The sequence below is a fragment of the Lichenostomus cassidix genome, unplaced genomic scaffold (genome assembly GCF_008360975.1).
Source record: "Lichenostomus cassidix isolate B80296 unplaced genomic scaffold, HeHo_3.0 HiC_scaffold_500, whole genome shotgun sequence".
NCBI classification, from domain to species: Eukaryota; Metazoa; Chordata; class Aves; order Passeriformes; family Meliphagidae; genus Lichenostomus; species Lichenostomus cassidix.
The window spans coordinates 41,562-112,383 of NW_028148058.1; the positions used below are offsets into that span (position 1 = coordinate 41,562).

General features: G+C 45.0%; 3 protein-coding genes across 3 annotated transcripts in view; 1 reads left to right on the forward strand and 2 right to left on the reverse strand.

The window, feature by feature from the left end:
* Window positions 1–12,915: 12,915 nt before the first annotated feature.
* Window positions 12,916–42,916, reverse strand: LOC146420134 (uncharacterized). Its single transcript, XM_085048608.1, has 3 exons — window positions 42,492–42,916; window positions 14,813–14,879; window positions 12,916–13,041 (listed from the first exon to the last, which is right to left on the reverse strand). The coding sequence occupies exons 1-3, from the start codon at window positions 42,914–42,916 to the stop codon at window positions 12,916–12,918; spliced, it is 618 nt and encodes a 205-aa protein (XP_084904734.1).
* A 6,770-nt stretch (window positions 42,917–49,686) lies between these two features.
* Window positions 49,687–64,211, forward strand: LOC146420135 (tubulin alpha chain-like). Its single transcript, XM_085048611.1, has 4 exons — window positions 49,687–49,767; window positions 55,874–56,117; window positions 61,520–61,668; window positions 62,865–64,211. The coding sequence occupies exons 1-4, from the start codon at window positions 49,765–49,767 to the stop codon at window positions 63,846–63,848; spliced, it is 1,380 nt and encodes a 459-aa protein (XP_084904737.1). The 5' UTR covers window positions 49,687–49,764; the 3' UTR covers window positions 63,849–64,211.
* Window positions 64,212–70,023: 5,812 nt separating this feature from the next.
* Window positions 70,024–70,822, reverse strand: part of LOC146420136 (urocortin-3-like) — a 6,715-nt gene continuing 5,916 nt past the window's right edge. The window contains exon 2 of the mRNA XM_085048612.1: window positions 70,024–70,707. Within this exon, the coding sequence (XP_084904738.1) occupies window positions 70,237–70,698 (462 nt within the window). The 5' untranslated portion in view covers window positions 70,699–70,707 and the 3' untranslated portion in view covers window positions 70,024–70,236. The remainder of the gene's footprint in view (window positions 70,708–70,822) is intronic.

Consider the following 70,822-nt stretch of genomic DNA (forward strand, 5'->3'; position numbering starts at 1 on the left):
ACAAAACCAGGGAATGAACACCCAGAGCCCAGAGGGGAGGCGTGGAGCAGAGTCACTCAAGTCCCACAGAGGTGACACTCAAACACCTCTTGGCAGGAGCAGTGATGTCCCAAAGCTCCTCCTGAGGTGTTTTTTTGGTGACTCTGTGACGTGGCTGCTCAATTGTCCTCCCTCCCCAGCCCTGGGGCGAGGAGCCACGTGGCTCAGCCACAGGTGATCCCTGACTTTCTGGTGACACCTGGGCAGGTGACGAATTGGCGGTGATGCAAGGCCCAGGTGAGGTCATGGTGAGGAAAGCTCGCTGGCATGATGGGACAGAGCTCCAGGAAAAGGGATTTGTGTCCTTTGGAGCACGGGGTGGGCAAAGCCTTGGAGACACAAATTCCCCAAGAGAAGTGATTCCCAGCTGGCCCAGCTAGGAATGGGGTTGGGATGGATGGTTGGTGGGGCAGGTGGATCTGGAGAGGTTAGCAACAGGATTTGGGGAAAAATGCAGCCTGAGTGGTGGAGATGAGCACCATGAATCCATCCTGAGTGGTGGAGATAATCACCATGAATCCATCCTGAGTGGTGGAGATAATCAGAATAAATCCATCCCAAGGGATGGAGATAAACACCATAAATCCAGTATGAGTGGTGGAGATAATTATCATAAATCCATCCCAAGTTATGGAATGATCACCATAAATCCATACTAAGTCATGGAATGATCACCATAAATCCATCCCAAGGGATGGAGACAAACATCATAAATCCATCTCGAGTGATGGAGATAATCATTATAAATCCATCCCAAGTGATGGAATGATCACCAAAAATCCATCTAGAGTGGTGGAGATGATCACTCTTATCCCATCCCAAGGGATGGAGACAAACACCATAAATCCATCCTGAGTGAGGGAATGATCACCATAAATACCTCCCAAGTGATGGAGAAACACCATAAATCCATCCCAAGTGATGGAATGATTGCCAAAAATCCATCCTGAGTGATGGAAATGATGACCATAAACCCATCCCAAGAGATGCAGACAAACACCATAAATCCACCCTGAGTGGTGGAATGATCACTATAATTCCATCCTGAGTGATGGAGATGATCACCCTAAATCCATCCCAAGTAATGGAATGATTGCCAAAAATCCATCCCAAGGGATGGAGTCAAACACCAAAAATCCATCTTGAGTGATGGAATGATCACCAAAAATCCATCCCAAGTGATGAAGATGATCACCATAAACCCCTTCCAAGGGATGGAGATGATCACCAATAATCCATCCCAAGTGATGAAGCTGGTCACCATAAATACCTCCCAAGGGATGGAGATGAGCACCAAAAATCCATCTCGAGTGATGAAGATGATCACCATAAACACTTCCCAAAGGATGAAGATGATCACCAAAAATCCATCTCAAGGGATGGAGACAAACACCATAAACACTTCCCAAGGGTTGGAGACGATCCACAAAAATCCATCCCAAGTGACAAAGATGATCACCACAAACCCATCCCAAGGGATGGAGATGAGCACTAAGCCTGGAGCCAGCCAGTGTGCAATGTGCCCAGGGATAGAATCCATAACCTTTCCCAGGATCACATCCCAGAGATCCCAGAGATTCCAGGATCACATCCCAGAAATCCCAGCATGGCCCCACAGCAGCTCCAGGCACACTCCTCCACTTGTGGAGGAGTGGAAAAAGGGAATGTCTTTAGGAAAATGGAGCTCATTGGGATGCAAACCCATCCTGAACAAGGCTGGGGAACTTGGGAATTCCCTGCTGAAATCTAGAACAAACAGGAAAAGGAGGAATTGTTTTCTGTGCAGCAGGAGCAGCACACCAGGTTTATGGGTTTCCCTATAAACCCTGCACTGAAATTCCAGTTTCCCTGGAACTCAGCACACATCCTTCTCTCCAAACACCATAAATCCATCTCAAGGGATGGAGATGAGCACTAAGCCTGGAGCCAGCCAGTGTGGAATGTGCCCAGGGATAGGATCCATAACCTTTCCCAGGATCACATCCCAGAGATCCCAGCGTGGCCCCAGAGCAGCTCCAGGCACAGTCCTCCACTTGTAACATGGAAATGGGACTATCTTCAGGAAAATGGAGCTCATTGGGATGCAAACCCATCCTGAACAAAGCTGGGGAACTCAGGAATTCCCTGCTGAAAGCCAGAAGAAATGGGAAAAGGAGGAATTGTTCCTTGTGCAGCAGGAGCAGCACACCAGATTTACGGGTTTCCCTATAAACCCTGCACTGAAATTCCAGTTTCCCTGGAACTCAGCACACATCCTTCTCTCCAAACACCATAAATCCATCTCAAGGGATGGAATGATCACCAAAAATCCATCCCAAGTGACGAAGATGATCACCACAAACCCACCCCAAGGCATGGAGATGAGCACTAAACCTGGAGCCAGCCAGTGTGCAATGTGCCCAGGGATAGAATCCATAACCTTTCCCAGGCTCACATCCCAGAGATCCCAGGATCACATCCCAGAGATCCCAGCGTGGCCCCAGAGCAGCTCCAGGCACACTCCTCCACTTGTGGAGCAGTGGAAAAGGGAATATTTTTAGGAAAATGGAGCTCATTGGGATGCAAACCCATCCTGAACAAGGCTGGGGAACTCAGGAATTCCCTGCTGAAAGACAGAATAAATGGGAAAAGGAGGAATTGTTCCTTGTGCAGCAGGAGCAGCACACCAGATTTACGGGTTTCCCTATAAACCCTGCACTGAAATTCCAGTTTCCCTGGAACTCAGCACACATCCTTCTACCCAAAACCATCTCCCAGTGCCTTCCCAGTGCTCCCTTCCCCTCTGCCCTGGCTCCAGGCTCTTCCCAGAGCCGCAGGAACGCAGCAGGGCTAAGCCATGGATAAACCAGTTCATCCTGCTCTCCTGCCAGGGGTGTCCATGGCATTCCTGCCCTCTATTCACATGGAGATTTTCACTTCCAGGAGCAAAATCCCTCATGATTCCTATCCCATCATCCACTCAGGGAGCTGGGAAGAGCTGGAGGGATGAAGTCACCCAGCCCTCGTTGTTTTCCTCTCATTTCCAGGCTGGGATTTCACTCCCACAGAGCTGTTTTCCTGGGCAGCCTCACACCTGGGACATTCCTCACACCTGGAAATGATTCCTGGAAGGGCTGCCAACCAAATCAAATCCCTCTCTGGGGTATTGCTGTGCCATTTTGTTCTTCCAGCCCCAAAGCCAATCAATTTTCCATTAACAAAGGATGAATTCTGAAGAAAACACGTGTTGGAATTCCAGTGTGTGATTCCAGGCTGATGGGAGTTTGCAGGGATAAAAATACTCCTCCTGCCAGGGGTTGCCAAGTGTGGCCATGCAGGAATGTTGTCCCAACAGCTGAAAATGTCCCCAGCACCTGTGTCCAGGGGGGACACAAACACACCACCTCGTCCTGGCCTTTTCTCTTGGAAAAACCCAAGGGAATGAGGAGTTGGAACAACAAACATAAAAATCCTAGCAGGATTGGGATTTTCAGTCCGTCGTCAGATGGAGAATGCTAACAGCACTTTAGTCTGGCTATACTGCCAATCCCAGCCATTCCCAGGAAATCTGGGATTGTTCCCTTGGATTCCTAACCCTGCAGAGGTTTCTCTTGGAAAAACCCAAGGGAATGAGGAGTTGGAACAACAAACATAAAAATCCTAGCAGGATTGGGATTTTCAGTCCATCCTTACAGCACTCTGGTCTGGCCATGCTGCCAATCCCAGCCATTTCCAGGAAATCTGGGATTGTTCCATGTGATCCCTAACCCTGAAGAGTTTTCTCCTGGAAAAACTCAAGGGAATGAGGAGTTGGAGCAGCAAGGAAGTCCTAAATAAATAAATAAATAAATAAAAATCCTAGCAGGATTGGGATTTTCAGTCCAACTTTACAGCACCCTGGTCTGGCCAAGCTATCAATCCCAACCATTCCCAGGAAACTCTGGGATTGTTCCATTGGATCACTAACCCTGCAGAGGTTTCTCTTGGAAAAACCCAAGGGAATGAGGAGTTGGAACAACAAACATAAAAATCCTAGCAGGATTGGGATTTTCAGTCCATCATCAGATGGAGAATGCTAACAGTACTCTGGTCTGGCCATGCTGCCAATCCCAGCCATTCCCAGGAAATCTGGGATTGTTCCATGTGATCCCTAACCCTGCAGAGGTTTCTCCTGGAAAAACTCAAGGGAATGAGGAGTTGGAGCAGCAAGGAAGTCCTAAATAAATAAATAAATAAAAATCCTAGCAGGATTGGGATTTTCAGTCCAACCTTACAGCACCCTGGTCTGGCCAAGCTATCAATCCCAACCATTCCCAGGAAACTCTGGGATTGTTCCATTGGATCCCTAACCCTGCAGAGGTTTCTCTTGGAAAAACCCAAGGGAATGACGAATTGGAACAACAGACAAACATAAAAATCCTAGCAGGATTGGGATTTTCAGTCCATCATCAGATGGAGAATGCTAACAGTACTCTGGTCTGGCCATGCTATCGATCCCAACCATTCCCAGGAAACTCTGGGATTGTCCCATTGGATTCCTAACCCTGCAGAGGTTTCTCTTGGAAAAACTCAAGGGAATGAGGAGTTGGAGCAGCAAGGAAGCCATAAAAATCCTAGCAGGATTGGGATTGTCAGTCCAACCTTACAGCACCCTGGTCTGGTCAAGCTATCAATCCCAACCATTCCCAGGAAATCTGGGATTGTTCCACTTATTCCCTAACCCTGCAGAGGATCAGGGTTAGGATCAAACGGATTGGAATCCATTTGGGATCCATCAGGAGGAGCAGGGTTAGGATCAGACAGATTGGAATCAATCAAGAGGATCAGGGTTAGGATCAAATGGATTGGAATCCATTTGGGATCCATCAAGAGGATCAGGGTTGGGGATCAAACTGATTGGAATCCATTTTGGAATTCATCAAGAGGATCAGGGTTAGGATCAAACGGATTGGAATCCATTTTGGAGTCCATCAGGAGGATCAGGGTTAGGATCAAATGGATTGGAATCCATTTTGGAGTCCATCAGGAGGATCAGGATTAGGAACAAACAGACTGGAATCCATTTTGGAGTCCATCAGGAGGATCAGGGTTAGGATCAAACAGATTAGAATCCGTTTGGAATCCATCAAGAGGATCAGGGTTAGAATCAAACGGATTGGAATCCATTTGGAATCCATCAAGAGGATCCAGGTTAGGATCAAACGGATTGGAATCCATTTGGAATCCATCAAGAGGATCAGGGTTGGGGATCAAACGGATTGGAATCCATCAGGAGGATCAGGGTTGGGGATCAAACAGATTGGAATCCATTTGGGATCCATCAAGAGGATCAGGGTTGGGGATCAAAGTGATTGGAATCCCTTTTGGATTCCATCAGGAGGATCAGGGTTAGGATCAAATGGATTGGAATCCATCTGGGATCCATCCAAGCTCCCAGCTGTCCCCTGGCTGCAGAGGAGAAGGTCTGAGCTGGGGCACTGCAGAGCCTGGAGGCAGTTTTTCCAGTTTCTGCATTTTCCCAGTTTTCCCAGCTCCTGGAACGCTCCTGCCATCTGGATTCAATTCCTTCCAAGCAGGAACCTGCGACGCTTTAATCTCCGCGGCGGCTGCGAGTCGCGGGGAAAACCAAACCATCCAATCCATCCCCGAATTCCTCTCCACGTCCAGTTTGAAATCCCATTTCCCAGGCACTGCAATCCACCTCAACCCTCGCTCTCCAGCTATTTTTAGGGATGTATTTAGTAGAATAAAAACTTCAGGGGTATATTTAGGGGAAGAGACGCGCAACGCTCGAGGATGGGATAAATAGGATTTTCCACTCCAGGCTTTTCCCATACATGTTCAGTGGGACCCCCAGCCCGGGGTTGTTTACTGGCCCTGAGCTCTGTTTAACATTCCACTCCTGGATATTTATATTCCGAGCCAAATTCAGAGCAGGATTCTGGAAAATGAGCAAAAGTAGGCGATGACCCAACGAGAGAGAGAAAGCATTGGGTCATCCGGAAAGTTTACGAGGCGTTGATTTGGGATGGTGGGAGCTGCTAGAATTAGCTGCCACTCAACTCCTTCATGCAGCCACAAAAAAAATATAAAAAATTCAATGTATTTAGCTGAAATCAATCCTTGGACATTTTGGAAAACCTCTGTAAAAAAAGGTAAAACCCACCCTTGAAGGTTTTTGTGCTCGGGGCAGAAAAGCAATTTCCACGTGATGAATATGAATGAGAGAGCAGAAAAACACAGATTACCCAAGGAGGGATATTATTAAACACAACATCTCTCTCTACCAGCGATTCACGGAGCGAGGAGCTCCGGTTGACTTCACCTCCCTCCCCTGCCAGGAGCTGTTTTTGGGAGCTGCTCGTTGGGATCAAAGTCTATTTTCAAACACAAATTTGTAACTTCTGCTCAGGCACGTTCCTGCAGGGAGCAGACACGCCGAGAAAATCCCCATGAAAGTGCTCTGGGAGCAGGGAGGGAGGAGGGAAGGGCTGGTTGGGTTGTTGGTTTAAAGCTCGGGGGGATGGTTGAGTAGAGGAGATCTTTTCTTGCATTGTTCGGGGAGGATTTTTAGGCTGTTATCCCTGCCCCAAGCCGAGGGTTTTGGGTGGAATGAGAAGGGTTTTGGGAGGAAGGAGAAGGTTTTTGGGAGGAATGAGAAGGTTTTTGGGAGGAATGAGAAGGTTTTTGGGAGGAATAACGAGATTTTTTGGAGGAATAATGAGGTTTTAGGAAGGAATGACAAGGTTTTTGGGAGGAATAATGAGGTTTTTAGGAGGAATGAGAAGGTTTTTGGGAGGAATAATGAGGTTTTTAGGAGGAATGAGAAGGTTTTTGGGAGGAATGAGAAGGTTTTTGGGAGGAATGAGAAGGTTTTTGGGTGAAATGAGAAGGTTTTTGAGAGGACTAAGAAGGTTTTTGGGAGGAAGGACGAGGTTTTCTGGAATAATGAGGTTTTTGGGTGGAATGACGACGTTTTTGGGTGGAATGAGAAGGTTTTTGGGTGGAATGAGAAGGTTTTTGGGAAGATTAATAATGTTTTTGGGTGGAAGGACAAGGTTTTTGGGAGGAATGAGAAGGTTTTTGGGAGGAATAATAAGGTTTTTGGGAGGAATAATAAGGTTTTTGGGTGGAATAAGAAGGTTTTTGGGTGGAATAATGATGTTTTTGGGAGGAATGACAAGGTTTTTGGGAGGAATGATGAGGTTTTCGGGAGGAAGGACAAGGTTTTCGGGAAGATTAACAAAGTTTTTGGGTGGAATCACAAGGTTTTTGGGAGGAAGGACAACGTTTTTGGGTGGAATGACGAGATTTTTGGGAGGAATGAGAAGGTTTTTGAGAGGAGTGACGAAGTTTTTGGGAGGAATAATGAGGTTTTTGGGAAGGTTTTTGGGAGGAATGAGAAGGTTTTTGGGAGGAATGAGAAGGTTTTTGGGAGGAATGAGAAGGTTATTGGGAAGATTAATAATGTTTTTGGGTGGAAGGACAAGGTTTTTGGGAGGAATAATAAGGTTTTTGGGAGGAAGGAGAAGGTTTTTGGGTGGAATAAGAAGGTTTTTGGGTGGAATGAGAAGGTTTTTGGGAGGAATAATGAGGTTTTTGGGAGAAATGAGAAGGTTTTTGGGTGGAATAAGAAGGTTTTTGGGTGAAATGAGAAGGTTTTTGAGAGGACTAAGAAGGTTTTTGGAGGGAATAAGAAGGTTTTTGGGTGACATGAGAAGGTTTTTGGGAGGAATAATGAGGTTTTTGGGAGGAATGAGAAGGTTTTTGGGTGGAATAACGACATTTTTGGGTGGAAGAAGAAACTTTTTGGGTGGAATGAGAAGGATTTTGGGTGGAATGAGAAGGATTTTGGGTGGAATAACGAGGTTTTTGGGAGGAATAACGAGGTTTTTGGGAGGAATCACAAGGTTTTTGGGAAGATTAACAAAGTTTTTGGGTGGAATAAGAAGGTTTTTGGGTGGAATGATGAGGTTTTTGGGAGGAATAAGAAGGTTTTTGGGTGAAATGAGAAGGTTTTTGGGAGGAATGAGAAGGTTTTTGGGAGGAATAATAAGGTTTTTGGGAGGAATAATGAGGTTTTTGGGTGGAATGAGAAGGTTTTTGGGTGGAATGAGAAGGTTTTTGGGAGGAATGAGAAGGTTTTTTGGTGGAATAATGAGGTTTTTGGGGGGAATGAGAAGGTTTTTTGGGGGAATGAGAAGGTTTTTGGGTGGAATAATGAGGTTTTTGGGAAGATTAACAAGGTTTTTGGGAGGAATGATGAGGTTTTTGGGAATATTCTGGATTCATGGAATGACACTCACTGATGGCTTCAAGTGATCTGCACTGGCAAGAATCCATAAACAAGGATTCCTCTTTTTTTTTCCCCAATGATTTTTTTATATTAAAAATCCAATTAAATCAGTGTTTTCTGCCCTGCCTGGAGACCTTGTCCCCATCAGCTTTACCAGCACAGCCTTTGCCTTTATTCCTTCCAGGGGGTTGGAATGAGAAAAGTTCAAGTTTTTTCCCAATCCCAAACCATTCCAGGATTCTGCTGCCCAAACTTATCCAACTCCAGGGTTTTTTGGGTTGAAATCCCCAAAAAAAGTTTCAGAAAAAGCTCCAAATTTACCCAACTCCAGGTTTGTTTGGGTTGAAATCCCCCCAAAAAAGTTCAGAAAAAGCTCCAAACTTATCCAACTCCAGGGTTTGTTTGGGTTGAAATCCCAAATTGGAATTTGGAGAAAAATTTGGAATTTGGAGAAAAAGTCTCCAAATTTGAATTTGGAGAAAAAGCTCCAAACTTATCCAACTCCAGGTTTTTTTAGGCTGAAATCCCCAAAAAAGCTCAGAAAAAGCTCCAAACTTATCCAACTCCAGGTTTTTTTGGGTTGAAATCCCCAAAAAAAGCTCAGAAAAAGCTCCTCATTTCCTCCCACAACTGCCTGTCCCCAAAGCCTTCAAGGACAACCCGACAGAGCAAACATCATCCAGACAGTTTTGCTCATTGCTCCGTTTGGCCTGAGGGTGAAATTCAATCTCTTCCCTGTCAGTATTTATTTATTTAGTTGCTAACAACCACCACACACCCAAAAAATCACCCTCCTGCTTCCTCCCGTGACTCAGCCACGCCTCACCTGCCCCGGGGGCAATTTGGGATCACAAATAGTCCCAAACCTACCTGAAATGCAGAAATAATTTGGATTTAAAGCAGAAAAAACTCAAATTTCTGTCCTCCATGCCCATGTTTCTGGCTTACAGTCAATGATCAATGCCTCACTCTACCCCAGGATCACAAACCTACCTGAAACGCAGAAATAATTCAGATTTAAAGCAAGAAAAACTCAAATTTCTGCCCTCCATCCCCATGTTTCTATCTTATAGTCAATGATCAATATCTCATCTACCCTGGGGGCAATTTGGGATCACAAACAGTCCCAAACCTACCTGAAATGCAGAAATAATTTGGATTTGAAACAGGAAAAAACTCAAATTTCTGTGCTCCATCCCCATGTTTCTCTCTTACAGTCAATTATCAAAGCCTCACTCTGCCCTGGGATCACTCTGGGATCACAAAGAGTCCCAAACACAGAAATAATTTGGATTTGAAACAGGAAAAAATTCAAATTTCTGTCCTCCATCCTCATGTTTCTATCTTACAGTCAATTATCAGAGCCTCACTCTACTCTGGGATCACCAACAGCCCCAAACCTACCTGAAATGCAGAAATAATTTGGATTTAAAGCAAGTAAAAATCAAATTTCTATCCTCCATCCCCATGTTTCTGTCTTACAGTCAATTATCAAAGCCTCACTCTGCCCTGGGATCATTCTGGGATCACAAACCTACCCGAAATGTGGAAATAATTTGGATTTGAAACAGGAAAAAACTCAAATTTCTGTCCTCCATCCCCATGTTTCTGTCTTACAATCAATTATTAACACCTCACTCTGCCCTGGGATCACCAACCTACCTGAAATGCAGAAATAATTCAGATAATTCTTCTAGTGAGGATGAAATAAGTTTTCAGAATTTGGGTTTTGGGTTCATCCTGGTGAAATGAAGAGCAAAACCCAACCTGGACTGAAGTCAGCAGTGCTGCTGGGGAGTTTGGGAAATCTGACAGAAATATCTCACTGTGCTGCTCTTGGGATTTTTAAAAAAGTCTGAGAGTTTGGGAGCAAAAAACCTGGAAATTCTATTAATGTATTTTATTAATATTGAAATATTAATGTTAAAATGAATGGATTTATGTATTAAATTTTAATTATTTATTAAATTTATTTACTTAAATTATTTTATTTAATTTAATAAAATAAATAAATGTAAATTGAATGGAATTATTTTATTTAATTTAATAAATTAAATAAATGTAAATGGAATGAAATGATTTTATTTAATTTATTTATTAAAATTAAATACATTTCTTTAATGTATTTATTTATTTATTTGATGTATTTGTTTATTTATTTAATGTATTTGTTTATTTAAAAAATGCACCACAAATGGATTTTTAAGGAAAAATTGGAGTTTCTTTGGTGGGTGAGCCTCAAAATCCCAAAAATCCCAAAAATCCAGCAGAGCTTTATCCTTTTTAGAGAACAAACTGAAAATTCAGAAAAAGCTGCAGCCTGAACTTTAGCCCAAAAATTTCCTTTTTTTCCTTGGAAAATTTCTGTTCAAATGAATTTGATATTTCAGTTTCACATCTGCTTTGTGGGAGAAATCTTAATTCAGGGAATATATTTTTTCCACATGAAAAAGTTGTCCAATTAAAAAAAAAAAATATATATATATATATAAAATAAGAAAATCCTCTTCCCTGAGGGCAGATTTCCTTTTCTGAACACTCCCAGCTGAATCAGGAGTAAAAATAATAATAAAAAAAAACTTTAAAATAAAAAAATTACGAAAAGCTTTAGATAAAATATTGATTTGAAGGTAATTGTTGTTTAAAGAAAATAATTACAAAAATATAAAATATAAAATACAAAATAGAAAATAGAAAATGCAGAATAAAAATATAAAATATAAAATATAAAATATAAAATATAAAATATAAAATACAAAATATAAAATAGAAAATACAAAATAGAAAATTCAAAATAAAAATATCAAATAAAAAATACAAAATAGAAAATAGAAAATGCAAAATAAAAATATCAAATATAAAATATAAAATACAAAATAGAAAATAGAAAATTCAAAATAAAAATATCAAATATAAAATACAAAATAGAAAATAGAAAATGCAAAATAAAAACATAAAATATAAAAAAAAATATAAATATAAAATACAAAATAGAAAAATAAAATAATAAAATTATTATTAAAATAAAATATTTCAATTAAAAAAATTAAAAATAAAAAAAAGCTTTGAGGCTGAATAATTCCTAAATGCAAATGAGGTGCCAATTGCCCATCAGGTCACCCCGGAAATGCCTCATTAGCAAATTGTTTTTAATCCCAACCTAATCAACCTGAAACCCTAATTAGTTAAACCTCAACTAGATGGGAAAAACCTTCATTGTCTTCCTGCAGCTCAGTGCAGAGCAGGATGGAGCAGAGGGACAGAGGGGAGGAGTTTGTCCTTGGGGAAAAAAAGCAGGAAAAAGTGGGGAAAAAAAGCAGGAAAAAGTGGGAAAAAAACCTGGAAAAAGCAGGGAAAAAAGCAAGAAAAGCAGGGAAAAGCAGGAAAAAACTCAATCTCAGCACAGAGAGCAGAATGGATCAGATGGACAGAGGGAAGGATGTTTCTCCTTTGGAAAAGCAGGAAAAAAGCAGGGAAAAGTGGAAAAAAAAGCAAGAAAAATCAGGGAAAAGCAAGAAAAAAGCTTCAGCTCAGCACAGAGATCAGGATGGAGCAGAGGGACAGAGAGAAGGAGTTTATCCTTTGGAAAAGCAGGGAAAAAAGCAGGAAAAGGCAGGGGAAAGTGGGGAAAAAAAGCAGAAAAAAGTGGGGAAAAAAGCAGAAAAAAGTGGAGAAAAAAAAGTAGAAAAAAGTGGGGAAAAAAGTAGAAAAAAGTGGAAAAAAAAGCAGAAAAAAGCAGGAAAAAAGCTTCAGCTCAGCACGGAGATCAGGATGGATCAGAGGGACAGAGGGAAGGAGTTTCTCCATGGGAAAAAGCAGGAAAAGGCAGGGAAAATCAGGGGAAAGCAGGGAAAAAAAGCAGGAAAAATCAGAAAAAAGCAGGAAAAAGTGGGAAAAAATGCAGAAAAAAGCAGGGAAAAGCAGGGAAAATGGACAGAGGGAAGGAGTTTCTCCTTTGGAAAAGCAGGGAAAAGCACGGAAAAGCAGGAAAAAAGAGGAAAAAGCAGGAAAAGGCAGGAAAAGGCAGGAAAAAGCAGGGAAAATGGACAGAGGGAAAGAGTTTCTCCTTCAGAAAAGCAGGAAAAAGCAGGAGAAAAAGCAGGAAAAAAAGCAGGAAAAGTGGGAAAAAAAGCAGAAAAAGCAGGGAAAAGCAGGGAAAGTGGAAAAAGTTTCTCCTTTGGAAAAGTAGGAAAAACAGGGAAAAACAGGAAAAAGCAGGAAAAAGTGGAAAAAAAGCAGGAAAAAGCAGGAAAAAGTGGAAAAATAGCAGGAAAAAGCAGGAAAAAGTGGAAAAAAAAGTGGGAAAAAGCAGGAAAAAGTGGAAAAAAAAGCAGGGAAAGGCAGGAAAAAGTGGAAAAATAGCAGGAAAAATCAGGAAGAGCTCCAGCTCAGCAGCTCCCCAGCCCAGCTCTGCACATCCCTTTCCTCCCCAGGTGCAGGTTTTGGGTTTCTGTGACACTGAAAATGATGTTTTTGTGGGTAAAACGCACTGATTTCACACCAAATCCCCACTGGGGAGGATTTAGGATTTGGGATTTGGGATTGATTTGGGTTCAGCCCAGCCTGGAGGTGTTTCAGAGCAACCCCAGCTGGGCAAAACCCTAAAATTGGGAATTGAAATCCAGCCCAGCCCCTGCAGGAATTGCTGGAAAATGGAATTTTGGTACCTTGAAGTCGAGGCTGTTCAGGCTGACGACGTCATCGTCCTTCTCCCGGCGCTTCCTCTTCTGCAAGAAATTTGGGTTTGGGGTCAGAGTGGATTTGGGGTCAGAAAGGAAACTCAGGTGGGTTTTTGGGGTCAGAAATGGAACTGAGGTGGGTTTGGGGTCAGAAAGGAAACTCAGGTGGGTTTTTGGGGTCAGAAATGAAACTGAGGTGGGTTTGGGGTCAGAAATGACAGTCAGGTGGGTTTTTGGGGTCAGCAATGAGACTGAAGTGGATTTTTGGGGTCAGAAATCAAACTGAGGTGGATTTGGGGTCAGAAATGAACCCCAGGTGGGTTTGGGGGCAGGAATGAAATCCAATTGGATTTGGGGTCAGAAATGGAACTGAGGTGGATTTTTGGGGTCAGAAATGAAATTCAGGTGGGTTTTTGGGGTCAGAAGTGAAACCCAATTGGATTCATGAGAAATGGAACTCTGGTGGGTTTGGGGTCAGGAATGAGACTGAGGTGGGTTTGGGGTCAGAAATGAGACTGAGGTGGATTTTTGGGGTCAGAAATGAGACTCAGGTGGGTTTGGGGTCAGAAATGGAACCCAATTGGATTTGGGGTCAGAAATGAAACTCTATTGGATTTTTGGGGTCAGAAATGAAACTCAGGTGGGTTTTTGGGGTCAGAAATGAAACCCAATTGGATTTGGGGTCAGAAATGAAACCCAATTGGTTTTGGGGTCAGAAATGAGACTGAAGTGGACTTTTGGGGTCAGAAAGGAAACTCTATTGGATTTGGGGTCAGAAGTGAAACTCAGGTGGGTTTGGGGTCAGGAATGAAACCCAATGGGATTTGGGGTCAGAAATGGAACTGAGGTGGATTTTTGGGGTCAGAAATGAGACTGAGGTGGGTTTTTGGGGTCAGAAATGACAGTCAGGTGGATTTGGGGTCAGAAATGAGACTCAATGGGATTTGGGGTCAGAAATGGAACTGAGGTGGGTTTTTGGGGTCAGAAATGAAACCCAATTGTTTTTGGGGTCAGAAATGCAATTTGGAGCAAAGCAAGCTTGAGAGATTTCCTTTTTTTGCTTCCCCAACCAAATGTAGGAAGTTGCTAAAATTCATCAAAATTCAAATTTTGGGGTATTTTTTTCCATTTTTTTTCCCAAACCACAAGGGATTGTAATTCCTTCCAGAATTCCTAAAGATTCCAGAGGGAAATCTTTCCCTGTTTCCTCCAGGGCTTGGATAATAAGGGATGGAAAAAATAAAAAAATAGGAGAAAACAAGAAATAAGAGCAAAAACTTCCTCTGGGGAGCAAAATAAAATAGAGATTTTTGCATGGAAGGGATGCAAAAAATTTTATCTAATTTTAATATTTTATATAATATATATTTATAATATATAGTTTTATATAGTTTGATATAATTTTAGCATAATTTTAATATCATTTTAATATAAGTTTAGTATAATTTCAACATAATTTCAATATATTTTTAGTATAATTTTAATATAATTTAATATAATTTTAATATAATTTAGTATAATTTAAATCTAATTTGAATCTAATTTTAGTATAATTTTAATATAATTTTTTTTCATTTATTCTTCATTTTATAGAATTGTTTTTTTAATATTCCCACACCTTGTGGAAATTGCTCTGCCATAGCTAAACCTCATCAGAAAATAAGGAATTTAACACAACAAATGGCAAATCCAGAATCTCCTGGTGCAAAAAGGAGCTTCTGGAGCATCTCAGAGCTGTCCAGAGGAATTTGCTGATTTTCCTTCTCCCCAGAGGAAGTTGCACATCTGGAATTTCCCTTTTCCAGCTGTTCTCACTCACCAGGGTGAAATCCCAGCTGGGCCCTGGGGTCAGGAAGGTGAAGGAGCTGCCTCGCCTCAGGGGGTAGCTGTCAGCAGGAAAAATGGATTATTGAGGTGAAGAATTCTTCTTTTTGGGGTTAATAATTCTTGTTTATTAGGGGAAATAATTCCTGTTATTGAGGTTAATAATTCCTGTTATTAAGGGAAATAATTCCTGTTTATTAAGGGAAATAATTCTTGTTTATTGAGGGAAATAATTCTTATTAGGGTAAATAATTTCTGTTATTAAGGGAAATAATTCCTGTTATTAAGGGAAATAATTCCTCTTTTTTTGGGGTTAATAATTCTTGTTTATTAAGGGAAATAATTTCTGCTATTAAGGGAAATAATTCCTCTTTTTTGGGGTTAACATTTCTTGTTTATTAAGGGAAATAATTCCTGTTATGAAGGGAAATAATTCCTGTTTATTGAGGGAAAAAATCCTGTTATTCAGGGAAATAATTCCTCTTTTTGGGGTTAGTAATTCTTGTTTATTAAGGGAAATAATTTCTGTTATTGAGGTTAATAATTCCTCTTTTTGGGGTTAGTAATTCTTGTTTATTAGGGTAAATAATTTCTGTTATTAAGGGAAATAATTCCTCTTTTTTGGGGTTAACATTTCTTGTTTATTAAGGGAAATAATTCCTGTTATTAAGGGAAATGATTCCTGTTATTAAGGGAAATAATTCCTCTTTTTTGGGGTTAATAATTCTTGTTTATTAAGGGAAATAATTTCTGTTATTGAGGTTAATAATTCCTCTTTTTGGGGTTAGTAATTCTTGTTTATTAAGGGAAATAATTTCTGTTATTAAGGGAAATAATTCCTGTTTTTTTGGGGTTAGTAATTATTGTTTATTAAGGGAAATAATTCTTGTTTATTGAGGGAAATAATTCTTATTAGGGTAAATAATTTCTGCTATTCAGGGAAATAATTCCTCTTTTTTGGGGTTAACATTTCTTGTTTATTAGGGGAAATAATTCCTGTTATGAAGGGAAATAATTCTTGTTTATTGAGGTAAATAATTCTTGTTATTAAGGGAAAAAAATCCTGTTATTAAGGGAAATAATTCCTGTTTATTGAAGGAAATAATTCCTGTTATTAAGGGAAATAACTCCTGTTTATTGAGCTAAATAATTCTTATTAGGGTAAATAATTTCTGTTATTAAGGAAAATAATTCAGGGAGATTTAGTTTTCCAGTTATCCACGTGGATTGGAGAGGAATTTCTCCATCTCCAACCCCAGCAGCTGAACTTTGTCCCTTGGTGACTCAGTTCAGTGAGAAAAGTCCTTCATCCTTCCCAGCAAAGGGGTGGAATTTCGGAATTCAGAGGTTTCCTGCAAGCCTCCAAGCCCAAAATCTGATTTTCTGCAGGAACAGAGGTTGTTCCAGCCTGGCTGTGCTTTCTCCTCATTCCTGCCAGGGTGGGCAGAGGGAGGAGAGGCTGGAGGGTTGGGATTGTTCAGCCTGGAGGAGCTTTGGGGTGAATTCATTGTGGGGTGACCTGATAGGGGAGGGAGCTGCAGGAAAAATGGGGAGATTTTGGACAAGAGCCCGGAGAGGCAGGCTGGGCGAGCTGGGACTACAACTCCCGGCAGGCTCCGCGCCGCCTCAGCGCCGCTCCCGACGGGCGCTCCGCCGCGGGGCACGATGGGAGTTGTAGTTCTGAGGTAAAACGGCGTTGCTGAGGTGTCTGTGGAGAGGAGCAGCGTGTAATTGAGTTTTTGGAGTTATTTAGCGACCCCAAAACGCCAGTGAGAGGCAGTTCCTCATGATTACACACCGAGTAATTATTCCGCGGTTCAAAATGATGATTATTCTCACGGAAAGGCTGGGAGAGCTGGGAATGTTGCCCTGGAGAAGGGAAGGATGCAGGGAGAGCTCAGAGCTCCTGCCAGGGCCTGAAGGAGCTCCAGGAGAGCTGCAGAGGGACTGGGGACAAGGCATGGAGGGACAGGACACAGGGAATGGCTTCCCACTGCCAGAGGGCAGGGATGGATGGGATCTTGGGAATTAGGAATTCCTGGCTGGGATGGAATTCCCAGAGAAGCTGTGGCTGCCCCTGGATCCCTGGGATGGCCAAGGTCCCAAACTGAGATAGGGAAAGTCTCTCTGCCTATAGGATGAGATGATTTTTAAGATCCTTTCCAACCCAAACCCTTCTGTCACTCCATGGTTTCCTCTTCAACAAGAGACAAAAGAGAAGAGGACAAACTAGAGATGATGATGATGATGAAGATGATGCTGAGTTCCCATCCCAGCCCTGAGCTGCTCTCCTCTCCCTGCAAAGCCTTCCCAAAGCCCAGCAGAGTCTCCTCCCTGATCCCACGTGGATTCCATGCCTGGGATGACTCAGGATTGCTCAGAGGGACAGCTGAGCACAGATCTGAGCTGCTGCAGGGGAGTTCAAGATCATGGATGAGCTGGAATAATCCTGGAAGTTCATGGATGGCCTGGAATAATCCTGGAAGTTCATGGATGGTGGCCTGGAATAATCCTGGAATAACCCTGGAAGCTCATGGATGACCTGGAATAATCCTGGAGGTTCATGGATGATGACCTGGAATAATCCTGAAAGTTCCTGGGTGATGACCTGGAATAATCCTGAAATAATCCCAGAAGTTCAAGGATGACCTGGAATAATCCTGGAATAATCCTGGAAGTTCAAGGATGACCTGGAATAATCCTGGAATAATCCTGGAAGTTCATGGATGACCTGGAATAATCCTGGAAGTTCGTGGATGATGACCTGGAATAATCCTGGAAGTTCATGGATGAGCTGGAATAATCCTGGAAGTTCATGGATGAGCTGGAATACTCCTGGAAGTTCATGGGTGACCTGGAATAATCCTGGAAATTCATGGATGATGACCTGGAATAATCCTGGAATAATCCTGGAAGTTCATGCATGGCCTGGCATAATCTTGGAAGTTCGTGGATGATGACCTGGAATAATCCTGGAAGTTCATGGATGATGACCTGGAATAATCCTGGAATAATCCCAGAAGTTCATGGATGACCTGGAATAATCCTGGAATAATCCCAGAAGTTCAAGGATGACCTGGAATAATCCTGGAATAATCCTGGAAGCTCATGGATGGCCTGGCATAATCTTGGAAGTTCATGGATGATGACCTGGAATAATCCTGGAAGTTCAAGGATAACCTGGAATACTCCTGGAAGTTCATGGGTGACCTGGAATAATCCTGGAAATTCATGGATGGTGGCCTGGAATAATCCTGGAATAACCCTGGAAGTTCATGGATGATGATCAGGAATAATCCTGGAAGCTCATGGATGACCTGGAATAATCCTGGAATAATCCTGGAGGTTCATGGATGATGACCTGGAATAATCTTGGAAATTCATGGATGATGGTCAGGAATAATCCTGGAAGTTCCTGGGTGATGACCTGGAATAATCCTGGAAACTCATGGATGATGACCTGGAATAATCCTGGAAGTTCACAGATGACCTGGAATACTCCTGGAAGTTCATGGATGATGACCTGGAATACTCCTGGAATAACCCTGGAAGTTCATGGGTGACCTGGAATAATCCTGGAAGTTCATGGATGATGACCTGGAATAATCCTGGAAGTTCATGGATGATGACCTGGAATAATCCTGGAATAATCCTGGATGACCTGGAATACTCCTGGAAGTTCATGGATGATGACCTGGAATACTCCTGGAATAACCCTGGAAGTTCATGGGTGACCTGGAATAATCCTGGAAGTTCATGGATGATGACCTGGAATAATCCTGGAAGTTCATGGATGATGACCTGGAATAATCCTGGAATAATCCTGGATGACCTGGAATACTCCTGGAAGTTCATGGATGATGACCTGGAATACTCCTGGAATAACCCTGGAAGTTCATGGGTGACCTGGAATAATCCTGGAAGTTCATGGATGATGACCTGGAATAATCCTGGAAGTTCATGGATGATGACCTGGAATAATCCTGGAAGTTCCTGGGTGAGCTGGAATACTCCTGGAAGTCCATGGATGACCTGGAATACTCCTGGAATACTCCTGGAAGCTTTCCCTGCCCCAATCACCGTGAGGAGAAGCAGAGCTCTGCTCTGAGCGCTCAAAACACTCCATGATGGATTGAACCGAGCTCAGAACAGCCTGGCTGGAAGATTTTTTAGAGAGCAAAACAAAGTGTCCAGCTGGTGCCAGGCGCTCGTGGCTCTGTTCCCCGGGGAGCTGCGGTGGCCCTGCTGTGTCACTGTCACCCTCCCGGGCTCAGGCTGGGGCAGGTCACTTCCTAGGGAAGGATCAGCAGGCAGTCTGTCTGTCTGTCTGTCTGGCTGCAGCCAGGATGAGCAGACAGACTCTCCCCTTATCTCGGGATAAGCAGAAAGTGCTAATTAGTGATGATTCATATTGCAGGGTCATTAAGGAGTTCAGGGTTAGGAAAGGTGATTAAAGCACAAAAATCAGTTCTGGGATGGAAAAGGTCGAGGGGAAAAACAAATCCCTCGAAAGGTGATTAAAGCACAAAAATCAGTTTTGGGATGGAAAAGGTCGAGGGGAAAACAAATCCCTCGAAAGGTGATTAAAGCACAAAAATCAGTTTTGGGATGGAAAAGGTCGAGGGGAAAACAAATCGCTCGGAGCTCGGGGCAGGGAGGGGCAGCCTCGGTGAGGCTGCAGAGAGCAAAAGAACAAACATTTCTGTTTTGGTACCTTCCAGAAATGAATGTTCCAGGCTTCCTACCAGCCAGCCAGGACACTGCCAAGAGTAAAGCTTTCCAGAGGCTGTTCAAACACAGATTGCCATGCTGGGGATCCATATTTTTAACCTCCAAAAAGAGAGAATTCCGGTTGTATTTTCCCATTTCGGTTTTTTGAGGGATCAGCCTGGTTTTGTTGCTTCTTGCCCACCTGAAGTCATAAACCCCAGGAAGGTTTCAGCAGCATGAAATCCACAAACTCAGGGCCTGTTTGCCATGAATAAATCCTCAAAAAAATGAAAGGGAAGCAAGGAAAACATTTCCAGGAGGAGCTTTGAGTCCAGTCAGAGGTTTGAGGCTTGGAAAAGCAAAAAGAGAGAGGCAGGAGAAGCCCTGAACACCAAACCTGTTTGGCAGCACAGCCCAGGAGGAGCTGTGGCCCCAATAATCTGAGCAGAGGAAGTTTGGCTCGTTAATAGATAAGGAATTGATAAAGGCAAACTGGATGGTTTGGCACTGAAACAGAGCAGGAAATGGTGATTGTTCCCCACCTTGCCTGGGTAAACAGCGAGGATCCTCCTGCCAGGAGCCTCTGGAGCAGCAGCAGCACTCAGCCCTTGGCCAAATTTGTCCTGAGAGTTTCACTGGGAGGTTGATGATTTACCTCAGAGCAAGAAATACCAAAATCTCGAAAGAAATCTCGAAAGAAAGCTCGAAATCTTACAGCCATTTGTCAAAAAAAGCAAATATTTCAGTCCAACGTGACGCTGTTGGTTTATTTTCACTGCTTGTCTTCGCCTGATGCAGGTGGAGGTTGTTTTGTGTGTTAATTTTTGCTGTTTCGAGGAAGGAGGGGGGAAAAAAAAAGCCATAAATGAGATTTTGGGGTCGGCAAGAATGCAAAAGACACACAAAGGGTGTGCTGGGAGAGCTTCCATTAGTCAGAGGGTGAAGAGCTTCACTCAGCAGCTCAGAGAATTCCCATTAATGTGATTTTTCTGCCTTTTTCCTGTAAATCAGCACTGCCCAGTCAGCATCATTCGACAGCCTGTGCCTTTTTTTTTTTTCCCCCTTATTTTTGATGACTTCTCCAGGAAACTGTAGAAATGCTTTGATCTGGCAGGACTCTGAACTTTCTGAGAGTTCCAAAAGACATTCTTCAGGCTGGGCAGCAATTTTGTGTTTCCTTCCCCTCTGACTTCCAACCTCCTTTTTTTTATTTTATTTTTTTTTTGGTGTGTGTTTTCAGAGCAAGATGTTCTCAAATACAAACCGGTTTTAAGATGAACAGAACAGCAACAGGAACAGATTAAAATTAGGTTTTTTTCCCCCCAAACCATCAGGCTACACCGGTGAATCCTCCTTGGAATGACAAGAACAGGAAAGCTCCACAAAGAGTCTTTTGAGTTTCAATTTAAAGCTTTTCTGCAAGGAAAGGAGGGGAAAAAAAAAAAAAGGATTTTCAGCTTGCTGGAGTTGATATTTTTTGCAGAGGCCTCCCAAGCACTGGGCAAACAAAGCCTGGCTAGGAGCACTCAGGCTGGGCTTGTCACGCTGCTTTATCTTGAAAAGCTGCAGGGGAAAAGCTCTGCTGGAAGAAATCTCGATGGACAGACACTGGAAATATGGAAAAGTGAGATAAAAATATTCAATCCTTCAGTGGCTCAGGGGAAATGGGGCTGAGGATGGAAATGGTGAGGCCAGGCTGGAGGTGAAGCTGCCCAGGGGAAGTGGGATCCTTCCAGCAGTAATTAAATAGGGAGCAAAGGAATGCTGGGTGGCTCTGTGGAAAAGTGGTTTGGAAAATTCCAATTTCGGGGTAATTCCAACTGAGGGATTCCAGCAGGCTCAGCTTTGCCACAGCCAAGCCATGAAAATGCAGGGAGGGAGCTGAGAACTCGCTGTCCTTTTCAGCCACTCTGGAATTGCCATTATTTTGTTCTTTTCTGCTGGAACGAGCTCTGCCCCTCAGAGGAAGTGCCTTCAGACACTGGGAAATGAGAGAGAATGTCAGGTTTGGGTTTGGGTTGATGAGGTTCAGCTCAGCCTGGCTGGGAACGGTGATTTTCTGATTTTCCTGGAGTGTTTGCTCCTGGCAGGGATTGGAATATTGCAGCTCCTGCTCTGAGCAGCAATCAGAACTCGAGATAAGCCCCAGGAGATAAACCAGGCGCTGATATCCTCAATAATCACCTTCCTGAGCTGCACCTTAACGGCTGAGGGGGCAGGGAGACCTTCCAGCACACATTTCCTTCTGAGCCAAACGTTTTCCACCCGGTTTGCCTTCACACTTCCCTCCCCAGTCTGCTCCAAGGGAATCCAAACTCCCTGTTAAGGCTAGTGATCAGAGCTTTTCCATGGGAAAAAGATCTTTTCAAAGCTCCTCCTTCCCATCCCAATCTGCTCCAAGGGAATCCAAAACTCCCTGTTAAGGCTGGTGATCAGAGCTTTTCCATAGGGAAAAAGATCTTTTCAGTAGGACACTCAGAGCTCCTCTTTCCCATCCCAATCTGCTCCAAGGGAATCCAAAACTCCCTGTTAAAGCTGGTGATCAGAGCTTTTCCACAGGGAAAAAGATCTTTTCAGTAGGACAATCCAAACCTCCCTGTTGAGGCTGGAAGGCAAGGTTTGTCCATAGGGAAAAAGATCTTTTCAGTAGGACACTCAAAGCTCCTCCTTCCCATCCCAATCCCTTTCCAGCTGTTATCCCAATGTTTGTTTCCAGCGGTGCAGAGCAGCCCAGTGGGGCTGAGCAGTGACATGGGGCAGGTGACAAAGGTCCTTTGTGGGGTTATTTGTGCAGGGGAGGAATTTATATCCCAAGGGATGTTCCAGGGAAGGAATTGATGTCCCAAGGGATATTCCAGGGGATGGATTGATGTCCCAGGGGTTATTCCAGGGGATGGATTTATGGATTGATGTCCCAGCTCCACAAACCTTGGCACAGGCAGCCACGTGAGGCGGAGCTGGGCAAACTCTGGTGAGTAATTCTGGTGAGTAATTCTGTGAGTAAAACAGCCCATTCCTAACTGCCATGGTGCACCAGAAACACCCCAGAGAGCTGTGCTCCTGAGGAAACCCAGCAGTGCTGCAGACCTGCAGAGTCCATGGCCAAGATAAAGGACAGAAGCATCACTGAGTAAAGATTTTGGAAGGAGCTCAAAGCTCATCCAGTTCCAAATGACACCTTGCACTGTCCCAGTTTGCTCCAAGCCCTGTCCAGCCTGGCTTTGGACATTTCCAGGGATGAATATTCACAGCATCTGTTCCAGGGTCTCACAAATAAAGGATTTATTTCTAGTATTGAAGCTAAATTTGCCCTTTAATTTGTACAACTCACTCCTTGTTCTGTCAGCACCTGCATGAACCTCTTCATGGCAGTGGTGCCTCAGAGCATCCCAACACCACATCTGGCTCCATCCTCTCCCCTCACCCCACATCTGGATCCATCCCTCTCCCCTCACCCCACATTTGGATCCACCTCTCTCCTCTCACATCTGGCTCCATCCTCTCCTCTCACTCCACATCTACCTCCATCCCTCTCCCCAACACCACATCTGGCTCCATCCTCTCCCCTCACCACACATCTGGCTCCATCTCTCTTCCCTCACTCCACATCTGGCTCCACCTCTCTCCTCTCACATCTGCTTCCATCCTCTCCCCTCACCCCACATCTGGCTCCATCCTCTCCCCTCACCCCACATCTGGCTCCATCCCTCTTTCTCTCACCCCACATCTGGATCCATCCCTCTCCCCTCACCCCACATCTGGCTCCATCCCTCTCCCCAACACCACATCTGGCTCCATCCCTCTCCCCAACCCCACATCTGGCTCCATCTCTCTTCCCTCACCCCACATCTGGCTCCATCTCTCTTCCCTCACCCCACATCTGGATCCATCCCTCTCCCCTCACCCCACATCTGGCTCCATCCCTCACCCCACACCTGCCTCCACCCACACTTTTCTCTGGAACATGACAGCACCTCCTCTCCTCCCCACCCAGGCAGAGACTCCCCGAGCAGGTAAGAGGATCAGGCAATAATCCATCCCTGGAGAGAGGCAAACTTTCCCCTTCATTCCAGCGAAACGAAAGCTGCTGACAGCAGCAGGAGCATCATCTGCTCCGTGAGTAAGCACGTTGGGAGGCTCTGCCCACTCCGGAGCTGATTGTGCTCTCCAGGCTGTGATGCAAACGCTGAGCAGGAGGAGGAGGAGGAGGAGGATTAGGAGGACTGGAGGAAGGAGCAGAGCAGCTGTTTACACAATATTTGTCCTCTCCTCTCCTCTCCTGGCTGTGATGCAAACGCTGAGGAGCAGGAGGAGGAGGAGAGCTGGAGGAAGGAGCAGAGCAGCTGCTGACACAATATTTCTCCTCTCCTCTCCTCTCCTCTCCTCTCCTCTCCTCTCCTCTCCTCTCCTCTCCTCTCCTCTCCTCTCCTCTCCTCTCCTCTCCTCTCCTCTCCTCTCCTCTCCTCTCCTCTCCTCTCCTCTCCTCTCCTCTCCTCTCCTCTCCTCTCCTCTCCTCTCCTCGGCTGTGATGCAAACACTGAGGAGCACCAGGAGGAGGAGGAGGAGGAGGGCTGGAGGAAGGAGCAGAGCAGCTGCTGACACAATATTTGCTCCTCAGCAGCCACTCAAGGGCTGTGCTGCTGCAGGAGCAGCCTGGCACACGATAGAGAGCCCAGGATGGAGAGCCCAGGATGGAGGGCCCAGGATGATGGAGAGCCCAGGATGATGGAGAGCCCAGGATGATGGAGATCCCAGGATGGAGAGCCCAGGATGGAGAGCCAGGATGGAGAGCCCAGGATGATGGAGATCCCAGGATGGAGAGCCCAGGATGGAGAGCCAGGATGGAGAGCCCAGGATGATGGAGAGCCCAGGATGATGGAGAGCCCAGGATGATGGAGAGCCCAGGATGATGGAGAGCCCAGGATGATGGAGAGCCCAGGATGATGGAGAGCCCAGGATGATGGAGAGCCCAGGATGGAGAGCCCAGGATGGAGAGCCCAGGATGATGGAGAGCCCAGGATGGAGAGCACAGGCTGGAGAGCCCAGGGTGGAGAGCACAGGATGATGGAGAGCCCAGGATGGAGAGCCCGGATGGAGAGCCCAGGATGGAGGAGAGCCCAGGATGGAGAGCCCAGGATGGAGCCCAGGATGCCCCTGAGCTCCCCAAACCCCAATTTGGGTGCAGCAGGCCCTTGTCAGTCAGCTCTGAACGAGCTAATCCTCATCACCAAACCCCAGCAGCAGCAATCAAACATGCCAAAGCTCAGCTCCTTCCCAGCCTGGGCTGATCCCATCTGTCACCCCAGCCGGGAAAAGCCACCCAGGCTGCCCTGTCACTCCTGCAGGGACAGTGACACCTCCAGCCTGGCATCTGAGGCACCTCTCCTGCTGCAGGGCTGTAAGGGAACCCGAGAGAGGCTCTGATTTGAGCAATCAGCTCGGAGGTGAAATGAATCTCTGAAATTTCCAGACAGAACGTTCACAAAGCCATTTTTGCCTCTGTCACTCGTGTCACCCTAGCTGCAGGTACTTGGCAAGGCTTAGAATAAAGGCTGACTGAAGATTGCTAGAAATAGTTGTGCAGCAATTTTGGTCCCAAGGTCAGCAGGGACTTGTGTGGTGCAGAAAAAGCAGCAGCAGCAGCAGGAAACGAATTAAAAAATAAAATGAAAAATAAATTAAATTAATTAAAATTAATTATTTTTAACTAATCAAAAATAAAAATAAAAGAGAAAATGGCACGGAGGAAGGTTTAGGAATCTGGAGTGGATCCAGGGAGGAAAGAGAAAGGAAGCAAATGTTGTGAACAGAAATCCCTCCAGGAAAGCACTGCTGTCCCTCACTTCTTTGGAGTTTCTTTCTGAAAACTTTTTGAGTTTCTCTTTGAAACTTTTCTTCATTTCTTTTGAGTTTGGAGGCTGCAGATCTCTGGATTTTGTTTTCATGCAGCATTTTTTTCAGCCTTGATTTGGAGATGAGGAATCTTCTGGGGTTTTCATGGAGCAAAGTGAAGCTCTCAGGATGCTTTCTGACCCTTTCAGATTAACTCCACCAGATTTCCCTCCATTCCCACAAAACCAGTTTGAATTTTCCCACCATTTCCAGCAGAAGGCAGTGAGTTCAGCTGGAACCAGTGGGATTTCAACCTCCCCAAAGTCACCCCAGTGATCCCTATTTTGGGAATTCCCTGGGGACAGAGGGCTGGCCAGAGGAATTCCAAAGTGCCCAAAAATCCCTGGGAGAGAGAGCTGGAGAGCTCTGCCAGCCCAGGGAGAGCAACCTGCTATTTTGGGGTCTGCTGGGAAGCAAGCTTGGAGCAATAAATATCAGCAGTTATCACCAAGAACCCTCAGGAAAACATCCACTGAGTGCTGAGAGAGACAAACTTTCCCTTTTTTCACTGGGAGTTGAAATAAGAATTTGAAATAATCTCCAGGCAGCTCTGCAGAAGCCATAAAATGCAGTGGGGTGGAGGTGGGGGAGAGAAAATTCCTTTTTTCCCTGCAGGGTTCAGGGGTGGGAACACCCCAAAGGAAGGAATCTGCTCTGGGTGTAAAGCCCAGGTGGGATCAAAAATAAAAAAGTGTGAAAAATGAAGTTTTGTTGTTTAGTTAGAGTTAAAGAAGTTTCATAAAGGACCATAGGGGATAAAGATAATAAAGGAAATGAACAGTGCTTGGCTCTTAGCTGAAAGGACATTGGGATTATGGAGCACATTTTATAGATAGGTTAGTTATTCTGTTATTTAATGTGTATTTATAGCCAATTATGTCCATTTAAACATTTTTTAAAATGAGTTTGTATGTTCTAGGAACTTCTTAGCATGGCTCTGGTTTTGAGCCATTTTTTTAGAGCATGTGTGGCTTTTTTGGTGTATTTTTGTGTATTTTTTGTCTATTTTTGGGGTTTTTTTGTGGTTTTAGTAGGTGACAGTTGCTGATAGAAATGTCAGTGGCAGATTTTTGTCACCTTTGCTTTTTGTTATTTAATCTGTTGTTTTATCTGTTATTTTATCTGTTATTTAATTAAGTAGTTGGTTTAATTATTGTAAATTCACTGTAAGTGTTCTAAACCAACTATATTAGCTATTTCACCACTATATCTAAGTTAGTTGCAAAGAAAAATGAAGTTTTTAGTTATTATTATATCTTTGTAACAAAGCTAGAATTAACATTACAATTATCATTACAATTAACATTAATCTAAGAATTAACACATTTTGATATTAGCAAAAAGTAATTTTAACAGTATAATTTATATTTATCACAAAGACAGACTGGATAAAGCTTTGGAAGAAGAGATATTAAAGCTGAAAATTTAAAAAGTGGGGCAGAGCAGGGAAAAGAGCCTCAGAAATGTCAATTTTGTCCCATTTAGCACCCAAATCATCGTTAGGAGCGTGAAAAACTCCCCAAAAAATTGGGGAAATTCACCTCCAAGCTGTAAAAAACTGCTGGCCAGGCTGAGGGGGATTAACACTTATCCCACAGGAGAGAAAAAAAAATAAAATAAATAAAGAAAAAGGGGGCCAGGGGTAGGTCTGGGCAGCAGAAACAGTCTGGAGCTGGGAGAAAAGGAGAAAAGGAGACAAAAACTAATGAGAAAAGGCAGGAAATGGCTGCAGGGTGGAGCTGAGGAGTTCTGCAATGTCTCTAGGATTTCGGGGGGAAATGGAAGAGCAGCAGCACCGAGTGACTTCATCTTGGAAATATTTCCACATTTCAAGGAGCCCAAGGTGTACTTTGCTCTCGCTAATGAGTTTGTTGAATGCTTTTACTTTTCCCTTTCATTCTTGCCCTGCTGAATGGGCAAAAAGTAAATCTGTTTGGAGCTGATAGGGCAGGCAGGGCTGGGATCAAACCCAGCAGGTCAGGAGATGTTTGCAGGGCTGGAAATGTTTGATTTTTTCGTGATTCTTCAATGATTTCACAGCCATTTAAGGCACTGCAGCACACCTCGTGCTCAGCTGGATAACTGTTCCCTTTCTTCAGGCTGATTTCACCTTCAATCACCTCATTCCTGCTGGAGTTTGGAGGTTGCAGATTGCTGGGTTTTGTTTTTTCTGCAGCATTTCAGCTTTGAATTTTGGGAGAGCTTCAGCCCAAGCTGTTCCAAAGAACTGGAAACTGTCTGACCTAACCCTGCAGCCACAGAGCCCCAAAATAAATGGGTTTTTTTAGCCCTCCCTGCTCATTTGTGTGTGTTTGGATACCTCCTGATGTTCCTGTTGAGATCTTCCTGCTGGGAAAGCTAGAGAGGAAGATCAGAGATTTGGTTCAAATACTGGATGAGATTTCCCAGCTGGAAAATCCCTTCCTGCTCCTAACCTGACCAATTTGCACATGGATTCTGGTAGGGATTAGGTCAGAATCAGGCTATGAAATTCTCCTTGTATTTGGGGATGAAAATCTTGGATATTATTTGGTTTTCTGCCCTTGGACAACTCCTGATGTTCCTGTTGAGATCTTCCTGTCCTTCCTGCTGGGAAAGCTAGAGAGGAAGATGAGAGATTTGGTTCAAATCCTGGATGAGATTTCCCAGTTGGAAAATCCTTCCCTGCTCCTAACCTGACCAATTTGGATGGTGTAGAGATCAGGTCAGAATCAGGTTTGAACCCAAATTCTCCTTGTGAGGATGAAAATCTTGGATATTATTTAGTTTTCTGCCCTTGGAGGTTTTAGAGGCAGGAGGGATGGAGACATGAAAACCCTGCAAGAGGGAAAAAAAAGAGCCTGAGACTCAGACAAAACAAGAGGGAAGGATTAAGAAATGCAGGAAAAGGCAGTTAGTGCAGCAGACGAGGAACTGCTGCCTCCAGGGAGAGTTTTACAGAGCCTGGCAGGGAAAAGCAGCTCAGGGGCCAAGGCAGACAGAGGAGAAAACACGAGGAGAAAAAAAAGGAGAGTTCAAAGCCTCTCATCTCTTTCCAAGCAGAAGTATAAATACACCTGAAGTTGGTTTGAATCGGGGAGGAATCAAGGAGTTTTAATAAAAGCTTCAGAGTGATTTCCAGTTGTTACAACAAACAAACAAACCACCCACGTGCAAAATAGATCTCCCAGTGCAGGGGAAAAGAGCAGATTTTTAAATTTTTTTTTTTTTTAAGAGAGGAGAAAGTCTGCTAGAAAGTCTGCACAGGAAAGCCACTATTAAATCTCCCTCAGCTCAGCCAGTGGTTATTCACGTTCAGGAGAACATTCCTGGACAGTTAGTAGGAAAATGAGTCTGTCTGTTGTAAAGATTATCCCCCAAACCATTCCTGACACACAGCAATGGGTTTGGGCTGCAGAACGAGCTCAAAGCTCCCCCTGATGTGGAGGAGCGACAGTGCAGCAGTGCAAGGAGAGAATCGCTGGGAAATCACAGGGAATGAGCTAAAAACCCGAGGGGAGATCCATGAATCAGCTGAACAGCAGCAACACAAAAGCGTACATGTGTCAGGCTGGTTGGGCAAACAGGGTGTGATTTCGGTGATAAAACCATTGCTGGGATCTCAGCTGCAGTCAACAAAGTCCTTGTCCTGATCCTAATTCCCCTCGTTGTCACCTCCTGGGGACACCAGTGGCAGCTGTGGCCACCATTGAGGGGGTGGCACAGCTTGGGCTGGGCTGGGATTTGGGAATTTTGCTGGAAATCAGCACTTGGGTTTGGTTTGGAGCTGGGGTTGGGCTGAGATTGGGAGTTTACCCTCTGGGATACTGCAATGTCCAGGGAATTCAGAAATGTCCAGGGAATACAGCAAGAAATAACCAAGGAATACAAAAATACCCAAGGAATACAGAAATGTCCAGGGAATACAGAAATGTCCAAGAAATACAGAAATAACTAACCAAGGAATGCTGCAATATCCAAGGAATACAGCAATAACCAAGGAATACTGTAATATGCAAGGAATACAGAAATGTCCAAGGAATACAGAAATATCCAAGGAATTCAGTGATATCCAAGGAATACTGCAATAACTAACCAAGGAATTCAGCAATATCCAAGGAATACTGCAATATCCAAGGAATACAGAAATGTCCAGGGAATACAGCAATATCCAAAGAATATAGCAACAACTAACCAAGGAACACAGAAATATCCAAGGAATACAGAAATATCCAAGGAATACAGAAATGTCCAGAGAATACAGAAATGTCCAGAGAATACAGCAATGTCCAAGGAATACAGAAATAACCAACCAAGGAATACTGCAATAACTAACCGAGGAATTCAGCAATATCCAAGGAATACTGCAATAACTAACCAAGAAATACAGAAATATCCAAGGAATACAGTGATATCCATGGAATACAGTGATATCCAAGGAATATAGTAATATCCAAGGAATACTGCAATATCCAAGAAATACTGCAATAACTAACCAAGGAATACAGCAATATCCAAGGAATACAACAATAACTAATCAAGGAATACAGAAATAACCAAGGAATTCAGCAATATCCAAGGAATTCAGCAATGTCCAAGGAATACTGCAGTAACTAACCAAGGAATACTGCAATATCCAAGGAATTCAGCAATAACCAACCAAGGAATACAGAAATAACCAAGGAATTCAGCAATATCCAAGGAAATCAGTAATATCCAAGGAATACAGAAATGTCTAAGGAATACTGTAATATCCAAGGAATACAGAAATGTCCAAGGAATACAGAAATAACTAACCAAGGAATACAGCAATATCCAAGGAATACTGCAATGTCCAAAGAACACTGCAATAACTAACCAAGGAATTCAGGAATATCCAAGGATTTCAGTAATATCCAAGGAATACAGTGATATCCAAGGAATACAGCAATATCCAAGGAATACAGCAACATCCAAGGAATTCAGCAATAACTAACCAAGAAATACAGAAATATCCAAGGAATTCAGCAATATCCAAGGAATACTGCAATAACTAACTAAGGAATACTGCAATATCAAAGGAACACAGAGATGTCCAAGGAATTCAGTGATATCCAAGGAATACAGAAATGTCCAAGGAATACAGCAATATCCAAGGAATACTCCAATAACTAACCAAGAAATTCAGCAATATCCAAGGAATACTCCAATAACTAACCAAGAAATTCAGCAATATCCAAGGAATACTGCAATATCCACAGCAATATCCAAGGAATACTGCACTATCCAAGGAATTCAGCAATATCCAAGGATTTCAGTGATATCCAAGGAACACAGCAATCTCCAAGGAACACAGCAATATCCAAGGAATTCAGCAATATCCAAGGAATTCAGCACTATCCAAGGAATTCAGCAATCTCCAAGGAACACAGCAATATCCAAGGAATTCAGCAATATCCAAGGAATTCAGCAATATCCAAGGCAGCTGCTGCCAGGATCACCGTGCAAAGTGCAAGGTCACACGCAATGAACATTAATATCATTTATGAAGGAACTGGACTGTGAATCATTAATTAATTAACACTTCACAGTGCTCTGTGTTTTCCAAACTAGAATGGAATGGTTTGGGTTGAAAGGGATCTTGAAGGTTCCTCCAGTGTCACCTCCTGCCATCATCCCAGTGATCCAATTCCCACTATCCCAGTTTGCTCCAAGCCCTGTCCAGCCTGGCTTTGGACATTCCAGAGATCAGGGGCAGCACAGCTGCTCTGGGCAGAGTGAAGAAGAGTTGAAGAAATTCATGATCACAACTGGCATGAAAAAATTGTGATTTTTTCATCCCCCAGGACTGAAATCACTCAGAAAACTCCTTTTGTGGATTTTTAACCTGAGCCAGGCAGTGCAAGTGATCCTTCTCCCCGAGCCAGACATGGAGCAATTCCAAAATCTGCCGAGCTTTCTGGCTGTGTGGGAGGGCAATCAGCTTAATTGCCCTAATTTAAGGCATCAGCCCTGTGGTGTGTGTGAAGCTGGGGATGAAGGGATGCTGAGCTCTCAGGAAGCTCCCAGGCAGCTTTGCAGAGGAGCTTTCAGGTGCAGAGGCAGCTGAGGAACACTCCCAGCCCACCCACGAGCTGAGAGCTGCAGCAGCCTGAGCACCTTCACCTGCTTGCCTTCCCTTCCTCCTCTTTTATTTTATTTTTTTTTTCCCCTCCCCGGGTCACCCTGGGGTTGGGAAGGTTGAGGGAAGGGCCGTGGGCAGCACGGAGGGATGTTGAAAAGCAGGTTGGATGGGGATTGGAGCAAGCTGGGATGGTGGGAAGTGGAATTCCAGCTTTCCCTGCCCGTGGTGAAGGTGGGATGAGGTGAGTTTGAGGTGATTTCCAACCCAAATCCTTCTAAATGTGAATGAAAAGGAAAAAAAACCACCTTGGAATATTCAAGGAATTACTTCCTTTCACCTTTGGTGGGTAAGCAACCATTTGACTCAGTAAAATGAAATTAATCCCAAATTAATTAGTCCCTGCCCATGGTAAAGGTGGAATGAGATGAGTTTAAGGTAATTTCCAAACCAAACTCTTCTGTGATTCTCTAAATATTAAAGGAAAAAAAAATCACCGTGGAGTATTCAAGGAATTCTTTCACTTTTGGTGGGTAAGCAACCGTTTGACTCAGTAAAATGAAATTAATCCCAAATTCATTAGTCCTTGCCCATGGTAAAGGTGGAATGAAATGAGTTTAAGGTAATTTCCAACCCAAATCCTTCTAAATATTAATTAAAAGGAAGAAAAGTCACCTTGTAGCATTCAAAGAATTCTTTCCTTTCACTTTTGGTGGGTAAGAAACCATTCGACTCAATAAAATGAAATTAATCCCAAAGTGACCCAAGTGGTGAATTTATTTTAAATACTGAGTTAAAAGCAGGAGTGAAATACAGACACGAGTTGTGTCCTGGAGAGGCAAAACTCTGATTTTCAGTGCAGTGGTGACACCTAGAGGGGAAGGAATTCTCTGCCTGCTTGGGAATAAAAGGAATTGTGAAGTGTAAACCAGAGGTGGCTCTGGAGTGCTTTAGTTGGAATGAGGAGGGAAAAAAGAGCTTGAAATTCAGACAGAACAAGAGGGAAGGATTGAGAAATGCAGGAAAACTAAAATTGCAAAAATTAAATTAAATTAAACTGAATCTAAAAATGCAGTTAGTGCAGCAGAGGAGGAGCTGCTGCCTCCAGGGAGGATTTGATGGAGCCTGGCAGGGAAAGGCAGGATTTATACATTTTATTTTTAATATTAAAATGGATATATTCCTGCTGAGGACACAGCGAGGAGAGAGGGAAAAAGGGAGGGGAAAATCCTGAGGGATTCCAAAGGGGGTTGGGAGGTCTGTGAGTCCCAGAAACTCCTGCTGGGAATCAGTGGGATGCATGAAATATTAAATCATGAAATAAATAATGAAATAATGAAATAATGAAAGGATGAAAGGATGAAAGGATGAAATGAAATAATGAAATATTCCAGGAATAACGCCCAGGAAAGGTGGATATTTTTAAACCTTTCCCACCAAACCTCAACATTCAAAGCCTGCATCTCCACGTGGCTTTTTTGGGGATTTTTAAATTTTTCTCTGTCAGTTTTTCACAGTGTTTCACAAAGTTGTTTAACTTTCACCTCAGCCACGGAGACCTCACTAGGAACCCAAGCTGGTGCTGTTTGTTGGAAATCCCAAACCCAACCTGGTTCTGTTTGAAATCCCAAATCTAACCTGGTGCTGTTTGAAATCCCAAACCCAACCTGGTTCTGTTTGAAATCCCAAACCCAACCTGGTGCTGTTTGTCTGAAATCCCAAACCCAGCCTGGTGCAGTTTGTCTGAAATCCCAAACCCAACCTGGTTCTGTTTGTCTGAAATCCCAAACCCAACCTGATGCTGTTGGAAATCCCAAACCCAGCCTGGTTCTGTTTGTTGGAAATCCCAAACCCAACCTGGTTCTGTTTGAAATCCCAAATCTAACCTGGTTCTGTTTGAAATCCCAAACCCAACCTGGTGCAGTTTGTCTGAAATCCCAAACCCAACCTGGTTCTGTTTGAAATCCCAAACCCAGCCTGGTTCTGTTTGAAATCCCAAATCTAACCTGGTGCTGTTAAAAATCCCAAATCTTTGCTAAAACCTGCAGGAAACTCTGGCTGCTGTTCCTCCTCCACAGGAGGATTTGCAATTCCAATATTTTTGGCTCAAAGCCTTTTTTTGGTGTTTGTTGTTCAGTTTGGGTTTGCTTTGGCTTCAGCAAAAATAAAGGAAAAGAATAAAGAAGAGCAGAGAAACACCCAAATGGGGCAGGGATGGTGCCTGTGGCATTTCTAGATTTATTTTATATTTTATTTATTTTGTATTTTATTTCTTTTATATTTTATTTATTTTATACTTTATTTCTTTTATATTTTATTTATTTTATACCTGTAGATCTATTTTATTTCTTTATATCTATGCTTGTAGATCTATTTGATTTTTATCTCTATTTTTAATTTATATCTTTATTTTCAGAGCAGAAATCCTTTTTTTTTTGAGAATTCCTTGACAAGCACAAGGTGAAATAAATCCCTTTTTCCACCTGGGATTAATCCAAAAATCAGAGCTGGAATGAGCTGGGCTTTTCCCTCCCTCCTAAAATTCCTGGGAGGGAATGAATTAAATTAATTAAATTAATTTAAAATTAATTAATTAAAAATTAATTTAAAATTAATTTAATTAATTTTTTTTGGGATTAAAGGTGTGGAGAAACCATGGAATTGTTTGTGTTTCTCACAGGAATCACAGATTTTAAAGAGATTTTAAATCATGGAATTCTTTGTATTTCTGCCAGGAATCACAGATTTTAAAGAGATTTAAATAATGGAATTATTTGTATTTCTCACAGGAATCACAGATTTTAAAGATTTTTTTAAACCATGGAATTGTTTGTATTTCTCACAGGAATCAGAGATTTTAAAGAGATTTTAAATAATTAAATTATTTGTATTTCTCACAGGAATCACAGATTTTAAAGAGGTTTTTTTTCCTGGGATTCCAGGTGTGGAGAAACCATGGAATGGTTTATATTTCTCCCAAGAACCACAGATTTTAAAGAGATTTTAAATAATTGAATTCTTTGTATTTCTCCCAGGAATCACAGATTTTAAAGAGATTTTCTTCTGGGATTAAAGGTGTGGAGAAACCATGGAATTATTTGTATTTCTCCCAGGAATCACAGATTTTAAAGATTTTTTAAACCATGGAATTGTTTGTATTTCTCACAGGAATCACAGATTTTAAAGAGATTTAAATCATGGAATTCTTTGTATTTCTCCCAGGAATCACAGATTTTAAAGAGATTTTTTTTCCTGGGATTCCAGAAAAACCATGGAATTCTTGGTGTTTCTCACAGAAATAACAGATTTTTTTCTTAAGCTCTGATATGTGCCAAGCTTGACCCAAGTGGAAGCTGAATGTCCTTTTTCCCAATTTTAATTTTTTAAAAAATTTAATTTTAAAAATTTTTTTAAAAATTTTCTTAAATTTTAATTTTTTTAATTTTAAATTTTTATTTTTTTTTTTAATTCCACAATTCACAGCAATCCTGCCCTTCCTGCCAAACCCAACCCTCCATGAAATCATCTCCAGGGAGGAGAAAAAAAGGCTGGAAATCGTCATTTCTCCTCACCCTGTGGAAATTCCCTCAGCTGATTTTACCACAAGTGATTTTTCCCCTCCTGATTGTTGATCTGAGTGGATTTTGAGTTATTTTCTCCACACTCCCAGATGGTTAAATTCCAATTTTTACAATTCCTTTTTCCCCAGCAGGGAGATGAGCACAGGGCTGGGGTTGCTGGAGTTGAGGAGAAGATTAAACAAATAAATTCAGATTTTTGGCAAAGATAGATGGAGATTTTTCCTATTTTTGGCAGGAATAGATGATTTTCCCTATTTTTGGCAAAGATAGATGGAGATTTTCCCTATTTTTGGCAAAGATAGATGGAGATTTTCCCTATTTTTGGCAAAGATAGATGGAGATTTTCCCTATTTTGGCAGGAATGGATGGAGATTTTCCCTATTTTTGGCAGGAATGGATGGAGATGATTTTCCCTATTTTTGGCAGAGAGAGATGGAGATTTTCCCTATTTTTGGCAGGGATGGATGGAGATGATTTCCCCTATTTTTGGCAGAATAGATGGAGATTTTCCCTATTTTTGGCAGGGAGAGATGGAGATTTTCCCTATTTTTGGCAGGCAGAGATGGAGATTTTCCCTATTTTTGGCAGGGATGCATGGAGATTTTCCCTATTTTTGGCAGGGATGGATGGAGATGATTTTCCCTATTTTTGGCAGGAATAGATGGAGATTTTCCCTATTTTTGGCAGGGATGGATGGAGATTTTCCCTACAGCTAAACTCAGCACAACCTTTTCCCTGAATATTATTCCACAGCAGAGGAAAATCACAAGATCACAGCTAAATCCACTCAATTTTTAGGATTTTTTTTCCCAGCCCTTTCCCAGTTGCTGGGAAATTGTGGAATTCTTGTGCCAAGGAACAAGGAGGGATTTAACCTTTAAAAAACCCAAACCCTGATTTGATTTTTTAAAATATTCCCAAATTATCAATAGTCTTTTCCAGTAAATTTGGGGCAAAAATTGGACTCATAATTTGGGATAGCATTCCTTGTCTCCTGGGAATTGTGTGTTTGGAAGGGAAAAGTGACCTGAAAATGGCACAACCTGATTATTCAACAGCAGAGAAAAATCACAAGATCACAGCTAAATCCACTCAGTTTTTGGGATAATTTCTTCCCAATCCTCTCCCAGTTGCTGGAACTTTGTGGAATTCTTGTGCCAAGGAACAAGGAGGGATTTAACCTTTAAAAAACCCAAACCCTGATTTGATTTTTTTTGAATAGTCCCAAGTTATCAATAGTCTTTTCCAGTAAATTTGGGGCACAAATTGGATTCATAATTTGGGATAGCATTGCCTGTCACTTGGGAATTGTGTGTTTGGAAGGGAAAAGTGACATTAAAATGGCACAACCTTTTCCCTGAATATTATTCCATTTATCCCTAAATCCACTCAGTTTTTGGGATAATTTCTTCCCAGTTGCTGGAAAATTGTGGAATTCTTGTGCCAAGGAAAAAAAACCCAAACCCTGATTTGATTTTTAAAATATTCCCAAGTTGTCAATAGTCTTTTCCAGTAAATTTGGGGCAAAAAATGGACTCATAATGTGGGATAACACTCCCTGTCTCCTGGGAACTGTGTGTTCGAGGCTCCTGGAACTGCCTGCAGTGGTTGTGTACAAACCTCACCCTCACCAGCCGGAGTTCTTTTGGAAAATAAAACCCCTCCGCCGGTAATTGGAGCTTTTGGACATTTTCGGAGAGCTTGCAGCTCCCAACGATGCATTTGAATCACCACCTTCTCCAGGGGAGGCCAAGTTTGCATTTGAGGAGCTTTGATGTGCTAATGGGGAGGGAAATGTGTGTTTGTAGTCTTGGGGAGGCTCGGAGCAGCCCTGGGAAGGTGGCTGGAGCTGACAGAGGCTTTCAGCCCAGCCCAGAGCAAGAGCAACAAACACGAAGTGCAGAAAAGCTGTAATTAAGGAGAAGAAAGGCAGGAGAAGCTGCAGCATCAAAAGCTCTTCAGCCTCGCAGCAGAGTTGGGTCAGCGGCCAACGAGCTTTCGTGGGGTAAATGGGGAAAGGGAAGGAATCAAAGCAGTTGGATTTATTGCAGGTTGGGCAGGTGAGCGGGGAAGAGTTTTAAAGGTTTTTTTAAATGTATAATTCAGGAAGGACTCTCTTGAGATGCTTCATTAAAACCAATCCAGCTCCTGCACAGGTGCAGATTGTGCAGGTGAGCAGGGAAGGTTTTTAAAGGTTTTTTAAAATATATAATTCAGGAAAGACTCTCTTGAGATGCTTCATTAAAACCAATCCAGCTCCTGGCACGGGTGCAGATAGGTGATCAGGGAAGATTTTAAAGGTTTTTTAAAATATGTAATTCAGGAAAGACTCTCTCTCCTGAGATACCTCATTAAAACCAATGCAGCTCCTGCATGGGATGGGAAGGTGCAGATAGGTGATCAGGGGAGATTTTAAAAGCTTTTTTAAAAAATATATAATTCAGGAAGGACTCTCTTGAGATGCCTTGTTAAAACCAATCCAGCTCCTGCACAGGTGCAGATTGTGCAGGTGAGCAGGGAAGAGTTTTAAAGCTTTTTTTTAAAATATATAATTCAGGAAAGACTCTCTTTCTTGAGATGCCTCATTAAAACCAGTGCTGCTCCAGAAACAAAGCTTTTCCTGCACGGGATGGGAAGGTGCAGACAGGTGAGCAGGGAAGGTTTTTAAAGCTTTTTTTAAATATATAATTCAGGAAGGACTCTCTTTCTTGAGATTCTTTGTTAAAATCAGCAGTGCTCCAGAAACAAAGCTTTTCCTGCCAAAACTCCTTCACAGGATGGTTTTGTTTCACCTGAAATCTCTCAGGGTCTGCAGGCTGCCACCAAATCCTTCTATCCAAATAAATTAACTTAATTAGGATTAATCTCATTGGGATTGATGTTTCCGGGTGTCAGAGAGAACGGTTGGCTCTGGAGAGAGAGAAAAATCAACTTTCCCAGCTCCAGGTTTGCCTGGGGTTGGAGAATTCCTTTTCCCAGCTGGAAGGAGCTCTCCAGAGCCATTCTCCAGGCAAAAGTGGGTCAGATAAAGTGTCTGGGGCAGGAGAGAACTTTATTTCCATGTCAGCCCAGAAGGGAGCCCTGAGCTCTCAGCCTCACCTGGATTCACCTCCAGATTAGATAAATTGGGAATTTTGGGAGCCCTGAGCTCTCAGCCTCACCTGGATTCACCTCCACATTAGATAAATTGGGAATTTTGGGAGCCCTGGCCTCTCAGCCTCACCTGGATTCACCTCCAGATTAGATAAATTGGGAAATTGGGAATGAGATTAGAGAGCAAACAAACAAATCCCAAACCAAAGAGTCTTTTATCTGTCCCATTTACATTTTTTTGTCTTTTTTTTTGGGTCATCTTGCTGTCAGAGATGGAACGACGAGGCTGAGAGAAAACCATTCAACCACTTATTGTACTGCTAGAAAAATCCTGGAAAAAGAGGGAATATCTCCTTGGGAAATCCATTCCTTATTTTCCCTGCAGGCATGCCCTTCTCTGGGCACACTGCAGCTTCCTCTCCTCCACCTCCAGAGCAATTCCCTCTCCCTTTCCAAGCTGAATTTGCAGGTAGGAAGTGCTGTGGGAGAGCTGCAGGTGCATTGCCAGGGGGGAAAAAGAGATAAATAGCAAATGAGAAGATGTGAGAAGCATCCCCAGCCGAGAGCAAACAGCCCCTGCTCATAACTGGGTGAGGTCACTGTCTGCCCAGCTGTCTCCTCCCTTTTTAGACACGATTTTTTGATTACAGACAACAGGCTGCCGACAAATCCGCAGCCCTTCCCACCTCCCTGTCCTTTGGAAGCGTCAGGAATCCTCCAGCAGGGAAACTTGATGCTGCTCCTGGGTCAGAGGAGCATTTAAAAATACCTCGGTGGAACTGCAGAGTTGGGAATGCTGGAGCTCGGAGAATGCAGGGATGCAAATAAAGGGGATTAGCTCGTGCTGCGGCACTGCTGGGGGGTTTGGGGAATGAGAGCTCTGCTTGGGCCTGGAGGGAGAGGTACCGAGTGCAGGGTCTGGTCACAGGGCTGGGGACAAGAGGGACAAAACCCTGTCAGCCTGCAGGGCTGGGGACAAAACCCTGTCAGCCTGCAGGGCTGGGGACAAAAGGGACAAGACCCTGTCAAGGTACCGGGCTGGGGACAAAAGGGACAAAACTGTCAGGTTAGAGGGCTGGGGACAAAACCTTGTCAAGGTACAGGGCTGTGGACAAAACCCCATCAGGTTATAGTTTTGGGGACAAAACCCTGTCAGGTTAGAGGGTTGGGGACAAAAGGGACAAAACCCTACCAGGTTAGAGGGCTGAGGACAAAACCCTGTCAGGTTGCAGGGTTGGGGACAAAAGGGACAAAACCCTGTCAAGGTACAGCGCCGGGGACAAAACCCTGTCAGGTTATAGTTTTGGGGACAAAACCTGTCAGGTCTCAGGGCTGGGGACAGAACCCCATCAGGTTGCAGGGCTGGGGACAAAAGCCTGCCAGGTTAGAGGGTTGGGGACAAAACCCCATCAGGTCGCAGGGCTGGGGACAAAACCCTGTCAGGTTACAGTTTTGGGGACAAAACCCTGTCAGGTCGCAGGGCTGGGGACAAAAGGGACAAAACCCTGTCAGGTTACAGTTTTGGGGACAAAACCCTGTCAGGTCGCAGGGCTGGGGACAAAAGGGACAAAACCCTGTCAGGTTATAGTTTTGGGGACAAAACCCTGTCTGTTAGAGGGCTGGGGACAAAAGGGACAAAACCCTGTCAGGTTAGAGTTTTGGGGACAAAAGCCTGCCAGGTTAGAGGGCTGGGGACAGAACCCTGCCAGGTGACAGGGCTGAGGACAAAAGGGACAAAGCCCTGTCAGGTCTCAGGGCTGGGGAGAAAAGCTCCCTCAGGGATGTGTGCACCACACTCAGGGATTCAGGGCATTTGTTGTGTATATATTGAATATATTTATGGCTTAGTAGGGTGTGGAAAGCTTTGCTGGAGTCCCAGTCAGGTCCTTAAACATGAGGCAGAGATTTTGCATATTTAGTTAAAATAATTTAAAATCCAACTGCTTCCGGATTTTGGTATTTTTTTAAAATAAATATAAGGAAAACCGAAACCAAACCAACAACAACAACCCCAAACAAAAAAACTTAAAAAAACCCAAAAAAACCTAACACAACAACCAAAAAATCCAAACAAAAAACCCCCAAACAGACAAACAAACCACCAAAGAACCAAGCCAGCCCTCTGTCCCAGTTTGCCACTTCCCCAACAGCTGCAAGGATTAAGCAGTTTAAATTCTGTTCCTGGTGGTTTGCAGCAAGATGGTTGGGGAAGCAAGCAGCTCAGATGATGCCAGTTGGGATTTGGGAGATCCCAGCTGGATATTGGGAGCAGCTTTGGGATTCCCAGGGCAAGAAGAGCAACTGCAGCAAAAAGATGTCCAGGATTAATAAAGAGAGCAGGGAACTGAGCCTGGGTGGGGTAAAGAGGGATTTCAGGAGGGGAAAAAGGGATTTCAGGAGGGGAAAGAGGGATTTCAGGAAGGTAAAAGGGGATTTCAGGAAGGTAAAAAGGGATTTCAGTACTGTCTACCCAATCTAAAGAGGAGATAAAACCAGAACCAGACCTTTCCACGTGCACAAGCAGCAGCATGGAAAATTTCCAGGAAATATGAGGAAAAGGAGTTTCCCCCCCAAATATTATGGTCAAGATGTGAGAGGTAAGAAAATCCTCATCCTTGGAGGTTTGTAGAGCTCAGCCAGGCAGTGCCAACCTGACCTCAATGTGAAGTTGGGCTGGAGACCTCCCCGAGACACTTCCAGTGAAACTTTTTAATTATTCCAAACAAGCCTCAAGCAGCAGCAGCTCGAGTTGCTCTGCATCACCTCGTTTGAGTGTCCAGATGAAGACAAATAATATATATAATATATATATAATTCTGGTCTGCATCAATTGCTTTCTGAGCTTTAGCCCCATTTCCTCGACCTCTCCCACAGGAATTCTCCACCATCCCAAACCCCCAAACCCTTCAATTAGGCGCTGCTTTCCAAGCCTGCTAATTAGGGAGCTACAGTTTGATTTTTAAGAGCACTTTCCTATGAAAACACACATTTTCCAAAGCCTTTTAAACCCTTCTGCCACCCAGAGCACACACTGGTTGCCAAACCCGAGCTCGGCGATGTTTACTTTGCTTTCATCACCGAATTAAGGACATCCAGTCCTTCCCCTGGGGATTTTCTCCAGGTTTCTAAACAAGGGATTCGCCTTCCTCTCCCTCATTTCCGTGGAAAAACGAGGCTGGAGGAAGAGCAGGAGCAGCTCTAACACCTCCAACCCACCTGGGATGAAAAAGAGCTGCAAAAACACCTCCTGAGAACATCCAGGAATGAATGAATCCTTGCCCAAAACACAGTGTTTGGAGGGAGAAACTCTCTGGGCTGACAAAACTTGGATCAGGGAAATCCATCCCTTATTTTTCATCCCTTATTTTTCATTCATTTGTCACCTGTAAGAAGTTTCTCCATCACCTGCACGCTTGGAGAAGTCATTTCAGAACCTCGAGGGCAAAAGAAAAACCCAGATTTCTGCTGATTTGGGTTTGTCAAATCTCAGTCACTCGGGGGTCACCTGCTGATTAATAAATTCTGAACACACCTGCTGATAAATTCTAAACTCACCTGCTGATTAATAAATTCTAAACTCACCTGCTGATTAATAAATTCTAAACAAAACACACCTGCTGATAAATTCCAAACCCACCCAGGTGACTTTATGGGGTTAAAACAGCTCGGTTGAACTTCAGGGTAACTTGAGAAATGTTTCTTTCAGGGTGTGACCTTGAGAAAAGTCGCCCAAGTGTGATATATTAGAATAACAGGAAGAGACGTCGCAGGCAGGGGTTTTAAAAACCAGAATAAAGGCAGGGCTGAGGGTGAGGAGGATATTATACCCAGGAGAGGGAGATGATCAGTGCCCTGGCAGAGAGGCTGTGGCTGTCCCTGGATCCCTGGAAGTGTCCAAAGCCACTGGGATAATGGGAGATGTCCCTGCTCACGGAATAACCTTAAATTCCATTCCAACCATTTCACATTCCGTGGTAAAAGCAGCAACACCCCTCCTCATCAGGGAACAGGGCACGGTGGTGTAGCCTAAGGGAAGAAGCGTCCATCTCCTGAGGGAGAAAGGCAAAGCATTCTCCCACAGAGGAACTCCGCTTAGCAGATGGGAAGGGAGGGGGAATTCCCTTAGGGACGGGAAAGAGGGAATTTCCTGAGGGACACAGGAGGGTGAGGGCTCTCTCCACAATGAAGGCACCCTCCTCCCACAGCAGAACGGCGGGCTCTCCCCTGAGGGCACACACCCCTCAGACTGTCACCCTCAGCCCCTCACACTGTCACCCTCAGCCCCTCACGGCAGGACGCGCGGCGATCGCGACTCCTACCGGCTGCAGGACGCGGCCACAGCGGGGGTGCCGCCCGCCGGGGGCGAGGTGCTGGCCGTGGCCCGTGTCCGCCCGGGGGGTTTCTGGCCCAGGGGCTCTGCCTCCATGGGGACGGAAGGCACCGGGAACAGCACGGGAACAGCGGCGGCGACCTCAGCCCGGCGAGAAATGGCGGCGGCGGCCGTTTGAAAATGGCGGCGGCGGCGATGCTGGCCAATCAGCACCTTCGTGGGCGTGTCCAGAGCGGGGTGCAGACCAATCAGAAAGCGCGAGGGCGTGGCCAGAGGGGCGCGGGCTGTGAGGGCTCCGGGGGTCGCGGCGCCCCCTGGCGGAGCGCTCGGAGCGGCTGAGGGGAAACTGAGGCAGCGTGAGGGGATCGCGCTGGTCTGAGGTGTTGCAGGGAAATTACAGGTTTGTTGAGGCATCGCGCTCTGTTCTGCGATATTGCAGGGATATTACAGGTTTATTGAGACATCACACTCTGTTCTGCGATATTGCAGGAATATTCCAGAGTTCTGCGATATTCCAGGGGAATATTCCAGTTATTGAGTCATCGCGCTCTGTTCTGCGATATTTCAGGGAATATTCCAGAGTTCTGCGATGTTCCAGGGGATATTCCAGAGTTCTGCGACATTCCAGGGGATATTCCAGGGTTTTTGAGGCTGGAAAAGTCCTCTGAGACCATCGAGTCCAGCCTGTGCCTGATCCCCACCTTGTCCCCAGCCCAGAGCTCTGAGTGCCACATCCAGGAATTCCTTGGACACCTCCAGGGCTGGGAACTCCAAACCTCCCTGGGCAGCTTTTTCCAATTCCTATCAACCCTTTCCATGAAGGAAATTCCCAATATCCACACATTTTCCTCCCCTGGCCAGCCTGAGGCTGTTCCCTCTCCTGCTGTCCCTGTTCCCTGGAGCACAGCCTGACCCCCCGGCTGTCCCCTCCTGTCATAGCTGTGCAGAGCCACAAGGTCCCCCTGATCCCCTTTGCTCCAGGCTCAGCTCCTTTCCCAGCTCCCTCAGGAGTTTTCCATTCCCTTCCCAGCTCCATTCCCTTCCCTGCACACCTCCAGCCCCTCTGAGGAGCTCAGAGCTGACACAGCACTGAGGTGATTCCTCACCAACGCCCAGCATGGGGAAAAATCACTTCCCCAGTGCTGCTGGTGTTGGAAAATATAGCAGGTTAAAAGTTTGTATAACTTTGGTCAAAGGTTTTGTTTGTGTTTTCCTCAGGAAAAGGAATTTTAGGTTTCTTTCCAGGGCATTTTTCTACCAGGTGAGGTGTGATGGACTCAGCAGATCAACAGACTGGGAGGAACCCAAAGATAAAGGTAAAAGATAAAGATAGATAAAGATAAAGATGATACAGATAAAGGTAAAAGATAAGGATGATAAAGATAAAGATGATAAAGATCAAGAAAGACAGATAGATAAAGATGAAGGTAAAAGATAAAGATAGATAAAGATAAAGATGATAAAGATAAAGGTAAAAGGTAAAGATAAAGATGATAAAGATCAAGAAAGACAGATAGATAAAGATGAAGATAAAGATAAAGATATAAAGATAAAGATAACGAAACCCAAAAATAAATGCTTTCAGCAGATCAGCAGACATCAGTGTTTATCTACAAACAGCTACCCCAGAGCACCTCCAGCAGGGGTGAAGACATCTGGGCAGGAAAGGACTGAGAGGAAAATTGGAGAATGAAAAATCTAATTAACATCAGAGGTGAGGAGATTCAGATCCAATGGGAAACTGAATACTGGGGGTTTGCTCAGCTCTGGCCCAATGCACACTGACCCAATGCTTTTATATGTATTTTTACTGCATAAAATATCTGAAAAATTGAGTAAATCCATGTATCCTGGAATGATTCTCTCTGCACAGCCAGGCTGTGTGTGGATGAGATGATTTCTGTGGTACATCCTGGCCAGAACAATATCCTGGCCAGATAATAGTGTAATGCCTTGACTCTCTAACATGAAAATGTTGTTGGAGAGTTTTTGTTTTCCCTGCAGATTCGCTGACACTGGCCACACCATTCCTGCCAAAATCCAGCCATTGTGCTCATTCAGGGCAGTTTTAGGTTGGATTTTAGGGAATTTTAGGGAAAGGTTTTTCCCTCAGAGGGTGGTGAGGCACTGAACAGGTCCCAGGGAATGGGAACATTCCCAAAACTGCTCCAGCAGGGTTTGGACAACATTCCCAGGGACAGGGTGGGATTTTGGGGTGTCTGGGCAGGAATTGGTCTAGATGATCCTTGGATGATCCTTTAGATGATCCTTGAATTCCCTTCAGCTCAGGATATTCTGTGATTCTGTGATCTTTCTCTCCTCCATCCTCCTCTTCCCACTTTTCTCCTCCCTGGACACAAATCCAGCACCCCACAGCATCTATAGGGGAGCAACAGCCTCAGTCCTGCCAGAAAAGGCAAAAAAAAAAGCAAAATATTGGAGGAGAAAAAGCTTCTTCCTGCAAAAAGGAAAAGGCAAAACCCAGCAAAATATTGGAGGAGAAAAAGCTTCTTCCTGCAAAAAGGAGAAAGCTAAAAGCAGCAAAATAGTGGAGGAGAAAAAGCTTCTTCCTGAAAAAAGGAAAAGGCAAAAAACCAGCAAAATATTGGGGGAGAAAAAGCTTCTTCCTGCAAAAAGGAAAAGGGAAAAAACAGCAAAATATTGGGGGAGAAAAAGCTTCTTCCTGCAAAAAGGAAAAGGCAAAAAGCAGCAAAATATCAGAGGAGAAAAAGCTTCTTCCTGCAAAAAGGAAAAGGCAAAAAAAAGCAAAATATTGGGGGAGAAAAAGCTTCTTCCTGAAAAAAGGAAAAGGCAAAAAAAAGCAAAATATTGGGGGAGAAAAAGCTTCTTCCTGCAAAAAGGAAAAGGCAAAACCCAGCAAAATATTGGGGGAGAAAAAGCTTCTTCCTGCAAAAAGGAAAAAAGAAAAAAACTTCAGAAATCAGCTCAACTCCCCAAATTTCACCCCAAAACACACCCAGGGGATGTAAAGGGTGTGTTTTGTGCCTGAGCTGACTCCTGGCACAAATCCACTGCCTAAATTATGTGCAGTGAGATCTTTCAATCTGGGAAAATGCAGTTTTTTTGGCCAGACAGAGCAGCAAATCCCCAAATGCTGCCTTGGAAAGCCAGCAGGAGGTTCAGTGGTGCTCCCAGCCAGGAGCTGGGGGAAGGTCTGGATACTCTGAGCTGAGGGAATCAGCTGGAAATCTACCCCAAATCCACTGAGGTTGGGATTTTCCTCCATTTCTGCCTTTTCCCTCTGAAAAATGGGAGTTTTGGTGGGGATGAGGTTGTCACCTCTTGGGGTGACATCCCTAGAACAGAGCACAGCTTACCTCTGCTGATAAATCACTGACAAATCAGATAAATCAGATAAATATCTCCTCTGCAGTGCAAATCCCCCTTTCCACCAGACAGATTTGGCAAAAAAAAAAATCTCTTTTTAACAACTCTGGCAGCCCAGACGGTGCTGGAACAGCTTTTCTCACTCCATCAGGTTGAGCTCAACTTCTGGGCAGCTGAAATCTTTTGAAACCCATTAAATTCCTTTGGAAACCCATTAAAAACCCCACAAAAAGCTGTGGTTGACTAAAGAATCCCAAATGGATTTTTCAGACGCACTCAACCCACAAGTTCAGCTCTCTGAGTTAGTGGAAGTTGGATTCAGAGGTGCTCCCCTCTTCCAGCTGCCAGAGTGTTGCACAAAACCAGATGGATTTGTGGATTTGAAGGTTTGAGACAGAATTTGTGGGGTTTTTTTTGGGGGAAAGACACCTCTGGGATGGAGAGGGAGCATTCCTGGGGTGCTCTGAGCCTGCCAGAGGACTCAGCCTCGGCATGATGTGGTGCCAAAGAGAAGGGAATTAATTTTTCTGATTTGATTCCAGCGCAGGTTTAATTGTGGAGTTTCCATTTGGGTTCAAACCTGAGCACTTCAGCAAAATTCTGGTGCCTTGCTGAGCATTTCATTTCCATTGGCTTAGGGATATAGATATATAATATTCACATTTTCCCCCATTTGATCTCCACCTGCCAAATTCCTTATCACCTTCCCAGTCCTTCTCCTGATTTTTCACAGCAGCCACCCCCAAACTGGTGTCTCCCCCTGCTTTGGGAACTTTCCCACTTGCTCCCAAGTAAAAAAAAACCCCAAATTTCTCACTTGGAGCTGAAATCCCAGGCAGGTTCTCCCTGCCACCATCTCTTTTCCTTCTCATTTCCCGAGGAAAAAAATCCCAATTTTTGACCTGGAGCTGAAATCCCAGGCTGATTCTCTCTGCTGCCATCAGCTGCAGCAATTCCCTATTTTCCTTCCCATTTCCTGAGAAAAAAAATCCCAAAATTTTGATTTGTGGCTGAAATTCAAGTCAGGTTCTCTCTGCCACCCAGCAATTCCCTATTTTCCTTCCCATTTCTTGAGAAAAAAATCCCAATTTTTGACCTGGAGCTGAAATCCCAATCAGGTTCTCTCTGCCACCACCAGCTCCAGCATTTCTCTCCTTTCTGTCCCATTTCTTGAGAAAAAAATTCAAAAATTTTGACCTGGAGCTGAAACCCCAGGCTGATTCTCTCTGCTGCCATCAACTGCAGCAATTCCCTATTTTCCTTCCCATTTCCTGAGGGAAAAATCCCAATTTTTGACCTGGAGCTGAAATCCCACTCAGGTTCTCTCTGCCACCACCAGCTCCAGCAATTCCCTCTTTTGATTCCTAATTCCCACGGGGAAAAACCCCAAATTTCTCACTTGGAGCTGAAATCCCAGCCAGGCTCTCCCTTCCACCACCATCTCCAGTGATTCTCTTTTCCTTCCCACTTCCCAAATTCCTGTTCTTTGTGTTCAGCTGCAGCCCTGAGCTCTGAACCCTGCAGGGCAGTGAGCCATGGAATTTGGGAATGCTTTTCCCAGCAGCTTGGGGAGCTCAGAGCAGACCCTGAGAGGTGCTTGGGGGAGGAATGAGATGATTTCTCTGCTAAAATCAATGTTGGGGAGGTCAGGAGGGCAAAGAAAATTCCAGGATGGGATTTCCAGGTGTTTCTCCTGGTGGAATCCATCCTGAAGGCTCTGAGGAGCCAAGGGTGTGGTGGGAGAGGAGAACAGCAAGAGGACAACATTCCAGTCGTGGGATTGTGGGATGGGTTGGGTTGGGAGGAGCTCAAGGATCACCCAGTGCCACCCCTGCCATCCAGGGTCACCTCCCACTGTCCCAGGCTGGTGACTCTGGAAAGGCTTTGCAGGGAGAGAGAAGCAGCTCAGGGCAGGGATGGGAACTCAGCAGCATCATCTTCATCATCATCATCATCATCATCGTCATTGTCATCATCATCATCATCATCATTGTCATCATCATCATCATCTTCATCATTGTCATCATCATCATCTTCATCATCATCATCATCATCATCGTCATTGTCATCATCATCATCATCATCATTGTCATCATCATCATCATCTTCATCATTGTCATCATCATCATCTTCATCATCATCTTCATCATCATCATCTTCATCATCATCATCTTCATCATCGTCATCACTGTCATCATCATCATTCTTCATCATCATCATCTTCATCATCATTCTTCATCATCATTGTCATCATCATCATCATTGTCATCATCATCATCATCATTCTTCATCATCATCTTCATCATCATCATCATTGTCATCATCATCATCGTCATCATCATCATCATCATCCTTCATCATCATCATTCTTCATCATCATCATCGTCATCATCATCATCATCATTCTTCATCATCATTGTCATCATCATCATCATCATCATCCTTCTTCATCATCATCATCATCCTTCTTCATCATCATCATCGTCACTGTCATCATCATCTCCACTTTGTCCTCTTTTGCCTCCTCTTGTTGAAGAGGAAACCATGGAGTGACAGAAGGGTTTGGGTTGGAAAGGATCTTAAAAATCATCTCATCCTATAGGCAGAGAGACTTTCCCTATCCCAGGTTGGGACCTTGGCCATCCCAGGGATCCAGGGGCAGCCACAGCTTCTCTGGGAATTCCATCCCAGCCAGGAATTCCTAATTCCCAAGATCCCATCCATCCCTGCCCTCTGGCAGTGGGAAGCCATTCCCTGTGTCCTGTCCCTGGATGGGATAAAGGGAAAATAATCCCAAATAATGATGGGAAAAAGGGGAGAATCATCCTAAATAATTTTGGGATGAGGGTTGGATTGTTCCTGCTGGAGAAAGTGAATTACATGGAAGCTTAAAATCTTTACAGATTTCTCTTTTTTTTTAGCCAAACCCCAAAGTTTAAAATCAAAATTTTTCCCTCCTACTCCATTAAAATGCTTATTAAAAAAAGGAAAAATAAATTCCCATTGCACTGGGTTTAATCAGAGAAATTTTTCATCCAGTTAAAGAGGATTTTATCCTGATTTTATCCTGATTTTATCCCGATTTTATCCTGTTTTTATCCTGATTGTATCCCGATTTGATCCCAATTTTATCCTGATTTTATCCTGATTTTATCCCGATTTTATCCTGTTTTTATCCCCATTTTATCCCAATTTTATCCCAATTTTACCCCAATTTTATCTCCATTTAATCCAAATTTTATCCCAATTTTACCCCAATTTTACCTCCATTTAATCCCAACTTTATCCCAATTTTCTCCCCATTTTACCCCAGTTTAATCCCAATTTTACCCCCATTTTTACCCCAATTTTACCCCAATTTTATCCCAACTTTACCCCAATTTTCTCCCAATTTTACCCCAATTTAATCCCAATTTTCTCCCCATTTTTTCCCCATTTTACCCCAATTTTATCTCCATTTAATCCCAACTTTACCCCAGTTTTCTCCCAACTTTACCCCAACTTTATCCCAATTTATCCCAATTTCACCCCAATTTTATCCCAATTTTACCCCAACTTTATCCGAATTTTTCCCATTTTATCCCAATTTTACCCCAATTTAATCCAAATTTTACCCCAATTTAATCCCAATTTAACCCCAACTTTACCCCAATTTAATCCCAATTTTCTCCCCATTTTCTCCCCATTTTACCCCAACTTTACCCCAATTTAATCCACATTTTACCCCAATTTTCCCCCAACTTTCCCCCAGTTTTCTCCCCACTTTCCCCCATTCCCGGCTGGCAGGAAAAGCCTCTCTGCCCCTTTAAACTCTCAGCAATCATTTCCTCCCCAGGTGGAGCCAAAGGAAACTGCAGCGAGTTGGGAATTTCGAGTCAAACCGGCAGCTGCTCTGCTTCCCTCGGCAGCTCACCATGGTAAGGCTCCCGATTCCCAACTTTTCCCACTTTTCCTGCTCTTTTCCGAGGGTTTGGAACTTTTTTTCCTTCTCCTTTCTGCCGGGAATGGGAATTCTGAGCAGCTCTGTGGGATTTTTGGGTATTTATGGATTTAGGGTTTGCTCCTTGTAAGGGAAAAGTGAGGGGTGGGATTGGGAATTCCTCTTGGATTTCGAAATTCCCAATTTTTCCCACTTTTCCCACTGTTTTCTGGGAGTTCTGAGTTTTTTTCCTTCTCCTTTCTGCCTGCAATGGGAATTCCCAGCAGCTCTGTGGGATTTTGGGTATTTTGGGGTTTTTATTGATTTAGGGTTTGCTCCTTATATGGGAATAGTGAGGGATGGGATTGGGAATTCCTCCTGGATTTCCAAATTCCCAATTTTTCCCACTTTTCTGAGCTTTTTTCCTTCTCCTTTCTGCCTGGAATGGGAATTCTGAGCAGCTCTGTGGGATTTTTGGGTATTTATGGATTTAGGGTTTGCTCCTTGTAAGGGAGAAGTGATTGGAGTGTTAGGGAATTCCTCCTGGATTTCGAAATTCCCAATTTTCCCCACTTTTTTCCGAGGGTTTGGAACTTTTTTTCCTTCTCCTTTCTGCCGGGAATGGGAATTCCCAGCAGCTCTGTGGGATTTTTGGGTATTTATGGCTTTAGGGTTTGCTCCTTATAAGGGAAAAGTGAGGGGTGGGATTGGAAATTCCTCTTGGATTTCGAAATTCCCAATTTTCCCCACTTTTTTCCGAGGGTTTGGAACTTTTTTTCCTTCTCCTTTCAGCCGGGAATGGGAATTCTGAGCAGCTTTGAGGGATTTTTGGGTTTTTTGGGGTTTTATGGATTTGGGGTTTGCTCCTTGTAAGGGAAAAGTCATTGGAGTGCTTGGGAATTTCAAAATCCAAGAGGAATTCCCAAGTTTTCCCACTTTTCCCACTCTTTTCCAAGGGTTTGGAACTTTTTTCCTTCTCCTTTCAGCCGGGAATGGGAATTCTGAGCGGCTTTGAGGGATTTTTGGATATTTTGGGGTTTTTATTGATTCAGGATTTGCTCCTTATTTGGGAAAAGTGTTTGGAGTGTTAGGGAATTCCTCTTGGATTTCGAAATTCCCAATTTTCCCCACTTTTTCCCACTGTTTTCTCAGAGTTCTGATCCTTTTTCCTTCTCCTTTCTGCCAGGAATGGGAATTCCCAGCAGCTCTGTGGGATTTTTGGGTATTTTGGGGTTTTGTTCATTTAGGGTTTGCCCCTTATATGGGAAAAGTGAGGGATGGGATTGGGAATTCCTCCTGGATTTTGAAATTCCCAATTTTCCCCACTTTTTCCCACTGTTTTCTCAGAGTTCTGATCCTTTTTCCTTCTCCTTTCTGCCTGCAGTGGGAATTCCCAGCAGCTCTGTGGGATTTTGGGGTTTTGTTCATTTAGGGTTTGCTCCTTATATGGGAAAAGTGAGGGATGGGATTGGAAATTCCTCTTGGATTTTCCTCTAGGATTTTGCAGCTCCTGAGCTGGGGGCTGGAAAGTTTCTGGCTCCTTTAAAAGTTGGGATTTTGGAATTTTTATGGAATTTATTTCAATTTTTTTGGGGTGTTTTCACTCGACAGCGTGGTAGATGAAAATCTGAATTTTTTCCTCTTTCTGCTCCCTTTTCCCCCCAAATTTAAACATTTCCACTGAGTGCAACAAGCACAACCTTTAGGGTTTTTTAAAAATTAATTTATTTTTTTCCTGAGGAATGAGCTGCCATGTTGCCTTTGTCTGCCCTAAACCTTTGGGATCAGATATTAAATGGATAAAAATCTAAAAATCCCACTTTTCCCTCGTCGTTTTTTAATGGAATTCCTTGCTCCAAAAAAGTTTGCAGCTGGGAAATTGAAGTGGATTCAGCAGGAGGTTTAAAATTAAAATAAAAATCTGCGATCCTGACCATTTCTGGCTCACCCAGCTGAAACTTTTTTTGGAAAGAGGATCCCAACTGGAGTTTTTATTTTTTTATTTTTTATGGATGCAAAGGAGCAACTTGGAAAAAAAAAAAAACAAATCTGCTGGTTGCAAATGGGGAAAAAAAAACTTCAAAGGGACTCCCAGGGATTTGGCTTTGAACTTTTCCTTTAATGTGTGGATTTCTGGTCTGGCCTGGCTGGAAAACAGTTAAATATTTCCATGGTGTTCCCGATGGGAAAATCAGCTGGAAAACAACAGGCAGAGTCTGGAAAAAGCAATCCAGCTGGATGCAAATATTGGAAAGCTTGGGAGCTCCAAAAATTAAAAATAATAATAAAAAATCCTCTATTAATTTTAATATTTCAAAGGGGTGGAAAACCTTTTTATAATAAAAACATCAAGCAGCTCCCGCTTTTGAAATTGGATTTTCCCGCTTTTGAAATTTGATGATTTCCTCCTTTTGAAATTCGATTTCCCCCTTTGGAAATTCAATTTCCCCCTTTGGAAATTTGATGATTTTCCCCTTTTGAAATTTGATTTCCCCCTTTTGAAATTTGATTTTCCCCCTTTTGAAATGTGATGATTTCCCCCTTTTGAAATTTGATTTCCCCCTTTTGAAATTGGATGATTTCCCCCTTTTGAAATCTGATGATTTCCCCCTTTTGAAATCTGATGATTTCCCCCTTTTGAAATCTGATGATTTTCCCCTTTTGAAATTGGATTATTTCCCCTTTGGAAATGGGATGATTTCCCCCTTTGGAAATGGGATGATTTCCCCCTTTGGAAATGGGATGATTTCCCCCTTTTGAAATGGGATTATTTCCCCCTTTGGAAATGGGATTATTTCCCCCTTTGGAAATGGGATGATTTCCCCCTTTGGAAATGGGATGATTTCCCCCTTTGGAAATGGGATGATTTCCCCCTTTGGAAATGGGATGATTTCCCCCTTTGGAAATGGGATGATTTCCCCCTTTGGAAATGGGATGATTTCCCCCTTTGGAAATGGGATGATTTCCCCCTTTGGAAATGGGATGATTTCCCCCCTTTGAAATTTGATTTTTCCTCCCCTTTGTTGCTGTTCCCCGAGCTCTGGGCTGTGAATTCCGGCGCTCCCCGTGCAGCAGGTGCTGGGAATGGGATTTTTGGGATTTGGGGAGAGGAGCAGCTGTCCCTGGGAAGAGCTGGGAGATGTGGGATGGGAGTTATTGCAACCATGCTGGGCTGGGCTGGGCTGGGCAGCCGGCATTGCCTGCATAGTGCAGGGGGCAGCTGGGAGAGCAGCAGCTCTGATCCCAAGGGTTTCTGATCCCAACAACCCCTGATCCCAACAGCTCCTGATCCTAACAATTTCTGATCCCAGTAACCCCTTATCCCAATGGTTTCTGATCCCAATAATCTCTTATTCCAAGAGTTTCTGATCCCAACAACCCCTGATCCCAACAGTTTATGATCCCAGTAATCTCTGATCCCAAGAGTTTCTGATCCCAACAACCCCTGATCCCAACAGTTTCTGATCCCAAGAGTTTCTGATCCCAGTAACCCCCAATCCCAACAGTTTCTGATCCCAGTAATCTCTTATTCCAAGGGTTTCTGATCCCAGTAGCTCCTGATCCTAACAATTTCTGATCCCAGCAGCCCCCAATCCCAACAATTTCTGATTCCAGTAATCTCTTATTCCAAGAGTTTCTGATCCCAGCAATTTCTGACCCCAACAGTTTCTGATCCCAGTAACCCCCCAATCCCAATGGTTTCTGATCCCAGCAGCCCCTGATCCCAACTATTTCTGATCCCAGTAACCCCTGATCCCAACAACTTCTGATCCCAGTAACCCCCAATCCCAACAGTTTCTGATCCCCACAACCCCTGATCCCAACAGTTTCTGATCCCCACAACCCCTGATCCCAACAGTTTCTGATCCCCACAACCCCTGATCCCAACAGTTTCTGATCCCAGCAGACCCCGATCCCAGGAGTTTCTGATCCCAGTAACCCCTGATCCCAACAGTTTCTGATTCCAGTAATCTCTTATCCCGATGGTTTCTGATCCCAACAATTTCTGATTCCAGCAGCCCCCAATCCCAACAGTTTCTGGTCCCAGCAGCCTCCACACCCCACAGAACTGAGGTCTCGGCCCACACTGGGATTTGGGCACCTCTGGGCGATGGGTTGGTGTCCCCATGTCCCAGCAGTGTCCACCCAGCCTTGCTTTGCTTCATCCTGGGCGTTTGGTGGCCTTTGGAGCTGCTGGAGGGGTGGGAAAATCTTGGAGAATGGAGAAGTGGCATTGGGTCGTTTCCCTGCTGCGAGTGGTTGGTCCTCAGGGATGTCCAGCTGGAGTTTTCTGGAGACTCCCTGGGCGTTTGGGATGGTTGTGATAATCTGATTTCCCTGGAGATGTGGGATCTGCTGTTCCCTCCACCCCGAGAGGTTCCCTCCACCCCGAGAGGTTCCCTCCACCCCGAGAGGTTCCCTCCACCCCGAGAGGTTCCCTCCACCCCGAGACGTTCCCTCCACCCCGAGACGTTCCCTCCACCCCGAGACGTTCCCTCCACCCCGAGACGTTCCCACCTCCTTGAGATGTTCCCCTCCACCCCGAGACGTTCCCTCCACCCTGAGACATCCTCACCACCCCGAGACGTCCTCCCCGGGCGGTTCCCTCCACCCGAGGCGTTCCCTCCACCCCGAGCGTTCCCTCCACCCCGAGACGTTCCCTCCACCCCGAGAGGTTCCCTCCACCCCGAGAGGTTCCCTCCACCCGGAGTTCCTCCACCCGAGAGGTTCCACTCCAGGTTCCACCAGAGGTTCCCACACCCGGGCGTTCCACCACCCCGAGACGTTCCCTCCACCCCGAGATGTTCCCATGTTCCCTCCACCCCGAGATGTTCCCACCACCCCGAGACGTTCCCAACTCCCTGAGATGTTCCCACCACCCCGAGACTTTCCCTCCACCCTGAGATGTTCCCACCACCCCGAGAGGTTCCCTCTGGACTCCCCAGCTCTGGGTGGGGTGAGGTGACACCCGAGCCAAGCTGCCCAAGGATGTCCCAAACACTGGGACCAGCTGTCATTCCAGGTGGAATCACCTCCCTTGGGAAGCAGCACTGGGATTCTCCTCTCAGAGCTGGGACAGGAGGTTCTGCCATCCCTTTGATCTCGGCGTGGTGGAAGCAGCAGATTATAATTACCCAGGGAAGCACAACAACCCAAAATGCCCAGGGAGGCTCCAGAGGACGCCAATCCCTGCAGTGCTTCCCTGGAGCTGCTGGGGTGACCTGGAAAAATCAGGATTGAGTCCCTGCAGTGCTTCCCTGGAGCCAGAGGCTGCTGGGATGACCTGGAAAAATCAGGATTGTTCTGCCCCAGGGCAATCCCTGTTTCCTCCAGCCTCTTCCCTGCTCTGACTCCAGCCTGGCTCTGCCTTTCCCATCTTTTTTTTGGGATGAACAGCCTGTCCCTGCTGTCCCATTGGGATGTGGAGCAGCCAGAGCTGCTTCCTGCCTCAGGATGGAGCCAGCAGCTCCTTCCTTCCTCCTTCCCTGGGCTGGGAGAGCCTTTCCTAGGGATGCAGATCCTGGTTTTGTCCCGGCTCCAGCTCCCTGTGGTGGGCGGAAGGCGCCTGTTTCCCTCATTTCCCTCATTATTTCCCTCATTTCCCTCATAATTTCCCTCGTTGTTTCCCTCATTTCCCTCGTTGTTTCCCTCATTTTCCTCATTATTTATTTCCCTCATTATTTCATTTTCCTCATTATTTCCCTCATTTCCCTCATTATTTATTTCCCTCCTTTCATTTCTCTCATTTCCCTCATTATTTATTTCCCTCCTTTCATTTCTCTCATTTCCCTCATTATTTATTTCCCTCCTTTCATTTCTCTCATTTCCCTCATTTACCTAATTTCATTTTCCTCATTATTTCATTTCCCTCCTTTCATTTCCCTCATTATTTCTTTCCCTCCTTTCATTTCCCTCATTTCCCTCACTTCCCTCACTTAATTTCCCTCCTTTCATTTCCCTCATTTCCCTCATTTCCCTCACTTCCCTCATTTCATTTCCCCCATTTCCCTCCCTGTTCCCACACCCCGAGGAGAGCCATGGGGGTTTGGAATTCCTAACCCCAACCCTCAGGACATCTAAAACTCCCCATTTCCCTTTTCCAGAGGGAGTGCATTTCCATCCACATCGGGCAGGCCGGGGTGCAGATGGGCAACGCCTGCTGGGAGCTCTACTGCCTGGAGCACGGGATCCAGGCTGACGGGACCATTCCCAGCTCCAGGCAGGTGAAATCCATGGATCCCAACTCCCAGCAAGTGGATTCCTCCTTCGAGACCTTCTTCTGCGAGACGGCGTCCGGCAAGCACGTTCCTCGGGCGGTGTTCATCGACTTGGAGCCCACGGTCATCGGTAAAGATGGGAGTCTGGGGGTGGTGGCATCTTCTTCCATGATTTCTAACCTGTCATCCATGACTCCCAGCCCTTCTTCCGTAGTTACCAGCCCTTCATCCACGACGGATTCCCAACCCTTCATCCACGACTGGTTCCCAACCCTTCATCCACGACTGGTTCCCAACCCTTCATCCACGACTGGTTCCCAACCCTTCATCCACGACTGGTTCCCAACCCTTCATCCACGACTGGTTCCCAACCCTTCATCCACGACTGGTTCCCAACCCTTCATCCCTGATGGATTCCCAGCCCTTCATCCCTGATGGATTCCCAGCCCTTCATCCCTGATTGATGGATTCCCAGCCCTTCCTTGGTGTTGTTCCACTCCCCTGCTCTGGTGAGACCTCCCCAGCCTTTGGAAGGAGATGGAATTGACACTTCCAAAGGGACCAGGAGTGACAAATCCATGGTTGCTCCCTCCTTTTGGGACCTGCTGTCCTGAGCTGGACCTTCAGCAGGTGGGAAGTCATTTACCAACCTGGATTTGTCCACTTTGGTGGCTCTGGCTGGAATTTCACCATCCCAAGGCCAGATGTGGCACATCTGGTTCTAACACCCCTCACAAAGCACCTTTGGGCAGAATGGAACCTTTGGAATGTCACACATTCCACGAGTTTGTGGGAATTTGGGTGTCCCGTTTGGCCAAAGGTTGGACTTGGTCTTGGAGATCTTTTCCAACCTGATTAATTTGAGAAGATTTTCCCTTCCAGCTCCCTTGGGGATCTCTGGGTGTTTGACAAAATCGTGGCCCTTCAATTTAGGGTGTCTTCCTAGAAAATAATAATTTTATTTTTTTAATTGGAAATTACTCCAATTATTTCCACTTGAATCGTGGCCCTTCAATTTAAGGTGTCTTCCTAGAAAATAATAATTTTATTTTTTTATTTGGAAATGACTCCAATTATTTCCACTTGAATCGTGGCCCTTCAATTTAAGGTGTCTTCCTAGAAAATAATAATTTTATTTTTTTAATTGGAAATGACTCCCAGTCCAACCACCTCCTTCTGCCTCCCAGGCTTCTCCTCCTATCTTCCCATCCGGGATGTGACTCATTAGTCCTAATGACAAGATTGCAGCCTTTTGTTTGGGTTCTGCTTAATTTTGAGACACCTCATTAAGGAATTAAATGGAGAACTTAATGAGTGAGCCGGGAGAATATGGAATGTGTCCAAGACTGGGATGGAGTGGATTTAAAGTGGATTTAAAATCCCTCTGGAGGTGCTGCTGACCTGAGGTTGGGTCAGGTGGAAATGTCAACTCTGGAGGGTTTTTGTGTCTTCCTTCAATTCAGGGGAGCAGAGGATGGAGTTGGAGCTTCTGGAATTTTCCAGGTGCTTTGGAACGAGCTGCCTGTGGGAACTAATCCCAAAATAATGCTGGAATCGTCCTAACTCATTAAACCAGATTAATTGATTAATTTAGGGTTTCAGGGTGAAGATGGAATCATGGTAGGACCATACCTGGATGGGTTTATTCCTCCCCTTTCCATTATTCCCACAACCATCCCATGACCTCCTGGTGGACATTCCATGGGTTTGGCTCTGTCTTTCCATGACCTCCTGGTGGACATTCCATGGGTTTTGCTCTGTCTTTCCATGACCTCCTGGTGGACATTCCATGGGTTTTGTACTGTCTTTCCATGACCTCCTGGTGGACATTCCATGGGTTTGGCTCTGTCTTTCCTTGACCTCCTGGTGGACATTCCATGGGTTTGGCTCTGTCATTCCTTGACCTCCTGGTGGACATTCCATGGGTTTGGTTCTGTCATCCCATGACCTCCTGGTGGACATTCCATGGGTTTTGCTCTGTCATTCCTTGACCTCCTGGTGGACATTCCATGCTCTGTCATCCCATGACCTCCTGGTGGACATTCCATGGGTTTTGCTCTGTCTTTCCATGACCTCCTGGTGGACATTCCATGGGTTTGGCTCTGTCATTCCTTGACCTCCTGGTGGACATTCCATGGGTTTTGTTCTGTCATTCCATGACCTCCTGGTGGACATTCCATGCTCTGTCTTTCCATGACCTCCTGGTGGACATTCCATGGGTTTGGTTCTGTCATTCCATGACCTCCTGGTGGACATTCCATGGGTTTGGTTCTGTCATTCCTTGACCTCCTGGTGGACATTCCATGGGTTTTGCTCTGTCATCCCATGACCTCCTGGTGGACATTCCATGGGTTTTGCTCTGTCATCCCATGACCTCCTGGTGGACATTCCATGGGTTTTGCTCTGTCATCCCATGACCTCCTGGTGGACACTCCATGGATTTGGCTCTGTCCTGCTGTCATACATCTGAGACAGGAATTTTATGAATTTCTGCTGTTTCTCAGGCTTCTAGCAGCAGGCAGGAACTTTAATTAAGGTGGTTAGCACCCCAAGACTCTTATTTTCACTCATATTTATTTTCATTCTTATTTATTTTCACTCATATTTTCACTCTTATTTATTTTCACTCATATTTTCACTCTTATTTATTTTCACTCATATTTTCATTCTTATTTATTTTCACTCATATTTTCACTCTTATTTATTTTCACTCATTTTCACTCTTATTTATTTTCACTCATATTTTTTCCACTCATTTTTTTTCCACTCATTTTTTCGGTCGTATATATTTTCACTCCCATTTTACACTAAAACACGAATTCAAGGTTAGAGGTCTCAGACCTTCGGGCACCACGAGATAACCTCCTGCTGGGTTTCTGACCCTGTGGAGTTATCTGTGTTCCACCACGAAGCAGAAGGACAGAGGGATGTCCTGCAGGGGGGACAGGAGACATGAATTTCTGCTCATTCAGTTCTTTGATATTTGGCTGATTAGTCTAATGTGATGTAAAACAGCATTTATTAGACACAGAAAATAACAGAGATCAGACTGACATACATACAATCATAGAACACACACAATAAAGGTATAATTGCAAAACTATAATAGCTAAAATGCAATTATGGGGAAATGCTTGCAAAAACTATAAAAATAGTTAAAAATGCAAGTTAAGAAAGGAACCTATTCTTATTATTATCAGCTAGCCAGAATAATACAATTTTAGGAAACCAATGATCTTACCAAAATCCAATTTTGCTGCTGGGATACATCAGAATCCTCCCTCAGTCCTGCAAGAAATTACCACAGAGCTGCAGCCAGACTCTGGGGAGAGGATTTTCTTCAGTGTCCATGTAGAAAAACTTCTACCTTTTGTGAAAACCTGTGAGTTTTTATAGTGTAAAAGTGTGCCTTGGGTGCTCACCGAAATTATTGTTGTTTATTTCCCACATTCTCTCTTCATTCCACCTTTTTATAGTGTAAAAGTGTACCTTGTGTGCTCACCGAAATTATTGTTGTTTATTTCCCACATTCTCTGTTCATTCCACCTTTTTATAGTGTAAAAGTGTGCCTTGTGTGGTCACTAAAATTATTGGTTTTTATTTTCCCACATTCTCTCTTCATTCCACAATATGAATTTTTATAATTATAATTACATAATAATATAATTTTAGACTTTCAGGTGCCAACAGATAACCTCAGCCAGGCTGTCAACCCAGCTAGAGTTATCCATCTTCTGCCACCCAGCAGAGAGAGAAGGGTGGGGAATTGTGGAATTTCCCATGGGAATTTTTCTCTTCTTCTTCCTGTGTTCTATAAACAAAGATAAATTTGGATGTTATTGAAATGCTCTCTGGAAGGATAGTCAGTTCAAACCTGGCCAATCAACCTAGGGGGAGGTTTTGAATTGACCCAATCTGGACGATCTTTGAAAGTCTATATAAGTTTTAGAATTAAATAATAAAATCAGAATTCTGCCACATTTGATTGGCATGGCTCTTCAGGCCAATCTGGCGGTTCAGCAGCGGCAGGGAATGTCCTGCTGCAGGGGAGGGGAGGACATCCTGCCAGCCCCAAGTCACCCAGAACCTTCTTGTGGGATTGAACTCTGTGGGATTTGGTTATGAGGATGGAATAGAAATGAGAGATCTCTAAAGCTGGGTTTAGAGCTTGGGGGATTGTTGTGAAGGAGCATGGGGGTGAGAAACCTGCTGGGCTGCAAGATGCAGCTCAGAGCAGCTCAGAGAGGCAAGAGAGAGAGGGAGAGAGGCAGAAAGAGAGAGATTTGCTGTTTACAATACAGTAAATCATCTTCTGTGTTGAATATTCTAATTCTCTTGAACCAATCTGCGACAAGCTACAGACCCTACAGCATTTACACTCAACCTATAAGAATCATCACATTACCATACAGTTATATTTTAAACCTTAAATCATCTTCTGTGTTGAATATTCTAATTCACTTTAACCAATCTGAGACAAGCTACAAACCCTACAGCATTTACACTCAACCTATAAGAACCATCACATTACCATATGGGGTTATATTTTAAACCTTAAATCATCTTCTGTGTTGAATATTCTAATTCACTTTAACCAATCTGAGACAAGCTACAAACCCTACAGCATTTACATACATCTGTGGCTAGCACAGACCTTTCCCGTGAGAATTCTTTTCTCTCTCTTCTTCCTGTGTTTTATAAACAAAGATAAAGTTTGGATGTTATTAAAAACAGTGTCTTGAGATGTGGACAGTTCAGGCCTGGCCAATCTGCCTAGGGGGAGGCTTTGAACTGACCAATCTGGGTGACCTTTGAAAAGTCTCTATAAGTTGGAATTAAATAATAAAATGCTCTCTTTTATGCCACACGGAGAACCGGGTCTTCTCTCTCGGCTAGTGGCTCAACAGCGACATTCAACCTAGAAGAATCATCACATTACCATATGGGGTTATATTTTAAACCTTAAAAAACTGCTTTTTGGGATCTCCACCAGGCAGGCAGGGTCTGCTGTGACCTTTGGAGCTGCCCAGGCAGAAGGGATTGTTCTGTCAAGCAGGGAGATTACCTTCAGTGGCCAAACCATTGTTTCCTAGTCACTCTTCTGTCGCTGTTGAGCTGCTAGCAGAGTGAGAAGATCCAGGTTCAAAGTGTGGCATCAAGAAAAGAATTTATTATTTAATCCCATCTTATATAGACTTTTCAGAGGTCACCCAGATTGGTCAGTCAGAAACCTCCCCCTAGGCCTGACTGGCCAGGCCTGAACTGTCCACATCCTGAGAAACTGTTTTTAATAACATCCAAACTTTATCTTTGTTTATAAAACACAGGGAGAAGAGAGAGAAAAGAATTCTCACGGGAAAGGTCTGTGCTAGCCACACTCTTCAACTCAAACCTTGTCTTCATCTCAATTTTGTTTATACTTTCCATATTCTCAGCATCTTTTGCAAGGTAATCATATCTGCAAGGCTTTCCTAGTTCACCTTCCCCAACACCTTCTCTGTGTTCTGCTCTCCCTGGTGGCTCCTGGGGCAGACGAGATCCGCACGGGGACCTACCACGGCCTCTTCCACCCCGAGCAGCTCATCAGCGGCAAGGAGGACGCTGCCAACAACTACGCCCGCGGCCACTACACCATCGGGAAGGAGATCATCGACACCGTGCTCAGCAGGATCCGCAAAATGGTGAGGGGAAACACCAGGTTTTGGGGGAAAATATACTATTTTGGATGGTGCGGTTGGACGTTGGGTTTGGGGTCAGAGTTTTGAAATGAAAAAGTGGTAAGGAAAAAAAATGTGAAAAAAGTGGAGTGGGTGCTCTAAGCGGGATTTCTTGCTGTATTGCTTGGGATTCTTATCCCAATCCTTAAAGGGAGAAATATCCATTTTCCTGGTGTAGTTATTCCAGTCCTTAAATAGATAAATATCCATTTTCCTGGGATAGTTATTCCAGTCCTGAAAGGGATAAATATCCATTTTCCTGGGACAGTTATTCCAGTCCTTAAATAGATAAATATCCATTTTCTTGGGATAGTTATCCCAGTCCTTAAAGGGATAAATATCCATTATCCTTGGGATAGTTATTCCAGTGCTTGAAGGGATAAATGTCTATTTTCTTGGGGTAGTTATTCCAGCCATTGAAGGGATAAATATCCATTGTCTTGGCATAGTTATGCTAGTCTTTAAAGGAATAAATGTCAATTTTCTTGGGATAGTTATCCCAGTCCTTGAAGGGATAAATGTCCATTTTATTGGGATAGTTATCCCAGTCCTTACAGGGTGAAATATCCTTTTTTTTGGGATAGTTATCCCAGTCTTTGAAGGGATAAATATCCATTTTCCTTGGGATATTTATCCCAGTCCTTACAGGGATTAATATCCTTTTTCTTGGCAGACTTACGGGGTTAAATATCCAATATTCTTGGCAGAGTTATTTTGTTCCTTAAAGGGAAAAATATCCCTATCCTTTGGATAGTTATCCCAGTCCTTAAAGGGATAAATACCCATTTTCTTGGGATAGTTATTTCAGTCCTTAAATAGATAAATATCCATTTTCTTGGGATAGTTATCCCAGTCCTTGAAGGGATAAATGTCTATTTTCTTGGGATAGTTATCCCAGTACTTACAGGGTTAAATATCCAATATTCTTGGCAGAGTTATTTTGTTCCTTAAAGGGAAAAATAGCCCTATCCTTTGGATAGTTATCCCAGTTGTTAAAGGGATAAATATCCATTTTCTTGGGATAGTTATCCCAGTTTTGAAGAGATAAATATCCATATTCTTGGGATAGTTATTCCAGTCCTTAAAGGGATAAATATCCAATATTCTTGGGATAGTTGTCCCATTCCTCAAAGGGATAAATATCCCATGTTCTGCTGCAGGCTGACCAGTGCAGTGGACTCCAAGGCTTCCTGGTCTTCCACAGCTTCGGGGGAGGAACCGGCTCCGGCTTCACCTCCCTCCTCATGGAGCGACTCTCCGTGGAGTACAGCAAGAAATCCAAGCTGGAGTTCTCGGTGTACCCAGCCCCGCAGGTCTCCACGGCCGTGGTGGAGCCCTACAACTCCATCCTGACCACCCACACCACGCTGGAGCACTCGGACTGCTCCTTCATGGTGGACAACGAGGCCATCTACGACATCTGCCACCGCAACCTGGACATCGAGCGCCCCACCTACGCCAACCTCAACAGGCTGATCGGCCAGATCGTGTCCTCGGTCACCGCCTCGCTGCGCTTCAACGGCGCCCTCAACGTGGACCTCATCGAGTTCCAGACCAACCTGGTGCCCTACCCGCGCATCCACTTCCCGCTGACCACCTACGCGCCCATCGTCTCGGCCGAGAAGGCTTACCACGAGCAGCTCTCCGTGCCGGAGATCACCAACGCCTGCTTCGAGCCCAACAACCAGATGGTCAAGTGCGACCCTCGCCGCGGCAAGTACATGGCGTGCTGCCTGCTGTACCGCGGGGACGTCGTCCCCAAGGACGTCAACGCCGCCATCGCCGCCCTCAAGACGCGCCGCTCCATCCAGTTCGTGGACTGGTGTCCCACTGGTTTCAAGGTGGGCATCAACTACCAGCCGCCCACCGTGGTGCCTGGAGGTGACCTGGCCAAGGTCCAGCGGGCGGTCTGCATGCTGAGCAACACCACGGCCATCGCCGAGGCTTGGGCCAGGCTTGACCACAAGTTTGACCTGATGTACGCCAAGAGAGCCTTCGTGCACTGGTATGTCGGGGAGGGCATGGAGGAGGGCGAGTTCTCCGAGGCCAGGGAGGACCTGGCGGCGTTGGAGAAGGATTACGAGGAGGTCGGAAGGGACTGGGCAGATGGAGAGGAGGAGGAGGGTGAGGAGGATGAATATTGACAAACTGAGGGGCTGGAGCTCAGCTGGAATCCAAATCTCCTCTCCTGAAGGCCTGGAGGTGCTGAAGGATCAGCCTGGACCTCGATGGCCACTGTTTGATGCTTTAAACCTTCCCTGCTTGCCTAGTTTGGGTGTCTTGAGCTTCTTCTGTGTCTTGATGAGTGAGGCTGAACCAAGGTCTGACTCAGTCCTGACATCCTGCCTGGCCAGGAGATCCCAATTAATGCTAATATCCAGGGAATGCCACAAGGGCAGGAATGGCAAACTCTCTCTCTCTGGCTTTTTATTGTAAAAGCACTTTGGAATTAGAGATGCACCTATGCAACTGGCTTTTTGTATGTGAATAAAGACTTTTTTTGGGGTTTTTTTGGCTCTGAACTCCTTGGATTTCAGGTTCCTTGGATTCCTTGGATGTTTGTGTGGTGCTGCCCTGAGGAGAAAAGCAAATGCTGATGAGGGTGAGAGTCATCAACCCTAATTACAGCCACGAGGGAAATGTCCTATATCCTGTGGGAATCTCTGTCTGGATTTGCTCTGCTCACCTTCCCACAGCAGGCAGGGAATCCTGTCTGGGATCAGGGAATCACTGGGAATTGTGGGGAGTGTTTTTTGGAGGGATTTGTCCTCTTCACTGCTTTTGGTGGAGCTCAGGTGTTGCCTGAGGAAGTCCTGGATTTGGGAAATATTCCCAAAATCTGCCTGGGGAGGTCCAGCCAGGAACGGGGAGAGGGAGAGGGAATATTCCTGTGTGGTTTTTGGGAGAGGGAGGTGGGAGGATCCCTTTGGTGGCCCTAAAAGGCCAGGGGTGGTGGCAGCAGCACCAGGGAGGAGGTGGCAACCAGGAAAAGGAAGGAGAGGAATTTTGGGGAAAATCCCAGGGTTTTGGGGAGCTGGAATGGAGAGGGATTTTGGGGAAAATCGCAGGGTTTTTGGGGAGCTGGAATGGAGAAGAATTCTGGGAACAATCCCAGGGTTTTTGGGGAGCTGGAATGGAGAGGGATTTTGGGGAAAATCCCAGGGTTTTGGGGAGTTGGAATAGAGAGAGATTTTGGGGAAAATCCCAGGGTTTTGGGGAGCTGGAATGGAGAAGAATTCTGGGAACAATCCCAGGGTTTTGGGGAGCTGGAATGGCAAAGGATTTTGGGGAAAATCCCAGAGTTTTGGGGAGATTTAACCTCCAGTTCAGCTCCAAAGGCAACACCTCAGCCTCTCCACGAGACGTGAATCCTCCCTGGGTGAGTTGAGCTTTATTTTCCCTACCTGGGAATAGCTAAAATCCTAATCCTAAAAACTTCCAGCCAGCAGGAATTCCTGGAATTCCATTCCAGGAATGTTCCCATCCCACCATTCTTAATTCCATTGCATCCATAATTAAGATATTGAGTGAATTACTTGGTGCTGATAGTAAATTCTGCAGAATCTTCTGCTCAGCTGTTTTAATTGGGCCATAAGTTAAGTGCTATTAAATTAAGTGCTTTAATTGCAATTTAATTTTTTAATTTAAAGGTTAAAACCTCGAGGCCTAAGCTGTTGATGAAGTGGCTCTGATTGGCAAAAGAGTTCCCTCTGAACTTTGGGATTCAATGGGAATATTTCTTTTTCCTTTTATCCTTTCCCATCCCTAACTTCCACACAGCTCGTTTTTGGTTGTTTTCACTTTTATTTTGCTCGAATTTAGGTTTTATTCTCCTTTTTCCCTCTGCTTTAAAATAAAATATCCAACAAAAGGGCAGTGAGCTTCGCCAAGGAGCTTTGCCAAGCTTTTGCTCTTAGTTAAAATCCACTTTTTCCATCCTTTTGCCAGCAATTCCCTAAGGAATCCTCCAACCACTCCTCCCTGCCGAAGCAATCCCTGTCCTGCTGGCTCTGCCTGCAAGTTTCGCTGGAACTGGGGTGGGAATTCAATCCTTTTGGCAGTCAGCCTCCCGTAAAACCACATCCAAGCTCCCTAAAAACACTCCTCCCCTCTCCAGCTGCTCCCAGACACGCTGCAAGAATCCCTGGAAGCTGCCAGGGAGCTGGAAAAGGGGATGGAGTGACCTCTGCCTCCCCCTGGATCCTCCTGGTTATCCTCCTCCAGGGATTCCCCTCGCCCTGAGCGAGCCAAGAACAGCAGCTGGCAGGGAGATCCATGGAAAAAAGCTGGATCTGGCAGGGATATCCATGGAAAAAAGCTGGATCTGGCAGGTATATCCAAAAGCTGGATCTGGCAGGGAGATCCATGGAAAAAAGCTGGATGGGGCAGGGAGATCCATGGAAAAAAGGTGGATCTGGCAGGGAGATCCATGGAAAACAAGCTGGATCAGGCAGGGATATCCAAAAGCTGGATCAGGCAGGGATATCCATGGAAAAAAGCTGGATCTGGCAGGGATATCCAAAAGCTGGATCTGGCAGGGATATCCAAAAGCTGGATGGGGCAGGGATATCCATGGAAAAAAGCTGGATCAGGCTGGGATATCCATGGAAAAAAGCTGGATCTGGCTGGAAGATCCATGGAAAAAAGCTGGATCAGGCAGGGATATCCAAAAGCTGGATCTGGCAGGGATATCCATGGAAAAAAGCTGGATCTGGCAGGGATATCCATGGGAAAAAACTGGATCAGGCTGGGATATCCATGGAAAAAAGCTGGATCAGGCTGGGAGATCCATGGAAAAAGCTGGATCAGGCTGGGATTGAGGGGCTGGCAGGGTTTAAAGGGCTGTTTAAAGGGGAGGTTTGAATAACCCGAGGGAAGAGTGGTGGGGAAGAAATCCCAATCCCCGTTTGGCATTCCTGACTGGAACAACTGGAGGTGACAATGGCTGAGGTGGGAACTGCTGGGAGATGATGGGTGACCTCCAGCTGCCCTTGTCCTGGGATGAGGGCAGGAGAGGGATTGAGCTTTTCCATGGAGCTGGGATGAAGGAATGAGCTTTTCCATGGCACAGAGATGAAGGATTGAGCTTTTCCATGGAACTGGGAGGAAGGAATGAGCTTTTCCATGGTTCTGGGATGAAGGATTGAGCTTTTCCATGGAACTGGGATGAAGGATTGAGCTTTTCCATGGAGCTGGGAGGAAGGATTGAGCTTTTCCGTGGAACTGGGATGAGGAATTGAGCTTTTCCATGGAACTGGGATGAGGAGAGGGACCTGGATTGTGCTTCCTGGGATTCCAGTGGGAAATCTTTCCCAACTTTCTGCTCCAAGCAGGGATTTCTCCCTCCCTCCTCCCAGGGATCCTCTGCTGAGCCTGGAAAACCTGGAATACCTGGATAACCCGTGGTGGGATGAGTGTCCAGCTGGAGGTTGGACCAGGTGTGACCTTGCTTTTCCCGTGCCTCAGTTTCCCTGGATGGAAAATGGGGACAATTCCCACGTCCTGCTGGGTGAGAACTCAGCGGAACACTGGGAATTTGCTGGGATCCCGTAAAAGTCCATAAATCCATATAATCCAGGATTCCAGCGGATTGCAACGGGAAAAGACTCCCCCAGTGCACCCCTGGAGCCGAGGCAGGAGGTCATTGTCCCTCTGATGACCCTCCAGGCCACCTCCCAACCCCCTGGATGTCCCTTGGTGTCCCACCTGGAATGTCCCCATGGCTGTGCCCTGGGTGGGGCTGGTGGGACCTCATTGGGTGCTCCTGGGGAGAATAACCTGGGGAAAAAGGGCCAAATTCCTCTCCCAAATTTCTGTTCCAAATTTCATCCCAAATTCCTCTCTCAAATTTCCCAGATTCCTCTCCCAAATTCCTTTCCCAAATTTCTCTCCCAAATTCCTCTCCCAGATCCCTCTCTCAAATTTCCCAAATTCCTCTCCCAGGTTTCTCCCAAATTCCTCTCTCAACTTTCCCAAATTCCTCTCTCAAATTTCCCAAATTCCTCTCCCAGATTCCTCTCCCAGATTCCTCTCCCAGATTCCTCTCCCAGATTCTCTCCCAAATTCCTTTCCTAAATTCCTCTCCCCAATTCCTCCACCAAATTTCTCTCCCAAATTCCTCTCTCAAATTTCCCGAATTCCTCTTCCAGATTTCTCTCCCCAATTTCTCTCCCAAATTCCTCTCTCAAATTCCTCTCCCAAATTTCCTCTCCCAGATTCCTCTCCCGAATTCGTCTCCTGAATTCCTCTGTCAAATTTCTCTCCCGAATTCCTCTCCCAAATTCCTCTCCCAGATTTCTCTCCTAAATTCCTCTCCCAAATTTCCCAAATTCGCTCCCAAATTCCTCTCCCAGATTCCTCTCCCAAATTCCTCCCCCAAATTCCTCTCCCAGATTCCTCTCTCAGATTCCTCTCCCAGATTCCTCTCTCAAATTGCTCTCTCAAATTCCTCTCCCAAATTCTCTCCACCTCCCACACCCCACAGGGCTGGAGGGAAGAGGTGGAATTTCCAGCCGGGCTGGGAGGTGGAGAGGAAGGTTTGGGAGGAAGGGATGAACATTCCGAGGGGAAGAGTTGGGAATGTGGGGAGGCTGGGAAAGGGTGGGATGAGCAGAGATGGCCTGAGGGTGAGGAGCTGAGGTGACCTGCTGGAGAACTGAGGGCGAGAGGTGGAAGAGTGGGAATGGGCAGGTGGGGATTTGCAGTTGGAAATGGAATTGGAATTGGAATTGGCATAATTGGAATTGGAATTGGCGGAATTGGAATTGGCATAATTGGAATTGGCATTGGAATTGGAATTGGCATTGGAATTGGAATTGGCATTGGAATTGGAATAATTGGAATTGGCATTGGAATTGGAATTGGCATCATTGGAATTGGCATCATTGGAATTGGCATCATTGGAATTGGAATTGGCATTGGAATTGGCATTGGCATAGTTGGAATTGGCATTGGCATTGGAATTGGCATAATTGGAATTGGCATTGGAATTGGAATTGGCATTGGCATAATTGGAATTGGCATTGGAATTGGCATAATTGGCATTGGCATAGGAATTGGAATTGGTATTGGAATTGGCATTGGAATTGGCATAATTGGCATTGGCATAGGAATTGGAATTGGCAGAATTGGAATTGGCAGAATTGGAATTGGCATAATTGGAATTGGCAGAATTGGAATTGGCATAATTGGAATTGGCATTGGAGTTGGAATTGGAATTGCCATAATTGGAATTGGCATTGGCGTTGGAATTGCCATAATTGGAATTGGCATAATTGGGATTGGAATTGGCATTGGAATTGGAACTGGAATTGGCAGAATTGGGATTGGCACTGGAATTGGCATTGGAATTGGAATTGGAGTTGGCATTGGAATTGGTCAGAGCCAGTCTGGGGACACTGGGGACACGGGGAGAGCAGGTTGGTGCTGGTGACAAACACAGGGAAAAGCCAGGAGGAGGAGCTGGGAAATCCCTCCTGAGGTCATCCCTGACCAATCCAGCTTTTCCCTTCCCAAGGGGTTGGTGGCTGTGGGTGGGGACAGCTTGTGGCAATTTGGGGGGACCTGGGTGGGGACAGAGGTGAGCTGGAGGGAGATTTTGGAATTCCTATGGATGCAGGTGGACCCAATGGAGAACCTGATGGGACAACAACAGGGCCATGAGGCTGAGCTGGAGGGAGATTTTGGAATTCCTATGGATGTAGATGGACCCAGTGGAGAACCTGATGGGACAACAACAGGGCCATGAGGCTGAATCAGAGGGAGATTTTGGGATCCTGTGGATCCAGATGGACCCAATGGAACAGCTAATGGGATAACAAGGCCATGGGGTTGAGTCAGAGGGTGATTTTGGGATCCCTATAGACACAACAGAGAACCTGATGGGACAACAAGGCCATGAGGCTGAGCTGGAGGGAGATTTTGGGATCGTTTTGGATCCAGATGGGCCCAGTGGAGCAGCTGATGGGACAACAAGGCTATGGGGCTGAGCTGGAGGGAGATTTTGGGATCATTTTGGATCCAGGTGGACCCAATGGAGAACCTGATGGGACAATAGGGCCATGAGGCTGAGCTGGAGGGAGATTTTGGGATCCTATGGATCCAGGTGGATTCAATGGAGAACCTGATGGGACAACATCAGGGCCATGGGGTTGAGTCAGAGGGAGATTTTGGGATCCCTATGGACACAAGAGAGAACCTGATGGGACCACAGGGCCATGGGGTCGAGTCAGAGGGAGATTTTGGACCCAGATGGACCCAACGGAGCACCCGGCGCAGGCGACGGGACAACAAAGCATTGGAAACTCCAGAGATCGCAGCTTTAATCAGGAACCTTCCCGGGTGACACGTCCCCTGTGCCCAGCTGGGGACAGGAACCTCTTCCCTGCTCATGGAAATGTCCGGAAGGAATGATGGAGGAGATCGGGGAGGAGGGAAGGGGGAGGAGGGACACGAACGTGAGGTCACTCGATGGGTCAAAACCAGACAACACCGATGTCACACCCGGCCATCAGTCCCTCTGCGGTGGCCCGGTCACTTCCTCCGGCCGATCTGGGCCATGAGGTGGGCGTTGGCCGCCGCCTTGGCCCGCAAGTTCTTGGCCTTGGCGATGTTGAAGAGGATGTTCATGATGTTGGTGGGGACGTCGAGGGACAGGGTGACCTTGGTGCGCCGGTCGCTCTTGGCGCGGTTCTGGTACGTCTTGCCCTTCAGCTGCGCCTGGGACACCAGCTTGAAGGGACTTTCCCCCGGGAATGTCCTTTTGCCCAGCTCTTCCTCCTCGCCGTCCTCCTCGGAGAGCTCCTCCAGGGACTGGGGCTCGGAGCCGCGCTTGTCCAGGACGGAGTTGTCCTCCTCGGGATGGACCTTCTGGGCTTCCTGCAGGGCGGCGTTGAGGCAGCTGAAGATGGAGGTGGCGCTGGTCAGGCTCAGGGCGCGGCTGGTCCCGGCGGCTCCGAGCAGCACGAGGAGGAGCAGCAGCCTGGGGTGGGACATGGCGGTGGCCTGGCCGTGGAGACACCGAGGGAGGGCAGAGAGGGACGTCAGCTTCCCGTGGGATGAGGGACACGGATCCAGCCTGTCCTCATCCCTCCCGTTCCTTACTGCCCTCCATGTGCTC

Coding starts and splice junctions, on each gene's coding strand:
- LOC146420135 (XM_085048611.1), top strand. Junction 56,118..61,519: donor CTTGGAGCCCACGGTCATCG/GTAAAGATGGGA, acceptor CTCCTGGGGCAG/ACGAGATCCGCACGGGGACC. Junction 61,669..62,864: donor TCAGCAGGATCCGCAAAATG/GTGAGGGGAAAC, acceptor GTTCTGCTGCAG/GCTGACCAGTGCAGTGGACT.
- LOC146420134 (XM_085048608.1), bottom strand. CDS start 42,916: ATGCCTCAACAAACCTGTAATTTCCCTGCAACACCTCAGACCAGCGCG. Junction 14,880..42,491: donor GTGGCCGCGTCCTGCAGCCG/GTAGGAGTCGCG, acceptor TCCTGCTGACAG/CTACCCCCTGAGGCGAGGCA. Junction 13,042..14,812: donor CCAGCTGGGATTTCACCCTG/GTGAGTGAGAAC, acceptor AATTTCTTGCAG/AAGAGGAAGCGCCGGGAGAA.